The sequence below is a fragment of the Arachis stenosperma genome, chromosome 4, assembly GCF_014773155.1.
Source record: "Arachis stenosperma cultivar V10309 chromosome 4, arast.V10309.gnm1.PFL2, whole genome shotgun sequence".
Lineage (NCBI taxonomy): Eukaryota > Viridiplantae > Streptophyta > Magnoliopsida > Fabales > Fabaceae > Arachis > Arachis stenosperma.
The window spans coordinates 26939923-27012011 of NC_080380.1; the positions used below are offsets into that span (position 1 = coordinate 26939923).

The following is a 72089-nucleotide window of genomic DNA, read 5'->3' on the forward strand; positions in this document are numbered from 1 at the left end:
ATTCTACAAAAAACCTGCCTAAAGTCCATACTCTCTTAAGCATCGAAGTCTCTTGCAGGTACCACCACCCTCCGGTGATCAAGGACCAGCAGCATCTCCTACGTCAACAAGTCAGACACGTCAGCCTAGTTCAGATCTGAAGATCTCATCCGAGATCGACCTCTCTGTTTCAGGTAACCCTCAGAACAGTTTGGTTATAGTTTTCATTATCTTTTGCAATTTGTAATGTTTTTCTTTTATACTCACCAAGTGTTTGTCAGAATGCCAATTATGAATTTTGAGTAGATTTTCACTCCTTGGCTTGGGAAATAAGTAATTAAGATACTAGAGTCATAATGTCTGACATTTAGTGGTAATTTTTTGGTTGTTAATTGCTCTTGTTTCCACTAACACTAGCGTTTTACTAAGTTAATTTGTAAGTTAGCTAGGATTTGTGGATTAAGGTCAATTATACTTGCTTGACTTACTCCTCGATCTTAGGGGTTGACGAAGTGAGATTAACTCATCATAATTACCATAGTTGTGGTTATGACAAGGATAGGATTCCTTAACTCTCATTCCCAAGTCAATGCTCTTTTATGCATTTATCACATTTTCACTAGTTTTGATCTTGTTTTCTTTTAATTGGCATTAATTGTCTTTTGATCCATTATTAGTTCATTTATTCTTTATTTCTTTTAAATTTCTGCTCTATGCTTGAAACCCCTATTTGTTTCACAACCAAAAGTGTGACATCTAATTGCTAGTCCGAGGGAAGATGACCCGGGATTTAAATCTCCCGGTTTATATTTGGTTGGTTTATATTTGATGTTGAGAAGGTTAGAGCACAACCTCCAACACATGAATTGAACAATGAGTAATGTATAGAAGAAGTTGGTGAGCAAGGAATTGAAATTGAATAAAGCTACCAAGAGGAAGAGGTTGAAGTTAAAAAAGCTTACCAAGAGGTGGAAGTAGTTAAGGAAGATCACAAGGGAGTGGAGCTTACAAGATCATTAAAAACACCTCTCCCCAAGCCATTACCATCCAACACAACATTCAAGTGGGTAAAATTCTTATCCTTAAACTTTACTTTCATACTTGAATATGGTTTGCTTGAGACAGATGGTCAACTTAGAGCTCTTTGTGGCTTTAAGAGTAAAAGGGAGATGGTTAGTGGTTGGAGTTGCCATGCAAGGTTCAATATGGTTGCATGCTCAAAGTTGAAGTGCAAAGATTAGTGTAGAGCTAGATTGAATAGGTCTAGGCAGTTGTTTGTATACCTCAGTGAGAATTTGGATTGCTTACCACCCAAATGGAATAATGATGATCAACTTGAAGACGGGTGTAGAAACAAGATTTGGGATCCCGGCATATAAGAGGATCAACTTTGGGAGCTCAAAGCTTGTGAAGAACTTCATCAAGACTTGGTGAATTTATTTGGAAATTTTGGAGCTTATTGGAAGTCCAAGCATTGGTTGAAGTTTCAAAATGAGTTCAAGCACAAGCCATCATGACAAGGAGGCAAATGTCCAACTTAACGACTTTAACTAAAAGTGCTAGGTGGGACACCCCACCATGATAAATTCTTTTCGTTTCTCTTTTCTTTATATTGGTAATAAGTTGAATTTTTATTTTAGTTAGGTTTATTTATTTTAAGTTGTGTTTAAGCTTGTTAGTTTATTATAAACAAAAAATTTGCTACTACTGCTCTCTGGTACAAAAACCAGAGAGTTGTGCTGAAACTGTGCGGGTGGGGTGCTAGGCATACAACCCACCCCATGCGTGCGCCTCGCTAACGCGTACGCGTCATTTGAAATTTTGGCCTTCCACGCGTGGGTGTAATTGACGTGCACGCGTCATATCTAAATGTTGCCTCTGGTACAAAAACCAGAGAGTTGTAATGGAATTGTGCTAGTTTCATGAGTCAAGCACAAAAAGTAGTCACGCGCACGCGTGACTGACTCTCACGCATCACCTCCTCTTTTCTGCTTCTCACGCGTACGCGTGACCAATGCTCACGCGTCGCATCCTCATTCTGCTTCCACGTGTGCGCGTGGACGACGCTTATGCATTGCTTCTCTTCTCCCATTTCTTTCTTATTTCTTCTCTCCTTCTTCTTTCTTTCTACCTTTCTTCTTCTTCATTCCTTTAACTTCTCATCTTTATTCTCTTTCATTCTCTTTTGCTTATTGCATTTACATCCTTTCATTCATTGCATTTTAACTTTGTGCTTGTTCTTATCTTCTTTTCTAAGTTTGCTATTTTTCCATTGGTGTTGAATTTTTCTTACTCAACTGTTGAATATTTCTTGCATTGTTTTGGTGCCTCGTGACTTGTTTTGTATTGTTGGGTGATGATACTTATAGGTCAATGCTTATCTTTGGTGACACTTGTATTCTTTGTGCATTAATATGAACTCATATTGTCTTTAATGACCCACTCTTTCCTATTTGAACTTGATGCTTCCGAGTGCTCTCTTCATGCCATTTACTTATACTTTGACTTTACTCTTGCATCAAGTGGTTGTTGATATGCCTTAGCTTTCATTGTTTTCTCACTTACATGTTGTAGCTATCATGTAGTTGAGAACCCCACTCTTATTTGGCATTAGCCCCCACCTATATTCTATTTGCTTTACTTTTGGGCTTAATCTTCCATCTTTTCTCCCCTTTCAGGCTGGTCACCAAGAAGGGAAAGAAAAAAAATTTTAAATGGGTGAACAACAAGTCCCTCTGCACAATCCTTTGCAGGAGCTCATCAGTTGTAGCCACCCTAATCCACCTTGCTCATCTTTGCATGCATTGAGGACGGTGCAATCTTTAAGTATGGAGAGGTTGAGACCGACTTCCGTGAGTAACTACTTCCTTTTTCAACACCAATTCTTAATCTTCTTTGTTAGTTAGTTGTTTCATTACATGATAGATTGCATGTGTAGTTAGTTACTTGCATTTAGGTACTACTTCGTTGAAGTGATGAATTCCTTTTCAAGAAATTGTTTTAGGGCATTTCACTAATTTGAATTAAAATTTTTGTTGAACTTGCCTAAAGAAATTTAATCTGGAACATGGTTTTAGAGCTCGAACACACGAGCCTAGTGAGCTTTTTGAACCTATTTAATTGATTGCATCCTATCAACCAATATTTTGTTTTGGTGTGTGTTGTTCTCTCTAAAGTTGTGATCTTTGTCTTGCTTGATTCTATATTTTCATTGTTTGATGTATGCATGCACTTATGTGATTGAGGCCTTTGTTTTGCTAAGCTTACATACCCATATATGGCCATACCCTTTTGTCATCCTTTGCAAACCAATGTTGAGCCTATTTTACCTTATTTGTTCTCTATTTTAGCACATCACCAACACTAAGCAAAAAACAATGAATGTTCTTAATTTGAATCCTTGGTTAGCTTAGACTAGTGAGAGTGTACATGAATTAAGTGTGGGAAAATTTGGGTTTGGGAACATTTGGTTTGGGAATTGGGTATTGTATATTTTTGTGAAAATATGAAAAAGATAGTTGAGCACATATTCTTACATTCAATACCTTAATCATATGCATTGAGAAAATTAAGAAAAATAAAAAGAAAAGAAAAAGAAAAAGAAAAAAAAGGTGGTAGCAATGCATATGTATTGTACTCAAATTTGGGATGCATGAATATGTGAAAAACATAGTTAATGGGTAGTTAGGTTCGGTACTTTGATTACATGGATTGTCTTAGGTTAGGTGGGAAGTTTAGGTTAATCAAGAATTCGGATTTTAGTCCACTTAACCAAATACATTCCTACCTTGACCCTAACCCCATTACAACCCTTGAAAAGACCTCTTGACATGTGTATTCGCGCATTAAATTTTTGTTGCTTGGTAGAAGAAGAGCAAGCCTTAGAAAGCAAGATTAGTAGAGAACTGAGAGAATCGACCCTCAAACACTAGAGTGATTAGAGTGTATACACTTCCGGTGAGGGTTCGATGCTCGATTCTTTGTTCCCGGCTTTCACAAGCTTTCTTCTTGCAAGTCTAATTGTACTTTATTTTGAGATTTGAATTAGTGAAATCCAGTTCATATTTGCTCTTGGAAGATTTATTTACTTGTAACCAAGTAGGTAGAAGCATTTAGCATATAGCTGCATTCATATAGATAAGTTGTATTGCATAAGTCTTACCATTTTTTCCTTCACTCTTTTGGTTCTCCTGAGCTTAGCATGAGGACATGCTAATGTTTAAGTGTGCAGAAATTGTTCAACCACTATTTTATGGTTTATTTTGGATTGAATTGAGTGGATTTTTTCAATTATTCTCCCACTTATTCATGTAAATTGTATGTTTTTAAGTTTCCTTCCTAATTTTGTGCTATGATTGAAAACATGCTTCCTAGGTCTTTAAATTACTAATTTTCAATCATCTTTTATCACCATTCGATGTTGTGATGTGTTTGTTAAGTGGATTCAGGATCTATAGGGCAGGAATGGCTTAGAGGATGGAAAGGATGCATGCAAAAGTGGAAGGAACACAAGAAATTGAAGTTTTAAGAAGCTGGCTGACGCCTACGCGTGGCCAGTCCAATGTTTAAACAATGCGTACACGTGGCTAACGCGTATGCGTGACGAGCGTCACGTGCTGTAATAAGTGGAATTCGGTGGGGGCGATTTCTAGGCTGCTTTTAATCCAGTTTCAGGCCAAAAAATGAAGACAAGAGGTTGCAGAGTGGAGCTGGAAGGGATGATTCGAACCATTCATTCATTTTACACACTTTAGGTTTTAGATGTAGAATTTTAGAGAGAGAGAGTCTCTCTCCTCTCTCTAGGTTTTAGGGTTTCTTTTAGTTTTATTTCTTCTCAAATTCAGATTTCCATCTTGCTTTAATTTAGTTTCTTTTCTACCTTTTATTGTTCTAGTATCTTAGTTTGTCTTCTCTTATTGATTTCTTTATTTTTATAATTTAGTTTATGAACTCTTCTTGTTAGATTTAATTCCCTTTTAATGCAATTTGAAGTATTTCATGTTTATGGTTTCTTTCTTTCATCGTTGGTTATTGATTCCTTGCAATTGTTAGTCTTAGATTTTACAATTTCTTGTTAGTTTTCTTTGTTTTTATTTTGTAAAAAATGCTTGGTTAGATTTTAAAATAGATTTTTGTGTCTTGGCTTGGATTGAGTAATTTAGAGACTCTTGAATTGTCAAAGTCTCTTGTTGATTGGTGATTGAAGATTGTTGGTTAGCTTGAACTTCACTAAATCTAGTCTCTCACTATGAGTTGACTAGGATTTGTGGACTCAAGTTGATTGTATGCACTTGACTTTCCTCCTTTGGTTAGAGGTTAACTAAGTGAAGGCAATTTACATTTACCATTACAATTGACGTTGATAATGAGGATATGACTTCTAATTCTCTTTCCTTGCTAAGAGCTTTCTTAGTTATTAGTTTATTTTCTTGCCATTTTACTTTCTTGTCTCTTAATTCAAAAACCCCAAGAAATATTTTTCCATAACCAATAGTAAGTATACTTCCCTGCAATTCCTTGAAAGACGACCCGAGATTTAAATACTTTGGTTAATTTTATTGGGTTTGCTTAAGTGACAAACAAATTTAAACATTGACCAAGGATAATTTGTTGGTTTAAAACTATACTTGCAATGTGATTTTATTAAGAAATTCTTTACCGACTTTTTTTCTCCGTCATGCATTTGTCAAAAAAAAAGGGGGGACAAAGGTTTTCCTAAAGGAAAGAAAAATAAATAAGAAATGCATGTGAGACTTGAATGAAAAAAGATGCATAAATGTGTGTAAAAAAAAGTAACGGATAGTTATAATGCATTTCAGTGATTAGGTTGATATAGGTTACGTGGGATACTTAAGCTAATCAATGATTCAATTTATTTGTCCACTTAACCATATTCATCCTACCTTAACCCTAAGCCCATTATAACCCTCTAAAGTCCTCATGATATGTGTATTCATGCATCAAATACTTGTTGATTGTTAGATGAATAACAAATCCTAGAAAGCATGATTAGATGAGATTTGAATGATTAAACCCTAAACACTGAGCGATTTGAGTGTATATACATCTGGTGAGGGGTTTGATTACTCAATTCTATGTCTCCACCTCTTATTTCATGTTTTCTTGCAAGTTGCTTCATTTTGAAATTCGAATCAATCTTTGGATTTTGATCGTATGGCATGATTTCTTTGTTTAGCCCTATATGTCCATATGCTTGCTTGGCCAATTCAATAGAAAACTATATAGTATAGATAGAAATAGATAGTATTTAGTATAGTTGTATTCATATAGATAGTTTTATTGAATAAGTTGTTTACCCTTTGATCCTTCTCTTTGTTTGTGATTAGCATGAGGACATGCTATTGTTTAAGTGTGGAAAAATCGATGAATCCATATTTCATGATAATTTTTTGCTTGAATCGGATGGATTTCATCACCTAAATCCTCTTTTATTCACTTGAATAGCATACTTTTGTGATTTCTCTCTAAATTGTGTCTAAATGTGAAAATATGCTTTTTTATGCTTGAATTAATCATTTTGTTTCACTTTTATTCCATTCGATGCCGTGATATATTTTATTGAGTGATTTCAGGTCCAATAGGCAAGAATGGCTAGGTAGAAGTGGAAAGAAGCATGCAAAATGAGAGATTTTATGAAGAAAACAAAGGAGAAGCACACACTCCAGTGTGTGTACGCACACCTTCCCGTGTGTACGTACAAGATGAATTTCAGCTAGTGTGTGTACGTACACAATCCTGTGCGTATGCACAAGTCCTGACGCCTGACTTCATTAAAAAGTCATGTGGCTCACGATTTTGGGGGCTTCTTGGCCTAAATTTTGGAGTTCCTGAAGTTGAAATAGGAGCTATATCAAAAGGGCAACATGGCATATGAAAAGGAGCACCATTACACCCTATATTAGATAGTTTTAGTTAGGTTTAGGGTAGTTTTAGAAAATTCTCTCCTAAGGCTTAATTAGGTTTAAAGTAAAACTTTACATTCTCAATTTTGATCTTGGATTATAGCTTGTTCCTCTTGTCAGTGATCTTTACCTTTCTCTTTAATTACACTACATTTACTTTCACTCTCTTATAATAGAAGTTATTTTGTTAATATATCCAATTTTGATTTCTTGAGTTTTTAGTGAATGAATTTGATGTTTTATGATTTATATATGCTTGATTAAGTTGCTATTATTGATTTTGTGTATAGTTTGGTTATAATTTTCATTATCTTTGTAATTTGTTATGTTTTGCTTTTATACCCATCAAGTGTTTGTGAAAATGCCAATTATGAATTTTGAGTAGATTTTCACTCCTTGACTTGGGAAATGAGTAATTAGGATACTAGAGTCATAATGTTCGACATTTAGTGGTAATTTTTGGGTTGTTAATTGTTCTTGTTTCCACTAACGCTAACTTTTTACTATGTTAATTAGTAGGTTAGCTAGAATTTGTGGATTAAGGTCAATTATGCTTGCTTAACTCACTCCTCGATGCTAGGAGTTGACGAAGTCAGATTAACTTATCATAATTACCATAGTTGTGGATATGACAAGAATAGAATTTCTTAACTCTCATTCTCATGTCCAGGCTCTTTTATGCATTTATCACATTTTCACTAGTTTTGATCTTGTTTCCTTATAATTGGCATTAATTGTCTTTTGATCCGTTGTTAGTTCATTTATTCTCTATTTCTTTTAAATTTTTGCTCTATGCTTGAACCCCCCACTTATCATAATTACCATAGTTGTGGATATGACAAGAATAGAATTCCTTAACTCTCATTCCCATGTCCAGGCTCTTTTATGCATTTATCACATTTTCACTAGTTTTGATCGTGTTTCCTTATAATTGGCATTAATTGTCTTTTAATCCGTTGTTAGTTCATTTATTCTCTATTTCTTTTAAATTTTCGCTCTATGCTTGAAGCCCCACTTATTTCACAACCAAAAGTGTGACATCTAATTGCTAGTTCGACGGAAAATGACCCGAAATTTAAAACTTCCGGTTTATATTTGATTGGATTGTTACAATCTTTTTATCTAAACTTTGATTATGATAGTTATTTGTCTGTTTGGACTATACTCACAACACAATTCTCATTAAGGAAATTCCTAACCGATGATTTCTCTCGTTATCAATGATTATGCAGGAGACAATTTTGTGTTGTCTCTTACCGATTGATCAGGAACAGGTCAAACAATTTACTTTTAAGCATTCTTAGTTGCGGTGACGTCTGTTAGATTGATTATGCTGGAGACAATTTTATTTTATCTCATATCGAATGAATATAGAAAAAGAGCAAAGAAGAGAAAATGATACAGCCATATATGCTAGTTCAACCACGTTGTGCAATATGGTCTACATCCAGTCTTTACCACAAGTGTGATGGAATTTTCACTATCTTTCACAAAGATTACAATCACAAATTCTCTAGGATTCTACTCAATCCTATTTGGGACAAACTAAACTTCCACCCAAGACTGATTTGGCTAGGTTCACTCCCTAGACTTTTAATCACTAAGTACTCAACCAAATTAGTAAGAAAATCCTCTTAGGATTATAAATACAAAACAAAAATACATACAAAAGAGAATGAAATAATTTTATGGCTTTTTTCCATGAATACTCTTTTTGCCTTTTCTCTCAATGGCTTTTACTGATTTTTCACATATTGTCTTTTTTTGTTGATAAGAACAAAGAAAGATAAAAACTGAAGAATAAAAAATTCAATGTAAAATCATGAAGGGAAGAAGGTTAAGCTCGAAAGCTATGAAGATCCATGTAAAACCCGGTTAATTAACGGCTAATTAACCCATAAATGAGAATTTATTCTAGAAAGCCTAAAATGTGATTTTTATGGCTAAATGTGATAGAGGAGATTGAGACGAGAATTTCGGTACCAATTTTATGGAATTCGGACCAAGATTGGACCGAACGGGCCAAACCGGGCCAACCGGACCCAAAGTGGGCCCTTGGCCCAACATAACTAAACCAAAACCCTAGTTTTCAGAACTCTCTCTCCTCACAACACACTTAAACACGCTGAAATGGTGGAGAGGAAGGGAAGAACACTCTCTCAACTTCTTTCTCTCACTTGATCTTCAAACCACCATAACTTTTGATCTAGAGCTCCGATTGCCGCTCCGTTTACGGCCACGCGTTCACCACGGAGAGCTCTACAAAACTCATACAATTAATCTTGAGGTAAGCCACGTTTTAATCTTCGAAATTCCAGCCTTATTTTCGAGTTTTATGAGCAAAAATGTTGAGATTTTGGGCTCTTTGATGTTATAGGACCCAACTCTCTTGAAAGAGAAGGTTAATCTTGTCTTCTTGGACCTTGGGTGTGGTAAGATTCTCAACCCTAGTGTAATTTTGTTGTTTTATGATGTTTGGGTTTTGAGATGTTGTGTATGGGTATGATGGTTGTGGCTTAGGTTGTGTATTTGTGGATATTGGAGCTTGATTAGTGATTTTGAAAAGCTTGGAGAGGGTTTGGTGGTGAAAAATCTGTTTTTGGAGGTTTTGAGGCCTTGAGAGCTTGTGGATAAGTGGTTTGGAAGTGCTCCGATTGAGCTTGGGAAATCGGCTAAGGTATGGTTTCGGTTTTCCGTATCTAATATGTAATGTGGTAGGAAATACTTAGGCTAGAGGCCCTAAGATAGGCATTGAATTGTTGATGTTGTTGAATGGTTGAAATATATGATGTGGTCATATATATGATGATGATTATTGATGCATCGGTAATATGATGTATGAGAAATATGCATGTTGTGATATATGATTGATGATTGGTTATGGTTGAATTGTGGGTTGAACCATGTTGGTGGTGAGTATGATATTAATTGTGTACAATAATGATTTATTGGAATTGGTGTTGTTGAGAATTGGCATGAGGAATAGTATATGATATGTCAATATGTTTGAGTTTGAGCCACTTGGGTGAAGTGGGTTAAAATGATGAGATAGTGATTTTGTAAATTGTGGTAATGTGTCAATGTGTGAGTTGAGGAGGCTTGATGTTGAATTTGATATATTTTGATTGATTTCAAAGAAAAGGGATGAAATTGGTATGTTTGATTGATTTTGAAGAGTTGAAAATGGCTTGTTTTGAAAATGGCATATTGTGGTTTTATATGAAAATATGGTTTTTGAGCATAATTTGGTGGGACATAACTTGGACTACGGATCTCCGTTTTGTGCCAAATCTATTTAGAAATGAAATTGGATCCGGGAAGTCCATGCCGTTCGAAGAACGGATGAAAAACGATTTAAAATGAGGAAGTTATGCCCGTCGGAAGATTGGGGTTTAAATCTGTGGATTCTGCAGCTTTTAACTTAGAAAAATTTTTAGCAGAATGACCCCTTGCGCGTGGGCGCACCTGGCGCGTACGCGCCGATCTTCCAGAAAGCGCCATCCACGCATGCGCGTGATGTGCGCGGGCGCGCCGATTGTGCTGCACCCAATGCCCAGCCATTTTCCAGAGAGTTATGCTAGGATTGTGCCAGTGTTGTGCCTGGGGCATGAGAACACCCACGCGTACGCGTGGTTGACGCGTGCGCGTCGATTGGCAAATTTTTAATCCATGCGTTAGCGTGCATGACGCTTGTGTGTCGATGAGTTTTTGAGGCCATCCACGCGTGCGCGTGGAGTGCGCGTACGCGTGGCCCTGTTTTCATCCCAACGTTGATTTTTGAGTTTTAAAAGCCAAATCTCATACTTCTAAGCCTCCGATCTCACCATTTATGTCTTAAATCATTATAACATGCCTAGCTATTAAAAAGGGGCTAGTGAATGAGGTAACTTGCGAGTGAAGCAAGGGAAAAATGAATGATCAATGAGGATCAAAGATGATTATGTGAGATGCGGAGGATGGTGGTGGAAGTGCTTGTTATGCCATGGGCCGAAAGGCTGTAATTGTTAATGAAACGGCTGGTTATGGATTTAACCGTGAGCCGGGTGGCTGGTTATGGATTTAACCGTGAGCCGGAATGGCTGTGTATGATATGGATATTGGCTGGTTTTGGACTGAACCGTGAGCCGGATGGCTGATATGGATGTTGATCCATGGATGAGAATTCATGCATGTTTATGCTGAATTATTGATAATTGTGATTTGCACTTCCACTATCTGAGATACGAGTTTCCCTGGGTAGTAGCAGTGGCTAGCCACCACGTGCTCCAGGTTGAGACTTGATACTCTGTTGACCCTATGTCGTAAGTGTGGCCGGCACTGTGAAAGACCCGGATGAGCTCGCCCCCGTAAATATTCACCAGTGAGGTTGATGGATATAGATCATGATTATGATCAAGTTTATAACGAGTATAACTCAAGTTGGGGATGCGTGACAGAGGGACAGTCCAATGGTTAGCGACCAGGACTTGTCGGGTTGGCTCTATAACCGACAAGATGATATCATCAGCCACTAGGGACAAGCATTCATCATATGCATACTATGTGAATTGTTTGAGATTGCCTACTTGACTGCATACTATTTGCTAATTGTCTAACTGCCTTAATTGTTCCTATTTGTATATTTATTGTTTGATATAACTGTGTTTGCTACATTATATCCTGCTGGTGGTTGGGAGGTTTGAAGGAATTAGAAAGGAAAGTATTAGTTAGACTGAAGAATCTTTAGTCAGATGCCCTTATATGGTTTAGCTGGTTTATAAGCTTTGATATTATCTGGAGGAAGTACTAGGATTGCCTTTGGCTTTCCTCTATTATTATGTATTATATATGTGGAAGCTGTTACCATGCTGGGGACCTCTGGTTCTCACCCATGCGGATTTTGTGGTTTTCAAATGCAGGACGTGAGGTTTCCCGCTGAGGCATGCTGGAGACTTCTAGATTTGCGAAGATCCTTTATTCTCGGGACTATGTTTTGGTTTATATGTTTTGCTTAGATACTTTTATCTCCATTAAATAATACAAACTGTGATGACTCCTCTTATGGGAGATTTTGGAGAATAGGTTTTATGTATTGGTGTCCCTTTGGGTTTTCTTTGGGGTTTTCCTTATTTTTATCATATGTATATATTGCTATGCTCGGACCGGTTATCTTCGCAGCCGGATCTTGAGTCTTGATATTCCTGTTTTTGACACTCCTTTGTATATATATAATCTCGCGTTGGTTTATCCTTGTTCGTTACGTTATCAATCGGAGTGTTGCGCTTTTGAGTTGCGATTTTTTTTGTTTACCCCTTTTTCTACAAAGGCTCCTAGTTATAATCAAGCATTCATACTACTATACATACTAAATTTTTATTTTAGAGGTCGTAATACCTTGCCATCTCTGAATTATGACTTAAGCATAAGACTCTGTATGGTAGGGTGTTACATTATGGTATCAGAGCAGTTCATTCCTGTGCATTCTCTGTATGTGTGTTATGTGCTATTAGTATATCTGCTTGATATAATTGGCATAAACGTTCATGAGCATGCATTTGGGACTTTGAAGCACTAGACTTCCGATATTGAGACTGATCAACTTAATATCGATTGTTTGGTGTGTATAGGAACCAGATGGCGCCTCGTGGACGCGGTAGAGGTAGTGTGAGAGGTCGTTCGAATGCTCGTGCGCCGGAGAATAACCCTAACGACCCGGTGAACTTTATGACTGCGTTGGAGAACATGGCTGCTGCTATGCAAGCCACTGCTGAGGCTATTGGTCAACAGATGAACAACCATGGTAATGATGGAGGTGGAGTTCAGGGCCCGATGACACTAGCAAACTTTCTGAAGGTTAATCCGCCTAAGTTCAAGGGAACTACTAGCCCGACTGAGGCTGATACATGGTTTCAGGCTATAGAGCGAGCACTGCAAGCACAAGTGGTACCAAAAGGACAGCGTGTCGAGTTTGCTACCTATATGCTCACAGGTGAAGCGTCGCATTGGTGGCAAGGCATCCGACGTCTTCTGCAGCAGGGTGATGACTATATCACCTGGAATGTCTTCCAAGAAGAGTTCTATAAGAAATACTTTCCGACTTCTGCTAGGACGGCTAAGGAACTTGAATTGTTACAGCTGAAGCAGGGTACTATGTCCATATCAGAGTATAGTGACAAGTTTGAAGAGCTGTTCAGGTTCTCCCGTATGTGCCAAGGAACTCCGGTAGAATATGAGGAATGGAAGTGTGTTAAGTATGAAGGAGGACTCCGGAGTGATATCTTCAGTTCAGTAGGGCCAATGGAGATTAGAACTTTCTCCGAATTGGTGAACAAGTGTAGGGTTGCTGAAGAGTGTGTGAAAAGGGCAACCGCTGAGAAAGGGAGTCACAAAGGATCATTCCCACAGAACCGAGGGAAGAGCTTTGCACCTAGAGGTTCGTCTTTCAAGAGGGGAAGCTCTTTCAGGAGGCCCAACAACAACAACAATTTCCAAGGTAAGAAGTTTGGGAAGCAACCTCAGAATGATCAAGCTTGTACTAGGTGTGGAAGTCACCATCCGGGAGCACCATGCAAGGCCGGATGGGGTTTGTGCTACAATTGTGGAAAAGCGGGGCATAAAGTCGCAAGCTGCCCGGAGAAGCAGAAACAAGGTGCTGGGAAGGCACAACAGACTGGTCGGGTGTTCACCACTTCAGCTATAGGTGCCGAGGGATCCGAGACACTTATTAGAGGTAACTGTGAAATGGCTGGTCAAACTTTAAATGCTTTATTTGATTCGGGAGCATCGCATTCATTCATTGCATTTGAGAAAGCCCATGAGTTAGGATTGAAGATTGTAACTTTAGGTTATGATCTAAGAGTGTACAATGCTACCCATGAAGCCACGGTAACTAGGCTAAGATGCCCGGAAGTTTCCTTTAGGTTCAAGCAGCGTGATTTTATTCATAATTTAATCTGCTTACCGATGATCGGTCTTGATCTTATCTTGGGATTGGACTGGTTATCTAAGAATCATGTTCTGCTAGATTGTTCTACAAAGTCGGTGTACTTTATGCCGGAAGATACAGAGGGGCCGGTCGTGGTGAATAATTATTACTTGAATTCAATGATGGTGAACTATTCTGGAATCGAATGTCAGGGTATCTTGTTGTTAACTGCGGGCGTTTCAGGAGATGATCAAAGGTTGGAACAGATTCCGGTTGTGTGTGAGTTTCCGGAAGTGTTTCCCGATGATATTGATGAGTTTCCACCTAACCGAGAGGTTGAGTTTGCTATTGAATTGGTGCCCGGGGCGGGACCAATCTCAAGTGCTCCTTATAGGATGTCACCGTTAGAGATGAACGAGCTAAAGTCTCAGTTAGAGGACTTGTTGGGAAAGAATTTTATACGACCAAGTGTCTCTCCGTGGGGTGCTCCAGTGTTACTGGTAAAGAAGAAGGATGGGAGTATGCGGCTCTGTGTGGATTACAGGCAGCTAAACAAGGTTACAATAAAGAATAAGTACCCATTGCCGAGAATTGATGATCTCATGGATCAGTTACAAGGAGCTGGAGTTTTCTCCAAGATTGATTTGCGATCCGGTTATCACCAGATAAGGGTGAGGGGTGATGATATCCCTAAGACCGCTTTCAGGACTCGTTATGGTCATTACGATTAAACTGTAATGTCCTTTGGGTTGACGAACGCTCCTGCGGTATTCATGGATTACATGAATAGAGTTTTCCGTCCGTTTCTGGATAAATTTGTTGTTGTCTTCATTGATGACATACTAATTTATTCCAAGACTGAAGAAGAGCATGCGGAACACTTGAGGACCGTGTTGCAGATTCTAAAGGAGAAGAAACTTTATGCAAAACTGTCTAAGTGTGAGTTTTGGAAGAGTGAGGTGAAGTTTTTGGGTCACGTGGTGAGTAAGAAGGGAATAGTCGTAGATCCAACTAAGGTGGAGGCTGTGATGGATTGGAAGCAACCAACCACCGTAACAGAGATAAGGAGTTTTCTGGGTTTAGCTGGCTATTACCGAAGGTTTATCAAGGGCTTTTCACAGATAGCCTTGCCAATGACAAAGTTAACCCGCAAAGACACTCCGTTTGTTTGAACTCCTGAGTGCGAGGAGAGCTTTCAGACATTGAAGAAAAAGTTGACCACTGCACCTGTGTTAGTGTTACCTGAGCCGAATGAGCCATTTGAGGTGTATTGTGATGCTTCATTAAAGGGTTTAGGGTGCGTGCTGATGCAGCATCGTAATGTAATGGCGTATGCCTCATGACAGTTGAGACCCCATGAAGTTAGTTACCCTACGCACGATTTGGAACTCGCTGCGGTTGTGTTTGCCTTGAAGGTGTGGAGGCATTATCTCTATGGGGTTAAGTTCCAAGTTTTCTCCGATCATAAGAGCTTGAAGTACCTCTTTGATCAGAAAGAGCTTAATATGAGGCAGAGAAGGTGGATGGAATTGCTGAAGGACTACGACTTTGAGTTGCATTACCATCCGGGAAAGGCAAACGTAGTGGCGGATGCGTTAAGTCGGAAGTCATTATATGCGGCTTGGATGATGCTTCAAGAGGATAAGTTGCTCAAGGGATTCGAGAGTCTGAAAATTGGTGCTCGAGAAGTATCCGGAACTTTGTGTTTGAGCAGATTAGAGATCTCAAGTGACTTTAAGTCTGAACTCCTAAAGGCTCATCAAAATGATGAAGCGTTATGGAAGGTGTTACCGGCTATTGAGCAAGGAAAATAGTGGAGAGTGTCGGAAGAAAAAGATGGGTTATGGAGATTCAAGGGTAGGATTATTTTGCCGGATGTTGGCACCTTGAGGCATGATATCTTAAAGGAGGCACACAAAAGCGGATTCTCCATTCACCCGGGAAGTACTAAGATGTACCATGATTTAAAGGCGATGTTTTGGTGGCCGGGTATGAAGAATGATGTGGCGGAATATGTTTCAAAGTGCTTAACTTGTCAAAAGGTAAAGATTGAACATCAAAGACCTTCCGGGATGTTGCAACCTTTAGAGATTCCACAATGGAAGTGGGAAAGTATTGCAATGGACTTTGTGTCAGGATTGCCAAGGACTAGGGCTGGTTTTGATGCTATTTGGGTGATTGTGGACCGACTGACGAAGTCAGCTCACTTTTTGCCCATTCGTATGACTTACACCCTTGAGGAGCTAGCGCGATTATACATAAAGGAGATTGTGAGACTTCACGGTGTACCTGCTACTATAATCTCTGATAGAGATCCTCGTTTCACTTCAAGGTTTTGGGGTTCATTTCAGAAAGCTTTTGGAACCCGATTAAGCTTGAGCACGGTTTACCATCCTCAAACAGATGGTTGATGAGTGGATATTTTATACGCTTTTTGGGGGTAATTTCATGTAGATTTTAGCATGTTTTAATTAGTTTTTAGTTAAATATTATTAGTTTTTAGGCAAAAATCATATTTCTGGACTTTACTATGAGTGTGTGTATTTTTCTGTGATTTCAGGTATTTTCTGGCTGAAATTGAGGAAGCTGAGCAAAAATCTGACTTAGGCTGAAAAAGGACTGCTGATGCTGTTGGATCCTGACCTCCCTGCACTCGAAATGGATTTTCTGGAGCTACAGGAGTCCAATTGGCGCGCTCTCAACGGCGTTGGAAAGTAGACATCCAGAGCTTTCCAGCAATATATAATAGTCCATACTTTGCGCGAAGATAGATGACGTAACTTGGCGTTGAACGCCAAGTACACGCTGTTGTTTGGAGTTAAACGCCAGAAACACGTCATGATCCGGAGTTAAACGCCCAAAACACGTCATAACTTGGAGTTCAACTCCAAGAAAAGCCTCTACTCGTGGATAACTTTAGTTTCAGCCCCAGCACATACCAAGTGGGCCCCAGAAGTGGATTTCTGCACCAATTATCTTAGTTTACTCATATTCTGTAAACCTAGGTTACTAGTTTACTATTTAAACAACTTTTAGAGAATTATTTGGTACCTCATGACATTTTCAGATCTGAATTACATACTTTTTGACGGCATGAGTCTCTAAACTCCATTGTTGGGGGTGAGGAGCTCTGCAGCGTCTCGATGAATTAATACAATTCCTTTATTTTCCATTCAAACACGCTTGTTCGTATCTAAGATGTTCATTCGCGCTTAATTATGGAGAAGGTGATGATCCGTGACACTCATCACCTTCCTCAATCCATGAACGTGTGCCTGACAACCACCTCCGTTCTACATCAGATTGAATGAGTATCTCTTAGATTCCTTAATTAGAATCTTCGTGGTATAAGCCGGATTGATGGCAGCATTCATGAGAATCCGGAAAGTCTAAATCTTGTCTGTGGTATTCCGAGTAGGATTCTGGGATTGAATGACTGTGACGAGCTTCAAACTCCTGAAGGCTGGGCGTTAGTGACAGACGCAAAAGAATCAATGGATTCTACTCCAACCTGATTGAGAACCGACAGATGATTAGCCGTGCTGTGACAGAGCATAGGAACGTTTTCACTGAGAGGATGGGAAGTAGCCATTGACAACGGTGACACCCTACATAGAGCTTGCCATGGAAGGAGCCTTGCGTGTGTTGAAGGATTTCAAGGAAGAGTTGAAGTTCAAAGGACAAAGCATCTCCAAAACTCCAACATATTCCCCATTACTGCACAACAAGTAACGCTATTATTCTCTTTTATTTCTCCAATCTAATAATTCCAACTGATAATTTTAATTAGTATCCTGACTAAGAATAATAAGACAAACATAGTTCGTTTCAACAAAAATAATCTCCGTGGGATCGACCCTTACTCACGTAAGGTATTACTTGGACGACCCAGTGCACTTGCTGGTTAGTTGTGCGGATCACAAATTCGTGCACCAAGTTTTTGGCGCCGTTGCCGGGGATTATTTGAGTTTGAACAACTAAAGGTTTATTTTATTTCTTAGATTAGGAATAATTTATTTTTATTATTTTTATTGTTATAGAGTCATCAAATTCTGATAGGATAGTTCTTTTCAAAAATTTCTTTTCAAAAATATTATTCTTCTTTATTAATTGTTAATTTTTGTGAGTTTGGTGTCTTGTTCTAAGTTTGGTGTCAATTGCATATTTTATATTTTTCTTTACAATTTTCGAACTTGTGTTCTTTGTTCTTCATTGATCTTCAAGTTGTTCTTGTTTATTTTTCTTGTTTGATCTTGAATTTTTCTTGTTTTGTGTCTTTTCTTGTTTTTCTTGTGCTTTTTCAAAACATTAACTTTCAAAAATTGTACTTTTATCCATAAAAATAATACATCTTTAAAATACGTTACATTTTTAGCTCAGTTGATTATAGCGTGGGTTTATGTTCTTAGCAATTAGGCACCTTCTTTTTAAAATCCTTTTTCAAAAATAATTTTTCTTGATTTAATTTTGTGCCAAACTTTAAGTTTGGTGTTTTCTTGTTAATCTTTTCATAATTTTCGAAAATTTTATTAAAGTTTTCTAAAAATTTTAAGTTTGGTGTTCTTCCTTTTATTCTTGGTGTTCTTGTGAATCTTCAAAGTGTTCTTGAGTTTTTCTTGTGTCTTGATCTTAAAATTTTTAAGTTTGGTGTTCCTTGGTGTTTTCCCTCAAAAAATTTTCGAAAATAAGGAGCATTAAATCTAAAAATTTTAAGTCTTGTGTCTTTTGTGTGTTTTTCTCTTTCATCATAAAATTCAAAATTCAAAAAAAAATTTATATTTTCTAACTAACTCTGATCTACATTTTTCGAAAATTTTATATAAAAATTCAAATTTCAATTTCAAAATATTTACAATTTCTTTTATTTATTTCGTTTTTTTTATTTTACTTTATAAAAATTAATTCAAAAAAAAATAAAATCAATATATAAATTATCCCTTGTATTCCATCATGGAAGCAAGTAGGAATGAACAGTCCAAGAGGACTCTGGGGTCATATGCTAGCCCCACTACTGCTTCATATGGGAGTAGTATCTGTATACCCTCCATTGGAGTTAGTAGCTTTGAGTTGAATCCTCAGCTCATTATCATGGTGCAGCAAAACTGCCAGTATTCTGGTCTTCCACATGAAGAACCTACAGAGTTTCTGGCACAATTTTTGCAAATTGCTAACACAGTACATGATAAGGAAGTGGATCAGGATGTCTACAGATTATTACTGTTTCCATTTGCTGTAAAAGATCAAGCTAAGAGGTGGTTAAATAACCAACCTAAGAACAGCATAAAAACATGGAAGCAGCTTGGTGCACGAAATTGTGATCAATACTTTTCAATACACAAAACAATCCCCGGTAATGGCTCCAAAGACTTGGTGCTCAATACCATGGCATAAACACAACTTCGCACAACTAACCAGCAAGTGCACTGGGTCGTCCAAGTAATAAACCTTACGCGAGTAAGGGTCGATCCCACGGAGATTGTTGCTATGAAGCAAGCTATGGTCACCTTGTAAATCTTAGTCAGGCAAACTCAAATGGGTATAGATGATGAACGAAATAAACATAAAGGTAAAGATAGAGATACTTATGTATATCATTGGTGAGAGCTTCAGATAAGTGTATGAAGATGCCTTCCCTTCTGTCTCTCTGCTTTCCTACAGTCTTCATCCAATCCTTCTTACTCCTTTCCATGGCAAGCTCATGTAGGGTTTCACCGTTGTCAGTGGCTACCTCCCATCCTCTCAGTGAAAATACGTCCCGATGCTCTGTCACAGCATGGCTAATCATCTGTCGGTTCTCGGTCAGGCCGGAATAAAATCCATTGATAATTTTGCATCTGTCACCAGACGCCCCGCCTGCTAGGAGTTTGAAGCACGTCACAGTCATTCAATCATTGAATCCTACTCAGAATACCACAGACAAGGTTAGACTTTCCGGATTCTCTTGAATGCCGCCATCAGTTCTTGCCTATACCACGAAGACTCTGATCTCACGGAATGGTTGGCTCGTTTGTCAGACCAGCACTCGGTTGTCAGGCGATCAACCATGCATCGTGCAATCAGGAATCTAAGAGATATTCACTAGAGCCTCGGATGCTTGTAGAACAAGAGTGGTTGTCAGTCACTTTGTTCATGGGTGAGAATGATGATGAGTGTCACGGATCATCACATTCATCAAGTTGAAGAACAAGTGATATCTTGGATAAAGAACAAGCGAAATTGAATAGAAGAACAATAGTAATTGCATTAATACTCGAGGTACAGCAGAGCTCCACACCTTAATCTATGGTGTGTAGAAACTCCACCGTTGAAAATACATAAGAACAAGGTCCAGGCATGGCCGAATGGCCAGCCTCCCAATGATCTAAGATAGCATAAAAATCAAAGATGGCTACCCAGATTCGATCTCAAATACAATAGTAAAAGGTCCTACTTATAGAAAACTAGTAGCCTAAGGTGTACAAAGATGAGTAAATGACATAAAAATCCACTTCCGGGCCCACTTGGTGTGTGCTTGGGCTGAGCATTGAAGCATTTTCGTGTAGAGACTCTCCTTGGAGTTAAACGCCAGCTTTTATGCCAGTTTGGGCGTTTAACTCCCATTTAGGTGCCAGTTTCGGCGTTTAACGCTGGGATTTCTATAGGTGACTTTGAACGCCGGTTTGGGCCATAAAATCTTGGGCAAAGTATGGACTATCATATATTGCTGGAAAGCCCAGGATGTCTACTTTCCAACGCCGTTGAGAGCGCGCCAATTGGGCTTCTGTAGCTCCAGAAAATCCACTTTGAATGCAGGGAGGTCAGAATCCAACAGCATCTGCAGTCCTTTTCAGTCTCTGAATCAGATTTTTGCTCAGGTCCCTCAATTTCAGCCAGAAAATACCTGAAATCACAGAAAAACACACAAACTCATAGTAAAGTCCAGAAAAGTGAACTTTAACTAAAAACTAATAAAAATATACTAAAAACTAACTAGATCATACTAAAAACATACTAAAAACAATGCCAAAAAGTGTACAAATTATCCGCTCATCACAACACCAAACTTAAATTGTTGCTTGTCCTCAAGCAACTGAAACTCAAATAAGATAAAAAGAAGAGAATATGCAATGAACTCCAAAAACATCCATGAAGATCAGTATTAATTAGATGAGCGGGGCTTTTAGCTTTTTGCCTCTGAATAGTTTTGGCATCTCACTTTATCCTTTGGTATTCAGAATGATTGGCTTCTTTAGGAACTCAGAGTCCAGATAGTGTTATTGATTCTCCTAGTTAAGTATGATGATTCTTGAACACAGCTACTTATTGAGTCTTGGCTGTGGCCCAAAGCATTCTGTCTTCCAGTATTACCACCGGATACATACATGCCACAGACACATAATTGGGTGAACCTTTTCAGATTGTGACTCAGCTTTGCTAAAGTCCCCAATTAGAGGTGTCCAGGGTTCTTAAGCACACTCTTATTGCCTTGGATCACAACTTTATTGCTTTCTTTTTTTCTTTTTCTTTTCTTTTCTTTTTTTTTTCGTTTTCTCTCTTTTTTTTTTTCACTGCTTTTTCTTGCTTCAAGAATCATTTTTATGATTTTTCAGATCCTCAGTAACATGTCTCCTTTTTCATCATTCTTTCAAGAGCCAACATTCATGAACCACAAATTCAAAAGACATATGCACTGTTTAGGCATGCATTCAGAGAACAAAAGTGTTGCCACCACATCAAAATAATTAAACTGTTATAAAATTTAAAATTCATGCAATTCTTCTCTTTTTCAATTAAGAACAATGTTTATTTAAGAAAGGTGATGGATTCATAGGACATTCATAACTTTAAGGCATAGACACTAAGACACTAATGATCACAAGACACAAACATGGACAAACATAAAGCATAAATTTCAAAAAATAAGAGAATAAAGAACAAGGAGATTAAAAAACGGGTCCACCTTTAGTGATGGCGGCTCTTTCTTCCTTTTGAAGATCCTATGGAGTGCTTGAGCTCCTCAATATCTCTTCCTTGTCTTTGTTGCTCCTCTCTCATGATTCTTTTATCTTTCTCTTATTTCATGGAGGAGAATGGAGTGTTCTTGGTGCTCCACCCTTAGTTGTCCCATGTTGGAACTCAACTCTCCTAGGGAGGTGTTAATTTGCTCCCAATAGTCTTGTGGAGGAAAGTGCATCCCTTGAGGCATCTCAGGGATCTCATGATGAGATGGGTCTCTTGTATGCTCCATCCTTTTCTTAGTGATGGGCTTATCCTCATCAATGGGGATGTCTCCCTCTATGTCAACTCCCACTGAATAACAGAGGTGACAAATGAGGTGAGGAAAGGCTAACCTTGCTAAGATAGAGGACTTGTCCGCCACCTTATAGAGTTCTTGGGCTATAACCTCATGAACTTCCACTTCTTCTCCAATCATGATGCTATGAATCATGATGGCACGGTCTAGAGTAACTTCGGACCGGTTGCTAGTAGGAATGATTGAGTATTGGATAAACTCCAACCACCCTCTAGCCACGGGCTTGAGGTCATGCCTTCTCAATTGAACCGGCTTCCCTCTTGAATCTCTCTTCCATTGGGCGCCCTCTTCACATATGACTGTGAGGACTTGGTCCAACCTTTGATCAAAGTTGACCCTTCTTGTGTAAGAATGCTCATCTCCTTGCATCATAGGCAAGTTGAATGCCAACCTTACACTTTCCGGACTAAAATCCAAGTATTTCCCCCGAACCATAGTAAGATAATTCTTTGGATCCGGGTTCACACTTTGATCATGGTTCTTGGTGATCCATGCATTGGCATAGAACTCTTGAACCATCAAGATTCCGACTTGTTGAATGGGGTTGGTAAGCACTTCCCAACCTCTTCTTCGGATCTCATGGCGGATCTCCGGATATTCACCCTTTTTGAGTGAAAAGGAGACCTCGGGGATCACCTTCTTCAAGGCCACAACTTCATAGAAGTGGTCTTGATGCACCCTTGAGATGAATCTATCCATCTCCCATGACTCGGAGGTGGAAGCTTTTGCCTTCCCTTTCCTCTTTCTAGAGGTTTCTCCGGCCTTGGATGCCATAAATGGTTATGGAAAAACGAAAAAGCAACGCTTTTACCACACCAAACTTAAAATGTTTGCTCGTCCTCGAGCAAAAGAAGAAAGAAGAGAGTAGAAGAAGAAGAAATGAGGAAGAAGGGAATGGCTTTGTGTTCGGCCAAAGAGGTGGGAAAGTGATGTTTAGGTTGTGTGAAAATGAAGGGGTGAAGAAGGGTATATATAGGAGAGGGGGGCTCATGGTTCGGCCATGTATGGGTGGGTTTGGGAGGAAAAGTGGTTTGAATTTGAATGGTGAGGTAGGTGGGGTTTTATGAAGGATGGATGTGAGTAGTGAAGAGAAAGATGGGATTTGAAAGGTGAGGAGTTTTTGGGGAAGAGGTGTTGAGGTGATTGGTGAATGGGTGAAGAAGAGAGAGTGTGGTGGGGTTGGTGGGGATCCTGTGGGGTCCACAGATCCTGTGGTGTCAAGAAAAAGTCATCCCTGCACCAAATGGCAACAAAAATCACGTTTTGTGCCAAATCTGGCGTTAAACGCCGGGCTGGTGCCCATTTCTGGCGTTTAACGCCAGCTTCTTGCCCTTTTCTGGCGTTTAACGCCAGTCTGGTGCCCCTTTCTGGCGTTAAACGCCCAGAATGGTGCCAGACTGGGCGTTAAACGCCCAACTGCTAGCCTCACTGGCGTTTAAACGCCAGTGGGTTCTTCCTCCAGGGTGTGCTATTTTTCTTCCTGTTTTTCATTTTGTTTTTGCTTTTTCAATTGATTTTGTGACTTCTCATGATCATCAACCTACAAAATAAAGTAAAATAACAAAAGAAAATAGATAAAATATAACATTGGGTTGCCTCCCAACAAGCGCTTCTTTAATGTCAGTAGCTTGACAGAGGGCTCTCATGGAGCCTCACAGATATTCAGAGCAGTGTTGGAACCTCCCAACACCAAACTTAGAGTTTGAATGTGGGGGTTCAACACCAAACTTAGAGTTTGGTTGTGGCCTCCCAACACCAAACTTAGAGTTTGACTGTGGGGGCTCTGCTTGTCTCTGATTTGAGAGAAGCTCTTCATGCTTCCTCTCCAAGGTGACAGAGGGATATCCTTGAGCCTTAAACACAAAGGATTCTTCATTCACTTGAATGATCAGTTCACCTCCATCAACATCAATCACAGCCTTTGCTGTGGCTAGGAAGGGTCTGCCAAGGATGATGGTTTCATCCATGCATTTCCCAGTCTCTAGGACTATGAAATCAGTAGGGATGTAATGGTCTTCAATCTTCACCAAAACATCCTCTACAAGTCCATAAGCTTGTTTTCTTGAATTGTCTGCCATCTCTAGTGAGATTCTTGCAGCTTGTACCTCAAAGATCCCTAGCTTCTCCATTACAGAGAGAGGCATGAGGTTTACACTTGACCCTAAGTCACACAGAGCCTTCTTGAAGGTCATGGTGCCTATGGTACAAGGTATGGAAAACTTCCCAGGATCTTGTCTCTTTTGAGGTAATTTCTGCCTAGACAAGTTATCCAGTTCTTTGGTGAGCAAAGGGGGTTCATCCTCCCAAGTCTCATTTCCAAATAACTTGTCATTTAGCTTCATGATTGCTCCAAGGTATTTAGCAACTTGCTCTTCAGTGACATACTCATCCTCTTCAGAGGAGGAATATTCATCAGAGCTCATGAAAGGCAGAAGTAAGTCCAATGGAATCTCTATGGTCTCATTTTGAGCCTCGGATTCCCATGGTTCCTCATTGGGGAACTCAGTGGAGGTCAGTGCACGCCCATTGAGGTCTTCCTCAGTGGCGTTCACTGCCTGACCTTCCTCTCCAAATTCGGCCATGTTAATGGCCTTGCACTCTCCTTTTGGATTTTCTTCTGTATTACTTGGAAGAGTACTTGGAGGGAGTTCAGTAACTTTCTTGCTCAGCTGTCCCACTTGTGCCTCCAAATTCCTAATGGAAGACCTTGTTTCAGTCATGAAACTTTGAGTGGTTTTGATTAGATCAGAGACCATGGTTGCTAAGTCAGAGGGGTTCTGCTTAGAATTCTCTGTCTGTTGCTGAGAAGATGATGGAAAAGGCTTGCCATTGCTAAACCTGTTTCTTCCACCATTATTATTGTTGAAACCTTGTTGAGGTCTCTCTTGATTCTTCCATGAGAAATTTGGATGATTTCTCCATGAAGAATTATAGGTGTTTCCATAGGGTTCTCCTAGGTAATTCACCTCTTCCATTGAAGGGTTCTCAGGATCATAAGCTTCTTCCTCAGATGAAGCATCCTTAGTACTGCTTGGTGCATTTTGCATTCCAGACAGACTTTGAGAAATCAAATTGACTTGTTGAGTCAATATCTTGTTCTGAGCCAATATGGCATTCAGAGCATCAATCTCAAGAACTCCTTTCTTCTGACTTGTCCCATTGTTCACAGGATTCCTTTCAGAAGTGTACATGAATTGGTTATTTGCAACCATTTCAATTAGCTCTTGAGCCTCTGTAGGCGTCTTCTTCAGATGAAGAGATCCTCCAGCAGAGCTATCCAAGGACATCTTGGATAGTTCAGAGAGACCATCATAGAAAATACCTATGATGCTCCATTCAGAAAGCATGTCAGAAGGACATTTTCTGATTAATTGTTTGTATCTTTCCCAAGCTTCATAGAGGGATTCTCCATCCTTCTGTCTGAAGGTTTGGACTTCCACTCTAAGCTTACTCAATTTTTGAGGTGGAAAGAACTTTGCCAAGAAGGCATTGACTAGCTTTTCCCAAGAGTCCAGGCTTTCTTTAGGTTGAGAGTCCAACCATGTTCTAGCTCTGTCTCTTACAGCAAAAGGGAATAGCATAAGTCTATAGACTTCAGGGTCTACCCCATTAGTCTTGACAGTGTCACAGATTTTCAAGAATTCAGCTAAGAACTGATGAGGATCTTCCAGTGGAAGTCTATGGAACTTGCAATTCTGTTGCATTAGAGAAACTAATTGAGGCTTAAGCTCAAAGTTGTTTGCTCCAATGGCAGGGATAGAGATGCTTCTCCCATAGAAGTCGGGAGTAGGTGCAGTAAAGTCACCCAGCACTTTCCTTGCATTGTTGGCATTGTTGTTGTTTTCGGCTGCCATGGCTTCTTCTTCTTTGAAAAATTCGGTCAGGTCCTCAGCAAAGAGTTGTGCCTTAGCTTCTCTTAGTTTTCGCTTCAAGGTCCTTTCAGGTTCAGGGTCAGCTTCAACAAGAATGCCTTTGTCTTTGTTCCTGCTCATATGAAAGAGAAGAGAACAAGAAAATGTGGAATCCTCTATGTCACAGTATAGAGATTCCTTGATGTGTCAGAGGAAAAGAAAATTAGAAGGCAGAAGTAGAAAATTCGAACTTATCAAAGAAGATGGAGTTCAAATTTTGCATTAAGGAATAGTGTTAGTCCATAAATAGAAGGATGTGAGAAGAAGGGAAGTAGTATTCGAAAATTAAGTAAAAGATTTTGAAAACTTTTTTGAAAAACACTAATTGATTTTCGAAAATAAAAGTGGGAAAGAAATCAAGTGATTTTTGAAAAGATTTTGAAATTAGAAATCAAAAAGATTTGATTGAAAACTATTTTGAAAAAAAATGAAGTTAAGAAGATATGATTGGTTTTTTAAAAAAAAACTGTGATTGGGAAAATATGATTTGAAATCAATTTTTTTAAAAAAAAGATTTGATTTAAAAGTAAAAAAAATTGATAACTTAGCTATCAAGAAAAGATATGATTCAATCATTAAACCTTTCTCAACAGAAAAGGCAACATACTTGAAATGTTGAATCAAATCATTAATTGATAGCAAGTATCTTTAAAAATGGAAAGAAAGTAATTTGAAAAAAAGATTTGATTGAAGAATTGATTTGAAAAAGATTTGATTTTGAAAAGATTTTGAAAACTAAAAAAATTTGAGTTGAAAACAAATTCTCCCCCCTTTAGCCATCCTGGCGTTAAACGCCCAGAATGGTGCACATTCTGGCGTTTAACGCCCAAAACTCTACCCTTTTGGGCGTTAAACGCCCAACCAGGTACCCTGGCTGGCGTTTAAACGCTAGTCTGTCCTTCTTCACTGGGCGTTTTGAACGCCAGCTTTTTCTGTATAGTTCCTCTGCAGTATGTTCTGAATCTTCAATTCTTTGTATTATTGACTTGAAAAGACACTAATAAAAAATATTTTTGGATTTTTAATAATAATGAAAAATCAAAATGCAACTAAAATCAAATAACAATGCATGCAAGATACCAAACTTAGCAGTTTGAATAGTACTGACACTAACAACATGAGAATGCATATGAGACACACAAAAACACTCAAGTCAATAGAATTCAAAGATCAAAACACGAAAATCATCAAGAATTACTTGAAGATCCTTAAGACACATGAATGAATGCATGCAAATGACACCAAACTTAAGATGAGACACTAGACTCAGACAAGAAATTTTTTGGTTTTTATGATTTTTTTTTTTATTTTTTTTTTTTTTGTGTTTTTCGAAAATTAAGTGGAAAAAGATATCAAAATTCTTAATGAGAATTCCAGGAATCAGTGCAATGCTAGTCTAAGACTCCGGTCCAGGAATTAGACATGGCTTCACAGCCAGCCAAGCTTTCGAAGAAAGCTTCGGTCCAAAACACTAGACATGGCCAAAGGCCAGCCAAGCCTTAGCAAATCATTGCTCCAAAAGCAAGATTGATGAAAATCAACAAGCTCTTGTGATGATCAGTTGAAACCTCGGTCCAATGAAATTAGACATGGCTTCTCAGCCAGCCAGATCTCAACAAATCATCATGAAACTCTAGAATTCATCTTCAAGAATTTCGAAAAAAAATACCTAATCTAAGCAACAAGATGAACCGTCAGTTGTCCATACACAAACAATCCCCGGCAACGGCGCCAAAAACTTGGTGTACGTTGCCGGATCAAAACATGGCACTGTTATTGCAGGGAACAAATGTGAAACCGTAGTTAGGACATTTAATTCCCCGGCAACGGCGCCAAAAACTTGGTGCACGAAATTGTGATCAATACTTTTCAATACACAAAACAATCCCCGGTAATGGCTCCAAAGACTTGGTGCTCAATACCATGGCATAAACACAACTTCGCACAACTAACCAGCAAGTGCACTGGGTCGTCCAAGTAATAAACCTTACGCGAGTAAGGGTCGATCCCACGGAGATTGTTGCTATGAAGCAAGCTATGGTCACCTTGTAAATCTTAGTCAGGCAAACTCAAATGGGTATAGATGATGAACGAAATAAACATAAAGGTAAAGATAGAGATACTTATGTATATCATTGGTGAGAGCTTCAGATAAGTGTATGAAGATGCCTTCCCTTCCGTCTCTCTGCTTTCCTACAGTCTTCATCCAATCCTTCTTACTCCTTTCCATGGCAAGCTCATGTAGGGTTTCACCGTTGTCAGTGGCTACCTCCCATCCTCTCAGTGAAAATACGTCCCGATGCTCTGTCACAGCATGGCTAATCATCTGTCGGTTCTCGGTCAGGCCGGAATAAAATCCATTGATAATTTTGCATCTGTCACCAGACGCCCCGCCTGCTAGGAGTTTGAAGCACGTCACAGTCATTCAATCATTGAATCCTACTCAGAATACCATAGACAAGGTTAGACCTTCCGGATTCTCTTGAATGCCGCCATCAGTTCTTGCCTATACCACGAAGACTCTGATCTCACGGAATGGTTGGCTCGTTTGTCAGACGAGCACTCGGTTGTCAGGCGATCAACCATGCATCGTGCAATCAGGAATCCAAGAGATATTCACTAGAGCCTCGGATGCTTGTAGAACAAGAGTGGTTGTCAGTCACTTGTTCATGGGTGAGAATGATGATGAGTGTCACGGATCATCACATTCATCAAGTTGAAGAACAAGTGATATCTTGGATAAAGAACAAGCGGAATTGAATAGAAGAACAATAGTAATTGCATTAATACTCGAGGTACAGCAGAGCTCCACACCTTAATCTATGGTGTGTAGAAACTCCACCGTTGAAAATACATAAGAACAAGGTCCAGGCATGGCCGAATGGCCAGCCTCCCAATGATCTAAGATAGCATAAAAATCAAAGATGGCTACCCAGATTCGATCTCAAATACAATAGTAAAAGGTCCTACTTATAGAAAACTAGTAGCCTAAGGTGTACAAAGATGAGTAAATGACATAAAAATCCACTTCCGGGCCCACTTGGTGTGTGCTTGGGCTGAGCATTGAAGCATTTTCGTGTAGAGACTCTCCTTGGAGTTAAACGCCAGCTTTTATGCCAGTTTGGGCGTTTAACTCCCATTTAGGTGCCAGTTCCGGCGTTTAACGCTGGGATTTCTATAGGTGACTTTGAACGCCGGTTTGGGCCATCAAATCTTGGGCAAAGTATGGACTATCATATATTGCTAGAAAGCCCAGGATGTCTACTTTCCAACGCCGTCGAGAGCGCGCCAATTGGGCTTCTGTAGCTCAAGAAAATCCACTTCGAATGCAGGGAGGTCAGAATCCAACAGCATCTGCAGTCCTTTTCAGTCTCTGAATCAGATTTTTGCTCAGGTCCCTCAATTTCAGCCAGAAAATACCTGAAATCACAGAAAAACACACAAACTCATAGTAAAGTCCAAAAGTGAATTTTAACTAAAAACTAATAAAAATATACTAAAAACTAACTAGATCATACTAAAAACATACTAAAAACAATGCCAAAAAGTGTACAAATTATCCGCTCATCACAGCTGTCAGAAAAATTTCTGAATCACTATTTCCCTCCAAAACGGATGACACAGCTAAGGCTAAGCATCCAAGGCTTCAAACAAGGAGATAATGAATCCATTTATGATGCCTGGGAGAGAAACAGAGAGATGCTAAGAAAATGCCCCTCTGAAATGTTTTCAGAATGGGTGCAATTAGACATCTTCTACTATGGGCTTATAGAAAAAGCTCAGATTTCTCTAGACCACTCAGCTGGTGGATCTATACATATGAGAAAAATGATTGAAGAAGCTCAGGAGCTTATGATACAGTTGCCAGAAATCAACATCTGTACCTAAGCAGTGAATCTTCCATGAAAGAAGAAGCTAAAACAATAACTGCAGAACTCAGTCCAGTGGATCAGGCTAATGAATTCAATCAGCAATTAGATTTTCTAACTCAGCAGCAAGCCGAATTCAAGGAAATATTACAGGAAACAAGAATGGCTAACAGGAATATGGAAGTACAATTAAAGCAGACAGAAAAGCAACTGTCAAAACAAATAGCAGAAGAATGCCAAGTGGTGGACGAAATTGTGATCATGCTTTGTATCATTCTATCTTTTGAGCTTTAGTATGGGTATACCCTTAGGGCACTGTTTATTTTCTTCACAATCTCGTTCAACTAACCAGCAAGTGTACTGGGTCGTCCAAGTAATAACCTTACGTGAGTAAGGGTCGAATCCACAGAGATTGTTGGTATGAAGCAAGCTATGGTCACCTTGCAAATCTCAGTTAGGCAGAAAAAAGGGGAATTGTAATTGTTGGAATAATTAATAAAAAGAAATAATAAAAGGATAGAAGACTTATGCAGATTCATTGGTAGGAATTTCAGATAAGCGGATGGAGATGCTGTAGAGCTCTCGGACGCCTGCTCTCCTATTCCTTCTACTCAGTCCTTCTTACTCCTTTCCATGGCAAACTTTGTATAGGGGTTCACCATCAACTGTGGCTACTTTCATTCCTCTCGGGGAAATATCCTATGCGGCTGTCACTCGCATAGCTAACCAGTCTGGAGGCATCACCCATGGCTGATGGCTACATCCCATCCTCGCAGTGAAAACTATGCTAACGCACTCTGTCACAGTACGGCTAATCACTGGTTGGTTCCCGCTCCTACTGGAATAGAATCCCTCTTTTGCGTCTGTCACTGACGCCCAGCAGGTTAAAGTTTGAAGCACGTCACAGTCATTCATTACCGGAATCCTACTCGGAACACCACAGACAAGGTTGGACTTTCCGGATTCCCAGGATCCTACTCGGAATACCACAGACAAGGTGAGACTTTCCGGATCCTCATAAATGCCGCCATCTATCTAGCTTATACCACGAAGATTCTGTTGGGGAATCTAAGAGATACACATTCAAGCTCTGTTGCATGTAGAACGGAAGTGGTTGTCAATCACGCGCGTTCATAAGTGAGAATAATAATGAGGGTAATTTTGACTCATCACATTCATCATGTTCTTGGGTACGAATGAATATCTTGGAATAAGAATAAAAGAGAATTGAATAAGAGAAGATAGAATTTCATTAATACTTGAGGTACAGCAGAGCTCCACACCCTTAATCTATGGTGTGCAGAAACTCCACCGTTGAAAATACATAAGCAAAAGGTCCAGGCATGGCCGAATGGCCAGCCCCCTAAAACGTGATCACAGGATTCAAAATACAATCCAAGATGTCTAATACAGTAGATAAGTGTCCTATATATACTAGACTAGCTACTAGGGTTTACATGAGTAAGTAATTGATGCATAAATTCACTTCCGGGGCCCACTTGGTGTATGCTTGGGCTGAGCTTGATCAATCCACGTGTAGAGGCATTTCTTGGCGTCAAACTCCAGGTTATGACGTGTTTTGGGCGTTCAACTCCGGATAATGACGTTTTTCTGGCGTTTAACTCCAGACAGCAGCGTGTACTTGGCGTTTAACGCCAAGTTACGTCGTCATTCTTCGAATAAAGTATGAACTATTATATATTGCTGGAGAGCCCTGGATGTCTACTTTCCAACGCCGTTGAGAGCGCGCCATTTGAAGTTCTGTAGCTCCAGAAAATCCATTTCGAGTGCAGGGAGGTCAGATTCCAACAGCATCAGCAGTCCTTTTGTCAGCCTTCTTCAGAGTTTTGCTCAAATCCCTCAATTTCAGTCAGAATTTACCTGAAATCACAGAAAAACACACAAACTCATAGTAAAGTCCAGAAATGTGAATTTAACATAAAAACTAATGAAAACATCCCTAAAAGTAGCTTGAACTTACTAAAAACTATATAAAAACAATGCCAAAAAGCGTATAAATTATCCGCTCATCACAACACCAAACTTAAATTGTTGCTTGTCCCCAAGCAACTGAAAATCAAATAGGATATAAAGAAGAGAATATACTATAAAGTCCAAAATATCAATGAATATTAATTTAATTAGATGAGCGGGACTTGTAGCTTTTTGCTTCTGAACAGTTTTGGCATCTCACTTTTTCCTTTGAAGTTTAGAGTGATTGGCTTCTCTAGGAACTTAGAATTTCAGATAGTGTTATTGACTTTCCTAGTTAAGCATGTTGATTCTTGAACACAGCTACTTTATGAGTCTTGGCTGTGGCCCTAAGCACTTTGTCTTCCAGTATTACCACCGGATACACAAATGCCACAGACACATAACTGGGTGAACCTTTTCAGATTGTGACTTAGCTTTGCTAAAGTCCCCAGTTAGTGGTGTCCAGAGCTCTTAAGCACACTCTTTAGCTTTGGATCACGACTTTAACCATTCAGTCTCAAGCTTTTTGCTTGGACCTTCATGACACAAGCACATGGTTAGGGACAGCTTGATTTTAGCCGCTTAGGCCTGGATTTTATTTCCTTGGGCCCTCCTATCCATTGATGCTCAAAGCCTTGGATCCTTGCTAAAATTTTTGCCACTTTTTTTTTTTTTCACTGCTTTTTCTTGCTTCAATTTCATGATGTTTTTCAGATCATCAATAACATTTCTCTTTGTTCATCATTCTTTCAAGAGCCAACAATTTTAACACTCATAGACAACAAGATCAAAAATATGCACTGTTCATTCATTCATTCAGAAAACAAAAATTATTGCCACCACATCAATATAATTAAATTAAATTCACTAATAATTTTCGAAAATTATGTACTTCTTGTTCTTTTGAATTAAAACATTTTTCTTTTAAGAGAGGTGAAAGACTAATGGATTTTATTCATAGCTTTAAGGCATGGTTTACACACTAATGATCATGAAGTAGAGACACAAAAACATAGATAAACATAACACTTAAAAACCGAAAACAGAAAGAAAATAAAGAACAAGGAATGAATCCACCTCTAGTGGCGTCTTCTTCTTGAGGGACCAATGATGTTCTTCAACTCTTCTATGTCCCTTCCTTGCCTTTGTTGCTCCTCCCTCATTGCTCTTTGATTTTCTCTTGTTTCTTGAAGAGTGAGGGCGTGTTCATGGTGTTCCACCCTTAATTGTTCCACGTTTTGGCTCAAGTCTTCTAAGGAGGTACTGAGTTGCTCCCAATAGTTGTTGGGAGGAAAGTGCATTCCATGAGGCATTTGTTGATGAACTTCCTCATGTTCTCCTTGGGGGCCGTGAGGAACTTCCCTTGTTTGCTCCATCCTTTTCTTGGTGATGGGCTTGTCTTCTTCAATAGAGACATCTCCATCTATGATAACTCCGGCTGAATAACATAGATGGCATATGAGGTGGGGGAAGGCTAGCCGTGCCAAGTATGAAGGCTTGTCAGCTATTTTGTAGAGTTCATTAGAGATGACTTCATGAACCTCTACCTCCTCTCCAATCATGATGCTATGAATCATGATGGCCCGATCTACAGTAACTTCAGATCGGTTGCTTGTAGGGATGATGGATCTTTGGATGAACTCCAACCATCTCTAGCTACAGGCTTGAGGTCCAGTCTTCTTAGTTGGACTGGTTTGCCTTTGGAGTCTACTCTCCATTGGGCGCCTTCCACACAAATGTCCATTAGGACTTGGTCCAACCTTTGATTGAAGTTGACCCTTCTTGTGTAGGGGCGTTCATCACCTTGCATCATAGGTAAATGAAACACCAATCTCACATTTTCCGGACTAAAATCCAAGTATTTCCCCCTAACCATGGTGATATAGTTTTTCGGACTTGGGTTCATACCTTGGTCATGGTTTCTAGTGATCCATGCATTGGCATAGAACTCTTGAACCATTAAAATTCCAACTTGTTGTATGGGGTTGGCTATGACTTCCCAACCTCTTCTTTGAATTTCAAGTCGGATTTCCGGATACTCATTCTTCTTGAGTTTGAAAGGGACCTCATGGATCACTTTCTTCTTTGCCACAACATCATGGAAGTGGTCTTGGTGGCTTTTGGAGATGAATCTCTCCTTCTCCCATGACTCGGAAGTGGAAGCTTTTGCCTTCCCTTTTCCTTTTCTTGAGGAAACTCCGGTCTTGGGTGCCATTGATGGTGAATGAAAAATTAAAAAGCTTAAGCTTTTACCACACCAAACTTAAAATTTTGCTCGTCCTCGAGCAATAAAAGAAAAGAAAAGTAGAAGAAGAAGAAGAGAATTTGGAGGAGTGGGAGAGAAGTGTTTCGGCTATATGAGAGAAGAAGGGATATGTGTTGTGTGAAAATGAAGAAGAAAGGTGAGGTATTTATAGGGAGAGGGGGGGTTGGGTTTCGGCCATTTTGGGTGGGAAAGGGTGGGAAATTGAATTTGAATTTTAGGAGGGTAGGTGGGGTTTATGGGGAAGAGGAGGTTGATGTGAATGGTGAATGGGGTAATTGGGAAGAGGAATTGAGGTGATTGATGAAGAAGATTGGGAATTGTGACATGGGGAATCACATCACAAAAACTAGGATTAGAAAGTAAAGTGGGAATATGTTTGGTGGGGATCCTGTGGGGTCCACAGATCCTGAGGTGGGGATCCTGTGGGGTCCACAGATCCTGAGGTGAAAACAAATACCATTCCTTCACCATATAGGCATGTAACATGCCTACATGCATCATTCTGGCGTTCAAACGCCCATTGGTGCATGTTCTGGGCGTTAAACGCCCATGTTATGCATGTTCCTGGCGTTGAACGCCAGTTTCAAGCTTGTTTCTGGCGTTCAGCGCCAGATTGTCCTCTGTGTGCGCATCCTGGCGTTAAACACCAGGTTGTTGCTTGTTTTGGGCGTTCAGCGCCAGAAAGATGCTCTGTTCTGGCGTTGAACGCCAGCCAGATGCATCTTTTGGGCGTTGAACGCCAGCTCGTGCGTCCCCAGGGTGAAAAAAATTTTTTTCTTCTGTTTTTGACTCTGTTTTTAATTTTTTTGATTTTTTCGTGACTCCTTATGATCATGTACCTAATAAAACACAAAAATAACAAAGAAACAAAATAAAATAAAATTAGATAAATAAAATTGGGTTGCCTCCCAACAAGCGCTTCTTTAATGTCAATAGCTTGACAGTGGCTCTCATGGAGCCACAAGGTGATCAGGTCAACTTAAGTGTGGTATTCCCAACACCAAACTTAGAGTTTGGATATGGGGTTTGAACACCAAACTTAGAGTTTGGTTGTGGCTTCACAACACCAAACTTAGAGTTTGACTGTGTGGGCTCTTCTTGACCTTGAACTGAGAGAAGCTCTTCATGCTTACTCTCTTTTGTCACAGAGGGATGGCCATGTGCCTTAAACACAAGGTAGTCCCCATTCAATTGAAGGACTAACTCTCCTCTGTTGACATCTATCACAGCTCCTGCTGTGGCTAGGAAAGGTCTTCCTAGGATGATGCATTCATCATCTTCTTTCCTAGTATCTAGGATTATGAAATCAGTAGGGATGTAAAGGCCTTCAACCTTCACTAGTACGTCCTCTACTAATTCATATGCTTGCCTCACTGACTTATCTGCCAGTTGTAATGAGAACAAGGCAGGTTGTACCTCAATAATCCCCAGCTTCTCCATTACAGAGAGTGGCATTAGATTTATCCCTGACCCCAGATCACATAGAGCTTTTTCAAAGCTCATGGTGCCAATGGTGCAAGGTATTAAGAACTTGCCAGGATCTTGTCTCTTTTGAGGTAGAGTTTTCTGAATCCAAGTATCTAGTTCACTAATGAGCAAGGGAGGTTCACTTTCCCAAGTCTCATTACCAAACAGCTTGGCATTCAGCTTCATGATAGCTCCTAAGTATTGAGCAACTTGCTCTCCAGTTACATCTTCATCCTCTTCAGAGGATGAATAATCTTCAGAGCTCATGAATGGCAGAAGGAGATTTAATGGAATCTCTATGGTCTCTAGGTGAGCCTCATATTCCTCAGGATCCTTAATAGGAAACTCCTTCTTGCTTGAGGGACGTCCCAGGAGGTCTTCCTCACTAGGATTTTCGTCCTCCTCCTCCCTAGTGCATTCGGCCACTTTGATTAAATCAATGGCCTTGCACTCTCCTTTTGGATTCTCTTCTGTATTGCTTGGGAGAATACTGGGAGGAGTGTCAATAACTTTCTTACTCAGCTGGCCCACTTGTGCTTCCAGATTTCTGATGGACGATCTGGTTTCATTCATGAAACTGAAAGTGGCCTTTGACAGATCAGAGACTATATTGGCTAAATTAGAATTATTTTGTTCAGAATTCTCTGTCTGTTGCTGAGAAGATGATGGATATGGCTTGCTATTGCCTAGCTTATTGCGTCCACCATTGTTAAAACCTTGTTGAGGTTTTTGTTGATCCTTCCATGAGAAATTTGGATGACTTCTCCATGATGAGTTATAGGTGTTTCCATAAGGTTCACCCATGTAATTAACCTCTGCCATGGCAGGGTTCTCAGGATCATAAGCTTCTTCAGAAGCTGCCTCTCTATTACTGTTGGATGCATGTTGCAATCCATTCAGATTTTGAGAGATTATGTTGACCTGTTGTGTCAACATTTTGTTCTGAGCCAATATGGCATTCAGAGCATCAATTTCAAGAACTCCTTTCTTCTGAGGTACTCCATTATTCATGGAATTCCTCTCAGAGGTGTACATGAACTGGTTGTTTGCAACCATGTCAATGAGTTCTTGAGCCTCTTCAGGCGTTTTCTTCAGGTGAATAGATCCACCTGCAGAATGATCCAATGACATTTTCGAAAATTCAGAGAGACCATAATAGAATATATCCAATATGGTCCATTCTGAAAACATGTCAGATGGACATCTTTTGGTCAGCTGCTTGTATCTTTCCCAAGCTTCATAGAGGGATTCACCATCTTTTTGTTTGAAGGTTTGAACATCCACTCTCAGCTTGCTCAGCTTTTGAGGAGGAAAGAATTTATCTAAGAAGGCAGTGACCAGCTTATCCCATGAGTCCAGGCTATCCTTGGGTTGTGAATCCAACCATATTCTAGCTCTGTCTCTTACAGCAAAAGGGAAAAGCATGAGTCTGTAGACTTCAGGATCAACTCCATTCGTCTTTACAGTCTCACAGATCTGCAAGAACTCAGTTACAAACTGATAAGGATCTTCAGATGGAAGTCCATAAAACTTGCAGTTTTGTTGCATTAAAGCAACTAGCTGAGGTTTCAGCTCAAAGTTATTGGCTCCAATGGCAGGGATGGAGATGCTTCTTCCATCAAACTTGGACGTTGGCTTTGTGAAGTCACCAAGCATTCTCCTTGCATTATTATTTTCGGCTGCCATCTCCTTCTCTTGTTCTAATGTTTCTGAAAGGTTACCTTTAGAATAATTTAATTTAGCTTCTCTTAATTTTCTCTTCAGAGTCTTTTCAGGTTCTGGATCAACTTCAACAAGAGTGCCTTTATCCTTGTTCCTGCTCATATGAAAGAGAAGAAAACAAGAAAAGAAAGAGGAATCCTCTATGTCACAGTATAGAGATTCCTTTATGTTAGTAGAAAAAGAAAGGGGTAAAAGAATGAAGAAGGGGATTCGGAATTTTTGGATGAAGAGAGGTGGAGAGAAGTGTTAGTAATTAAACAATTAAATAGAAGAAGAAAAGAGAAGAAAAATTTCGAAAATAATTTTGAAAAAGGATTTAGTAATTTTCGAAAATTAGAGATAAAATATGATTGAAATTAAAATTTAAAACAATTAATTAATTAAAAAGAATTTTTGAAAAAGAGAGAGATATTTTCGAAAATAGAAGAGGGAGAAGTAGTTAGGTGGTTTTGAAAAAGATAAGAAACAAACAAAAAGTTAGTTAGTTGATTGAAAAAGATTTGAAATCAAATTTGAAAAGATAAGAAGATAAGAGGTTTAGACAAGATATTTTGAAATCAAATTTTGAAAAAGATAAAATTTTGAAAAGAATAAGATAAAAAGATAAGATAAAAATTTTAAGAAAAAGATATTTTGAAAAAGATTTAATTTTTAAAATGACTTAACTAACAAGAAACTACAAGATAAGATTCTAGAATTTAAAGATTGAACCTTTCTTAACAAGAAAGTAACAAACTTCAAATTTTTGAACCAATCACATTAATTGTTAGCTAATTTTTGAAAATATGATATAAAGATAAGAAAAAGATTTTTGAAAAATAATTTTTAAAATTTTCGAAAATAATAAAAAAAATGAAAAAGATATGATTTTTGAAAAAGATTTTGAAAATATAAGATTTTTAAAATTGAAATTTTGACTTGACTTGTAAGAAACAACTAATTTTAAAAATTTTTGACCAAGTCAACCCAAAATTTCGAAAATTTGGAGGGAAATAAGGAAAAGATATTTTTTTATTTTTAAATTTTTAAAGATGAGAGAGAAAAACAACAAAAATACTTAATGCATGAAATTTTTAAATCAAAATAATGAATGCATGCAAGAATGCTATGAATGTCAAGATGAACACCAAGAACACTTTGAAGATCATGATGAACATCAAGAACATAATTTTGAAAAATTTTTAATGCAAAGAAAACATGCAAGACACCAAACTTAGAAATCTTTAATGCATGGACTCTAACAAACGAAAAATGCATATGAAAAACAACAAACAACACAAAACAAGAAAACATCAAGATCAAACAAGAGGACTTATCAAGAACAACTTGAAGATCATGAAGAACACTATGAATGCATGGGATTTTCGAAAAATGCAAGAAAAATTTTTAGAAGCATGCAATTGACACCAAACTTAAAATTTGACTCAAGACTCAAACAAGAAACACAAAATATTTTTGATTTTTATGATTTTCTAAAATTTTTTTGTATTTTTATTAAATTTTTCGAAAATAATGTTAGGAAAAACGAAAAAATAAAAGAAAAATTTTGAAAAAGATTTTTGAAAAGAAAATTACCTAATCTGAGCAACAAGATGAACCGTCAGTTGTCCATACTCGAACAATCCCCGGAAACGGCGCTAAAAACATGGTGGATGAAATTGTGATTCATATTCTTTAAGTTGTACTCATTGTAAAATTATGGAATTTGAAATTGGCACGAGTGATCACAACTCCGTTCAACTAACCAGCAAGTGTACTGGGTCGTCCAAGTAATAAACCTTACGTGAGTAAGGGTCGAACCCACAGAGATTGTTGGTATGAAGCAAGCTATGGTCACCTTGTAAATCTCAGTTAGGCAGATTAAAATGGTTTATGGGTTCGAAATAGAAATAAGAAAATAGATGAAATAATAAAAGGGATAGAATACTTATGCAGATTCATTGGTGGGAATTTCAGATAAGCATATGGAGATACTGTATGGCTCAGGGACGCCTGCTATCTTCCTGCTTCAACTCAATCCTTCTTACTCCTTTCCATGGCAAGCTCTGTATAGGGGTTCACCGTTCGACGATGGCTACTTTCAATCCTCTCGGGAAAATGGTCCTCTGCGGCTGTCACTCGCATGGCTAATCGTCTGGAGGCATCACCTGGTCGAAGGCTACATCCCATCCTCGCAGTGAAAACTACGCTCACGCGCTCTGTCACAGCACGGCTAATCACTGGTTGGTTCCCGCGCCTACTGGAATAGAATCCCTTGATTCTTTTGCGTCTGTCACTAACGCCCAGCACTTGCGAGTCTGATGAGCGGATAATTTGTACGCTTTTTGGCATTGTTTTTAGTATGTTTTTAGTATGATCTAGTTAGTTTTTAGTATATTTTTATTAGTTTTTAATTAAAATTCACTTTTCTGGACTTTACTATGAGTTTGTGTGTTTTTCTGTGATTTCAGGTATTTTCTGGCTGAAATTGAGGGACCTGAGCAAAAATCTGATCCAGAGACTCAAAAGGACTGCAGATGCTGTTGGATTCTAACCTCCCTGCACTCGAAGTGGATTTTCTGGAGCTAAAGAAGCCCAATTGGCGCGCTCTCAACGGCGTTGGAAAGTAGACATCCTGGGCTTTCCAGAAATATATGATAGTCCATACTTTGCCCAAGATTTGATGGCCCAAACTTGCGTTCAAAGTCACCTCAAGAAATTCCAGCGTTAAACGCCGGAACTGGCACCTAATTGGGAGTTAAACGCCCAAACTGGCATAAAAGCTGGCGTTTAACTCCAAGGAGAGTCTCTACACGAAAATGCTTCATTACTCAGCCCAAGCACACACCAAGTGAGCCCGGAAGTGGATTTTTATGTCATTTACTCATCTTTGTACACCTTAGGCTACTAGTTTTCTATAAGTAGGACCTTTTACTATTGTATTTGATATAGAGAGAATCATCTTGGTAGCTATCTTTGAGTTTTATGCTATCTTAGATCATTTGGGAGGCTGGCCTCACGGCCATGCCTAGACCTTGTTCTTATGTATTTTCAACGGTGGAGTTTCTACACACCATAGATTAAGGTGTGGAGCTCTGCTGTACCTCGAGTATTAATGCAATTACTATTGTTCTTCTATTCAATTCCGCTTGTTCTTTGTCCAAGATATCACTTGTTCTTCAACTTGATGAAGGTGATGATTGACACTCATCATCATTCTCACCTATGAACAAAGTGACTGACAACCACTCTTGTTCTACAAGCATACGAGGCTTAGTGAATATCTCTTGGATTCTTTAACCGGAATCTTCGTGGTATAGGCAAGAACTGATGGCGGCATTCAAGAGAATCCGGAAGGTCTAACCTTGTCTGTGGTATTCTGAGTAGGATTCAATGATTGAATGACCGTGACGTGCTTCAAACTCCTAGCAGGCGGGGCGTTAGTGACAGACGCAAAAGGATCGATGGATTTTATTCCGGCCTGACCGAGAACTGACAGCTGAATTCCGCTATGCTGTGACAGAGCATATGCTATCGTTTTCACTGAGAGGATGGGAGGTAGCCACTGACAACGGTGAAACCCTACACGAGCTTGCCATGGAAAGTAGTAAGAAGGATTGGATGAAGACAGTAAGAAAGCAGAGAGACGGAAGGGAAGGCATCTTCATTTGCTTATCTGAAGCTCTCACCAATGATATACATAAGTATCTCTATCTTTATCTTTATGCTTTATTCGTTTATCACTATACCCATTTGAGTCTGCCTGACTGAGATTTACAAGGTGACCATAGCTTGCTTCATAGCAACAATCTCCGTGGGATCGACCCTTACTCACGTAAGGTATTACTTGGACGACCCAGTGCACTTGCTGGTTAGTTGTGCGAAGTTGTGTTTATGCCATGGTATTGAGCACCAAGTCTTTGGAGCCATTACCGGGGATTGTTTGTGTATTGAAAAGTATTGATCACAATTTCGTGCACCAAGTTTTTGGCGCCGTTGCCGGGGATTGTGTTCTTGTGTATGGACAACTGACGGTTCATCTTGTTGCTTAGATTAGGTATTTAATTTTTTTCAAAATTCTTGAAGATGAATTCTAGAGTTTCATGATGATTTGTTGAAATCTGGCTGGCTGAGAAGCCATGTCTAATCTCATTGGACCGAGGTTTCAACTTATCATCACAGAAGCTTGTTGATTTTTTTTATCAATCTTGCTTTTGGAGCAGTGATCTGCTAAGGCTTGGCTGGCCTTTGGCCATGTCTAGTGTTTTGGACCGAAGCTTTCTTTGAAAGCTTGGCTGGCTGTGAAGCCATGTCTAATTCCTGGACCGGAGTCTTAGACTAGCATTGCACTGATTCCTGGAATTCTCATTAAGAATTTTGATATCTTTTTCCACTTAATTTTCGAAAATCACAAAAAAAATTTTTTACAAAATCATAAAAACCAAAAATATTTGATGTTTCTTGCTTGAGTCTAGTGTCTCATCTTAAGTTTGGTGTCAATTGCATGCATTCATTCATGTGTCTTAAGATCTTCAAATAATTCTTGATGATTTCTTACTCTGATCTTTAAATTCTTTTGACTTGAATGTTTATGTGTCTCATATAGTGTCAATAGTATACAAACTGCTAAGTTTGGTGTCTTGCATGCATTGTTATTTGATTCTTGTTGCATTTTGATTGTTAAAAATCCAAAAATATTTTTAATTTGTGTCTTTTCAAGTCAATAACACAAAGAATTGAAGATTCAGAACATACTGCAGAGGAATTATACAGAAAAAGCTGAGCATTCGAAAATGCCCAGTGAAGAAGACAGACTGGCGTTTAAACGCCAGCCAGGTACCTGGTTGGGCGTTTAACGCCCAAAAAGGGTGCATTTTGGGCGTTAAACGCCAGAATGGATACCATTCTGGGCGTTTAACGCCAGGATGGCAAAGGGGAAAGATTTTGTTTTCAAAATCAATTTTTTTCAAGTTTTCAAAGTTTTTCAAAATCAAATCTTTTTCAAATCATATCTTTTCAATCAAATGTTTTCAAAATCAATTTCTTTCCTTTTTCAAAGATACTTACTAACAATTAATGATTTGATTGAACATCTCAAGTATATTGCCTTTTCTGTTGAGAAAGGTTTAATGTTTGAATCATATCTTTTCTTGTTAGGCAAGTCATTTATTTTTAAATCAAATCTTTTTAAAAATTGTTTTCAAATCATATCTTTTAAAATTGTTTTCAAATCAAATCTTTTTAATCATATCTTCTTAACCACATCTTTTTCAAAATAAGTCTTCAATCAAATCTTTTTAATTTCTAATTTCAAAATCTTTTTCAAAAATCACTTGATTTCTTTCTCACTTTTATTTTCGAAAATCAATTAAGTGTTTTTCAAAATGTTTTCCAAATCTTTTTAATTTAATTTTCAAAAATTACCTTCCCCTCTTCCCACATCCTTCTATTTATGGAGTATTACTCCTTCTTAATGCACAATTCGAACTTTATCCAATTAAAGTTCGAATTCTTCCCCTTCTTCTTTCTTCTATTTTTCTTTTCCTCTGACACCTCAAGGAATCTCTATACTGTGACATAGAGGATTCCATATCTTCTTGTTCTCTTCTCTTTCATATGAGCAGGAGCAGAGACAAAGGCATTCTTGTTGAAGCTGACCCTGAACCTGAAAGGACCTTGAAGAGAAAGCTAAGAGAAGCCAAAGCACAACTCTCTTTAGAGGACCTGACCGAATTCTTCAAAGAAGAAGAACTCATGGCAGCCGAAAATAACAACAATGCCAACAATGCAAGGAAGGTGCTGGGTGACTTTACTGCACCTACTCCTGACTTCTATGGGAGAAGCATCTCTATCCCTGCCATTGGAGCAAACAACTTTGAGCTTAAGCCTCAGTTGGTTTCTCTACTGCAACAGAATTGCAAGTTCCATGGACTTCCAATGGAAGATCCACATCAGTTTTTAGCTGAGTTCTTGCAAATCTGTGACACAGTCAAGACTAATGGGGTTGACCCTGAGGTCTACAGACTGATGCTATTCCCTTTTGCTGTAAGAGACAGAGCTAGAATATGGTTGGACTCTCAACCTAAGGATAGCCTGGACTCTTGGGAAAAGCTAGTCAATGCCTTCTTGGCAAAGTTCTTTCCACCTCAAAAATGGAGTAAGCTTAGAGTGGAAGTCCAAACCTTCAGACAGAAGGATGGAGAATCCCTCTATGAAGCTTGGGAAAGATACAAACAATTGATCAGAAAATGTCCATCTGACATGCTTTCTGAATGGAGCATCATAGGTATTTTCTATGATGGTCTCTCTGAACTATCTAAGATGTCTTTGGATAGCTCTGCTGGAGGATCTCTTCATCTGAAGAAGACGCCTACAGAAGCTCAAGAGCTCATTGAAATGGTTGCAAATAACCAATTCATGTTCACTTCTGAAAGAAATCCTGTGAACAATGGGACAAGTCAGAAGAAAGGAGTTCTTGAGATTGATACTTTGAATGCCATTTTGGCTCAGAACAAGATATTGACTCAACAAGTCAATTTGATTTCTCAAAGTCTGTCTGGAATGCAAAATGCACCTGGCAGTACTAAGGATGCTTCATCTGAGGAAGAAGCTTATGATCCTGAGAACCCTTCAATTGAAGAGGTGAACTACCTAGGTGATACGTAAAAATTAAATTTCACGTATGACCGGCAAGTATACCGGGTCGTATCAAGTAGTAAAACTCACTTAGAGTGAGGTCGATCCCACGGAGATTGGTAGATCAAGCAACTTTAGTTAAATGGTAGATTTAGTTAAGCGAATAAGATTTTGATTTTGTGATTAATGTAACTTTTGAACATAATTGCAAGAATTTAAATGGCAAGGAATGTAAAGAACTAGAAGATAGAAATAAAAAGAAAGTAAATAACTGAAACTTAAATTGCAAGAAACTTAAATGACAACAAAGATAAATGGTAATGAACTAAAATGTGCAGAAAATTAAAGAACATAAGAGTAAATAGCAAGAATTAAAGTAACAAAATGTAAATGACAAGAATAGTAAATTGACAGAATGTAGAAGGGAATTGGGTTGTGGAAATTAAACAACTAGAAGCAATAGAGGTAAGAATTGATGGTAGAGAGGATCATTAGGATCAGAGATGCTAATTTTCATGAATTGATGTTAGTCAAATCTTCCTCAATCATGGGTATAGATCCATGGCAAGTGGTTGATTGAACCCCAATCTCTTGGTGATTCAATCTCTCTCAACATAGCCAATTGCCACTCTCGTGATCTAATTGTTCATGAGAAGAGATGAAGCTTAAATCTAATCCAGCCACACAATTCCCAGAATCTCAACCATGGAGAGTTACATCTCACATACTAACCAAGGTATATTGATTGAGAGAATCATGAAAGGATGAACTCTAAACTGAATTATGTGGCTCATTTATCAAATTCACCACACAATTCTCATAGATTAACCCCTCTCTCGATGGTGGTTGAATCTTTGAAGAACAAGAGTTTCCTCTTTGGATCAACCTCATGAATTGAGGAGAAAAGAGGAGTTCATCAATCCATTGTAACTAGCAGAGCTCTTCCCCCTAATGAAAGTGGGGTTTAGTGAGTCATTGCTCCAATTTCAACAACAATTGCCATAAACAAGAATTAAACTCAGTGTCAAGGAAGAAGAAGAAGAAGAATGAAATGCTTAAAGATTGTAAATGAAGGAGAAAAGTTCCAATAGAAAAGCCAAAAATGAGCTTCTCGGGAGAGTACCCGGAAGTTCTTACAAAGCCAAGTAAAAAGTGCTAAAAGTGAATAAAAATGCTAAGTGTTAAAAAATAATCAAAAGTGTAAAAGTCCCCCACAAGTACATCAATCTCTTCTATTTATACTACTCTAAAACTCTTCAGAGATCTTCAATTTGGGTTAGCAATGTGGGCTTTCTCATTGTTGAATTCTTGGCTCAATTGGAGGTGTTTTGGCCTTTGTGATGAATAGGGGAAGTAGAGCAAGTTGGCACCAATTCTGGCCCATTGATGGGCGTTGTTGGCAATAACTCAGGCCTTAGTGCACGTTGGCAACGTGCATGCCAATTTCCTGGGCATGAAGTATGAGACTTGGGCGTTGCTAGCCCAAGTTGTTGCCAACAACTTGCTTTTCCTCTTCTTGGCCTTACTTTCATGCTAAATGTAGCCCAGAATTTGAGTGTCAACCTTCAGCTTCAATATGGATTATTATGCATCATTGGAAAGCTCTTGATGTCTATTTTCTAATGCCACTGGAATCACCTCAATTGGACTTTCCTAGCTCAAGTTATGGTTCCTCAAAGAAGGTAAGGTCAAGCTGCCAAGTTGTTGCCAAGTTGTTGTGAATAACGCACCCTCAACCCCAAGTTGGCAACGTGCCCATGCATCACTCTCCCAAGGCAGGGGCTTGAGGCTGGCGTTGTTGCAAAACACGCCCCCTTAATGCACGTTGGCAACGTGCTCGATCCCACATCCAAGGCTCATCTCTAGCTCCCTTGAATTTCACTTCATGTTCTTGTTTTTAGGGTCTAAAGATGACTCTGGTTTGGCTTCAATCTTGTGCTCCACCATAGACTATTATATATGGTTGGAAAGCTCTGAATGTCAGCTTTCCAACGCAACTGAAAGCACTCAATTTGGATCTCTGTAGCTCAAGATATCTTCGATTGAAGAGGACATGGTCAGGCTGCCTTGTTGGAGTTGTTGTGAATAACGCCCATACATTTCAAGTTAGCAACGTGCACCATAATTTCCTGGCATTGTTGTGAATAACTCCTTCTCTTTAGCACGTTGGCAACGTGCTCGAGCCCTTCTCAAGGCTCCATGCTTGCTTCCTGGCGTTGGCAACGTGCATGGCAAGGCCATTGGGCGTTGGCAACGTGCATGGTGCATCTCCCTGGCGCTAGCAACTTGGATGGTGCCTTGATTGGCGTTGGCAACGCGGATGGTGGGCTGATGGGCGTTTGCAACGCCGTTGGTGCGCCATTGGGCGTTTGGCAACCTGGTTGGTGCGCCATTGGGCGTTTGGCAACCTGGTTGGTGCGCCATTGGGCGTTGGCAACCTGGTTGGTGCGCCAAGACTTGGTGCCAAAATTTGCTTGTGTGTGGCGTTGGCAACGCCCATCTAGCGTTGGCAACGTGGTTGAGCTTGCTTCCCATGGTGCCAAAGTTGCTTGGTGTGTGGCGTTGGCAACGCCCATCTAGCGTTGGCAACGTGGTTGAGCTTGCTTCCCATGGTGCCAAAGTTGCTTGGTTGTGTGGCGTTGGCAACGCCCTCCTCAAGTTGGCAACGTGGTTGAGCTTGCTCCAGGGCCAGGCTTGTGTGTGTGGCGTTGCCTTCAACAACGCCCATAGTTCTTGGCGTTGGCAACGCCCTCGACACTCCTTCATGGCTCAAGTTCCTTGTTTGTGTGGGCGTTGGCAACTTGGTTCTAGAGTTGGCAACGCCAACTTTGCTTCCAGGGCTGCCAAACTTGCTTGTGTTGTGGCGTTGGCAACTTGGTTCTAGAGTTGGCAACGCCAACTTTGCTCCTTCCAGGTCAAGCTTGCCTTGTGTTGTGGCGTTGGCAACGTGGATCTCAAGTTGGCAACGCCAACTTTGCTCCTTGGTTGCCTCCAGGACCAAGCTCTTTGTGTGTGGGCGTTGTCCTCAATAACGCACACTATATCCAAGTTGGCAACGCCAACTTCATTTTCCTGGCGTTGGCAAGAATAACGCCCCTTGTATCCAAGTTGGCAACGCCAACTTCTTGCCCAGCTTGCATCATTCTTGCTTCCATGCTTCCTTGTCTCATCACCTATCATCAACAAGGGAAATAGCTTCAAAGTCTTACCAATTCATGCAATAAATTTCATGAGATTCATTCATATATGCATTCCTTAAAACATTTGCATGAATTTGGCTAGAATTAACATGTTCCTTGATATCATCATGCATGGAAACAAAACTCATAAAAGGACTTGTTTATTTAGGGAAAATGAGCGAAATTAAGCTAAAACTAACTAAACTAACTAACTAATAATGCAAATATGCATTTGCATCACAACACCAAACTTAAAGTATTGCTTGTCCTCAAGCAAAATATACAGGATTTTGTCACAAGAATTTAAGATGTAAGACTTGAATGTTCTTCCAGAGAGTAATTTTCATTGAGCATATTGTCCTCACTTGTGTAGTCATTAATTTATTGTAATTGAACACAACTATTCAACTTTTTCAATTAAAATGCTTGCTTCACTACTAAATTGGTTAACTTCACTAGACTTCTTTCATACCTTAGCACATGATCCTTGAACCAAATTTTTTTTTTTTTTGCTTATTTCTTTTTCCTTCTTTTTTTCTCCTTTTTTTTTCTTTCAATTAAGCTCGAAATCTTGTCTTAAGGCGGCTCTTTAGCATAAGCTTTCAATCAACAATCCCAAACCAGTTGGTTCAAGTTGTTAAGTGTTGAGACACTCTTAAAGATTTACTCACTCAAGCCTCTTTCCTTAACACATTCAGTCACAGGCATATAACATTGAAATCTTGTTTGGACAGTGGTGTCCAGCACCTCTTTGGGTTGCTAAATGTTCTGTTATAGAGCTACTCTTGATTGTGGGTTTTCAATCGATAATCCCGAGTTAGTTAACTCAAGTTACCGGGTGATGAAGCACCCCTCGGATTTACTAGCCCAAGTATGTCTCTTAACATCAATCACCACAGACACATATCCAACTTTTGTCATTGATGCCTAGCCTTTCATTCTATGTACTCTCTTTTCTTTATTGTCAAGGTTATTTGTGCTATTACTGTTAAAGTCTTTGTGATCCTTAACTAAACTAGTCTTGTATAAGCAAGCATTCTTTTGAAATCATTGAACATTGCTTCTTTCACAATAAACATACTAGCACTTTTCTCATGGGGCAACATGATTCTTTTTAAGCTAGAATTCTCTCTGTTCTTACATCAAACTACACCTTTTATTCCAATGACAAGTAAAAGTACTAAAGACAAGCAACCATTCCAAATTTGTGAGTGGTGATGCATGGAATGGGCAATATAAAGACAATGCTTCAAAAGAAAATGCATCCTAGAAGGTATACCATATTTCAGACATACATCTTTTTTTATTTAAAACATAAAGAAACATAAAGAAAAACAAAGGAACTTCACCACCTTTAGTCTTCATGTCCCTTTTCCTTTGCTTGATTCTCCTTGCTTTCCTTTGCCCTTTGGATCTTGTTTCTTTTTACTTCTTAACTCTCCTTGTTGCTTTGTTGTTGAATCTCCCTTTGGATCTTCTTTCTTTTTACTCCTCTGTTCTCCTTGTTGTTGTGTCGTTGCATCCCTCTCTTCTCTTTGCCAAATTCCTGAGCTTATCATTGTCTCCTGTAGCCTCTGTTGATTGAATCTCACCCTTGCTAGTTCTTGCTGTTCAAATATCTTCCGAGCCTCATTAAAACATTTGATTTGTGGATTGATCAATGGGGGTGTGGAACAGAGGTAACTAAGCTTTTCTTGGGTGCATATGTCATAGTCAAGTCTGTCCTTGTGCCTGGCTTCCTTGAACATTCTGTTTTCATTGAAATCTCTGTAGAGTGTTTCATGTCTAGCATCCAACCTATGGAGAAGTTCTCTTTGCTGAGCTTGCTCTATCCTTAGTTGAGCTTGTTCTTGTATCACTTTCTCCATGGCTTTTTCATGTTCCATAGCCGAATTGTTGATGGCTTCCTGCATCTTGGCATATTGTTCTTGTTGTAACTCCATCATGTGTGCTTGGTATTCATTTTGTTGGTTCATCCATTGAACTTGAATACCTCTTTGTTGATCCATCAACTGCCAAAGATCCCTTTGTTGTTGAGCTTGCTCTTCTTGGCTTCTTTGAATTTGTGAGTATTGCCCAGAAATCCCTTCCAAGGCGGCTTGGAGTTGGTTCATGTTCAAGGTGTGGGATTCATCCATTTCTTGAGGCTCCTCCTCTTGTCTTACTTCTTTCCTTTTTTTCCTTCTTGCTAAGGGTTGCCTTTCCAATTGTGTTGTGGTGATGAACTCCAACCTTTCTCGGGTGAGAGGCTTTCCAATAGAGACCAAATCAGTTTCTCCAAATTCTTCAAGAGGCACTCCAGCTTCTTCACATAGGCGCAGAATGGTACTAGGATATCCTAGCCAGCTGTCCTGTTTGACTTTTTGAGCTATTTCAATGATGTTCCTGGCTATAATGTCTCCAACATTGATTTCCCCTCCTTTCATTATGCAATGGATCATTATAGCTCTATTCACGGTTACCTTAGAGTTATTTGAAGTAGAGATCAATGACCTCCTCACTATGTCATGCCATCCTTTTGCTTGAGGTATGAGATCACCTCTCCGAAGTTTGAGTGGTCGGCCATGTGAATCCAATACCCAATCAGTGCCTATTCTGCATAAGTCACTCACCACATCCACATATCTTGGGTCATTTTCAACCCTTTCTTCATAGCTAGGTCGTTTGAACTGTTTGTGCTTGACCCTTAGCACCCTATTGATGGTGTCCTGGCTAAAATCAACATCCACACCTCTTACATAGCTCATGTAAGGTTCTTCATCATCATATTCTCTTATCACATTAGTAAAGAATTCATGATGAGAAGCATGCTCACTTCTTGAGGTTGGTCACAGAGAAGCTCCCATCCCCTTTTTCTGATTATTTTTTGTATTTCAGGATATTCATCTTTTTTAAGCTTGAATGGTAGCTCTGGAACAACATCTTTGCTTGACATCCAACTAAAGATCCGCTCATTGTGTTTGGATTTGAATCTTCTTTGATCAAATTCATCTTCTCTCCTATCCCTTGATGATGAGGCCATTGAGATTCACTTGCAAGATTGAATCTCCCCAACACCAAACTTAGATGAATGCTTGTCCTCAAGCACAAGGAAAATGATTGTGAATGAGAGAGATATGAGATAAGCACGGTGACTTAGAGAAGGTAAAAAATGATGGTGAAGGAGATTGAGTGTTTCGGTTATGTGAGAGATGTGATGCTTCAAGAGTTTTGTTGGGTAAAGATGAGGTCCAAGGTTAGAATTTGTGAAACATGGAGTAGGTTAGAGGTTGAGTATGAGTTCGGTTAGTGAAGTGAAAGTTGGTGGGTAGAAGAATGAATGATGAATGAATATGGTTGAAGTATTTAAAGTGAAAGTTGGTGGGAAGGCATTTAAGGCTCGGTCATGGCATGCTTCCTTGTGCCCATTGCATGTTGATTTGTTTTTCCCCATGCACAAAGTTCAAAACTCATGTGACTTCCCTTCCTTGTGTATCCGTGACCTCACTCACTAAGATTCTCCATCATTTCTTTCTTTCTTCCATTATATGCTTCCAAGATTCCCCATCACTTCTTTCTTTCTTTCCTGCAACAAAATGCCAAAGGCTTGAGATTCTTAAAGTGACATTAATGGCTAAAAATCTATGATGATGTTCCTATGCAAAATTGACTAAATTAGATTCCCTAATCTATTTTTTTAGCATTAATAATGCAAGTAAAGACACCAAACTTAGTTTGTGACTAAGTGTTCTATGGAATTAATTCCAAAGATAGCCACCTCAAACTTAGTAATTTACCTACATTGCATGCTTTTTCACGTTTTTTTTTTTTTTTTTTATAACTAAAGTAGATGACAATACTTTCATAGCCTAGCATTTTCGTGTATGTATGGACACCAAACTTAGTTTGTGGCTAAGTGTTGTAGAACACACATTTGCCATTACTTCAAGATTGGCCACACCAAACTTAGTGCCTTGCATACACCATGTACTAGTCTACTTGATCATTATTGGTTACTAAAACATGAAAATAAAAGACTCCCTGTGCATGGGTTGCCTCCCATGAAGCGCTTTGTTTATTGTCCTTAGCTCGACATTGCAGCTTCTTTGCTCATGTTAAGAGTTGCATGCTCTCTTCCTTGCTCCAAGGGCCACCAAAATAGTGCTTCACCCTATGTCCATTGACTGTGAAGGTTTGTTTTGAGGCTTCATCAAGCAGTTCAACATAGCCATGAGGTGATACTTTGGTGATGGTGTATGGACCAGTCCATCTAGACCTCAGCTTCCCAGGGAAGATCTTCAATCTTGAATTGAATAACAACACCTTTTGGCCCGGTTCAAATGTTCTTTGAGAGATCCTCTTATCATGCCATCTCTTTGCTCTCTCCTTGTATATTTTGGCATTGTCATATGCCTCCAATCTGAACTCCTCAAGCTCATTGAGTTGTAGCAACCTCTTCTCTCCTGCTGCTTGAGCATCTAAATTCAGAAGTTTGGTGGCCCAGAAGGCCTTATGTTCAAGCTCCACAGGGAGGTGGCATGCTTTTCCATACACCAACTGAAATGGAGATTTTCCTATGGGTGTCTTGAAGGCTGTCCTATATGCCCAAAGTGCATCATCTAGCTTCCTAACCCAATCCTTTCTTGTTGTTCCCACAGTTTTCTCCAAGATCCTTTTCAGCTCTCTGTTGGCAAGTTCAGCTTGTCCATTGGTTTGTGGGTGATATGGGGTAGCTACTTTGTGTGTAACACCATACTTGTGGAGTAAAGAATTGAGTTGCTTGTTGCAAAAGTGGCTTCCCCCATCACTTATAAGTCCTTTGGGCACTCCAAATCTAGTGAAGATGTTCTTCTTGAGGAATTGCAAGACCACGTTGGTATCACATGTGGTGGTGGCTATTGCTTCTACCCATTTGGAGACATACTCTACTGCTACCAGGATGTATTTGAACGTGTAAGATGGAGGAAAAGGTCCCATGAAATCTATTCCCCACAAATCAAAGAGTTCCACTTCCAAAATGAACTTTTGAGGCATCTCATTTTTCTTTGACAAACCCCCTGTTCTTTGACATTCATTGCATTGGCTCACAAACTCCCTAGCATCCTTGAAGATTGAAGGCCAATAGAAACCGCTTTGAAGGACCTTTGCAACAGTTCTTTCAGCCCCAAAATGACCACCATAGTTAGAGTTGTGACAATGCCATAGTATGTCCTTCATCTCACCTTCTGGCACACATCTTCTTATCATTCCATCTGGGCATCTTTTGAACAAGAATGGTTCGTCCCAAAAGAAGAACCTAGCCTCATGCAACAGCTTCTTAACTTGTTGTCTTGTGTACTCTTGTGGAATGATTCTTCCTGCCTTGTAGTTGGCCATGTCTGCAAACCAAGGGACATGTTGAATGTGTAAGAGGTGTTCATCTGGAAACTCTTCATTTATTGATGGAATGTTGTCTTGGCATGCATCTTGTGGTACCCTTGATAAGTGATCAGCAACTTGATTTTCACTGCCCTTTCTATCTTTGATCTCAATGTCAAACTCTTGTAGGAGTAGCACCCATCTGATTAGCCTTGGTTTGGCATCCTGTTTTGACATAAGATACTTAATGGCAGCATGGTCAGTATACACTAAGACTTTAGATCCAATCAAATATTGTCTAAACTTATCAAAGGCATACACCACGGCTAGTAACTCTTTCTCTGTTGTGGTGTAGTTTCTTTGAGTTTCATTCAATACCTTACTTGCATAGTAGATAACATGAAGCCCCTTTTCCTTCCTCTGCCCTAACACAGCGCCAATTGCAAGGTTGCTTGCATCACACATGAGTTCAAAAGGTAGTCCCCAAATTGGGGGTGTGATGATTGGTGCTGTGGTAAGCTTAGCCTTTAGAGTTTCAAAAGCATGCTTGCATTCATCATCAAAGATAAAAGGATTGTCTACCACCAGCAAATTGCTTAGTGGCTTTGCTATTTTTGAAAAATCTTTGATGAATCTCCTATAAAATCCAGCATGCCCCAAGAAACTCCTAACGGCTTTCACACTAGTTGGCAAAGGAAGTTTTTCTATAATTTCTACTTTTGCCTTGTCAACCTCTATACCTTTTCTTGAAATTTTATGACCAAGAACAATGCCTTCGGGTACCATGAAATGGCATTTTTCCCAATTCAAAACTAAGTTTGTTTCTTGGCATCTTTTCAAGACTAAGGTAAGATGGTGCAAGCAAGTATTGAATGAATCACCAAAAACAGAGAAATCATCCATAAAGACTTCAATGAATTTTTCTACCATGTCTGAGAAGATTGAAAGCATGCATCTTTGAAAGGTAGCTGGGGCATTGCAAAGTCCAAATGGCATCCTCCGGTATGCAAAGACTCCAAAGGGACAAGTGAAGGAAGTCTTCTCTTGATCCATGGGGTCAACCACTATCTGATTATACCCAGAATATCCATCAAGAAAACAATAATAAGCATGGCCAGCCAACCTTTCAAGCATCTGATCAATGAAAGGTAGAGGAAAGTGGTCTTTTCTTGTGGCATCATTCAACCTCCTATAGTCTATGCACATCCTCCACCCTGTCACTGTTCGTGTTGGGATAAGCTCATTCTTCTCATTAACAATGACAGTCATGCCTCCTTTCTTAGGTACTACTTGCACTGGACTGACCCATGGGCTGTCAGATATAGGGTAGATGATCCCAGCCTTGCACAACTTTAGGACTTCCTTTTGAACAACCTCCTTCATTGTAGGATTCAATCTTCTTTGGGGTTGTACCACCGGTTTGGAACCCTCCTCTAAGAGTATCTTGTGCATGCATACAGCAGGGCTTATGCCTTTCAAGTCATCAATGGTCCATCCCAATGCCTCTTTGTGAGCTCTCAAAACCACAAGGAGCTTTTCTTCTTCTTCTGCATTCAATGTGGAATTGATGATCACTGGGAAGCTATCCTTCTCACCAAGAAATGCATATTTAAGATGAGGGGGTAGTGGTTTCAACTCTTGTTGTGGTGCCTTTTCTTTGGTAGCTTCACTTGGTTCCTTTGATGCTTCCAACGTGTTTTCTTCTTGTCCTTTGATGTTATGGACTTCCTCTTGTTTCATTTGATGGTTTGTGTCAAGCACTTCTTCAACCAAAGAGTCTACTACATCAATCCTCATGCAATTTTCTTTCTCAACAGGGTGTTGCATTGCTTTGAAGACATTTATGGTCATTTGCTCATCATGCACCCTGAAGATCATCTCTCCCTTTTCCACATCAATGATTGTTCTAGCTGTAGCCAAAAAGGGTCTACCAAGAATGACTGAATTGTTTCCCTCTTCATCCATGTCTAGGACCACAAAATCAGCTGGGAATATGAAGTTTCCCACCTTCACCAAGAGGTTCTCAACTACTCCATTTGGCACTTTGATGGATCTGTCAGCAAGTTGGAGTGACATCCTTGTGGGTTTGAGCTCTTCAATCATCATTTTCTTCATCATGGTAAGGGGCATTAAGTTAATGCTTGCTCCCAGGTCACAAAGTGATTTGTCAACAGCCATGCTCCCAATCGTGCAAGGTATGAGAAAGCTGCCAGGGTCTTTGAGTTTTGGAGGTAACCCTTGTTGAATGATGGCACTACATCTTGATTGAGAACCACGGTTTCTTTTTCTTGCCAACTCCTCTTCTTGGTGATCAACTCCTTAAGAAACTTTGCATACAATGGCATCTGTTCTAGAGCCTCTGCCAATGGGATGTTGATTTCAAGTTTCTTGAAGATCTCTAAGAACCTTGGGAATTGTTGGTCCTTTGCTCCTTTGTGTATCCTAGTTGGGTATGGAAGCTTGGGTACATAAGCTTTCACTCCTTCATTTTTGTTTTCTTTTTGTGGATTCATACTCTCCTTGCCATCACGGTTGCCTCCTTGACTTGGTGGATTGCCTTGTGGCTTGACAACCTCCTTGCCTTTGTTAGATGTTGAACCCTTTTCTTCATCTTGCTTCTCCACTGTGTCTTGCTCTTTGGGTTTTGTTGCTTCTTTATTTGAACTTTCACCAACTACCTTGCCATTCCTTAACTGCAAAGCCTTACATTCTTCTCTTGGGTTGGGTATTGTGTCACTTGGGAGGACATGGGTTGGTTTCTCGGCTTGTTTGGCTAGTTGTCCCACTTGTCTCTCAATGTTCTTCATAGTGACCGCTTGTTCTTGTTGTCCCTTAGCTAAAGCTTGAGTGGTTTGAGCAAGTGCTTGCAAGGTTGCTTCTAGACTTGAGATTCTGGCCTCATGATGGTCAATTGGAGGTATGATGGGGGTTGATTGTTGTTAGAAGTTGTTGGGTGGATTAGTGTGGTAATTTTGTGAGTTGGATGTTGGTGCAGGGAAGTTATTTTGGTGGGTTTGTGAGTTATGATGGGGGTGTTGATATGTGTTTTGTGTTTTTCTATATTGGTTAGTGTTGTTGGTATGGTGATTTTGGTTATTTGTGTTGCGGGTGTGATTGTGGTTGTTGTTCTTTTGCCAATGGTTTTCACCCCACTTTAGATTGGGATGATTTCTCCAAGATGAGTTGTATGTATCACCATGAAATTCATCCTGAGAGTTTGAAGTATTCTGCATATATTGAACTTGTTCTTGTGGTTGTTCAACCGTGGTCCTTCACCTTGGCCATTCAAGTGATGGTTGATTTGTTGTGTTCACTGATGCAAGTTGCAACCATCCATTCTCTTTGTTATCATCTCCATTTGTTGTTGGATTTGTTGGTGCATTAACTTGTTTTGTGCCAAGATAGCATCAACACCTTCAAGCTCCATTACACCTTTCTTTGGGGGTGGATTGTGTTGCCTCTCTGATGAGTAATAATATTGATTGTTTGCCACAATCTCAATGAGGTTTTGAGCCTCCTCAGCAGTTTTCATCATGTTGAGTGATCCTCCTGATGAGTAGTCTAGTCCCTTCCTTGCTTCTAAGCTTAGGCCTTCATAGAAGTTTTGGAGCTTAACCCAATCACTAAACATGTTGGAGGACATCTTCTCATTAGTGCCTTATATCTTTCCCAGGCTTCGTACAATGACTCCCCTTCCATTTGCCTAAAAGTCTGAACCTCTGTCTTCAACTTGATGACCTTTTGAGGTGGGTAGAACTTTGCTAGAAATTTGCCCATCACTTCATTCCAATCATTGAGGCTTTCCTTGGGGAATGATTCTAGCCATTGAGTGGCTTTATCCCTCAAAGAGAATGGAAATAGCAACAACTTGTAGACATCTGGATGCACTCCATTTGTCTTCACTGTATTGCATATCCTCAGAAAAACAGAGAGATGTTGATTTGGGTCTTCAAGAGGTCCCCCTCCATAAGAGCAATTGTTCTGTACCAAAGTGATGAGCTGAGGTTTTAGCTCAAAGTTATTGGCCTGAACATTTGGTGTAGCAATGCTGCTCCCACAATGTCTTGGATCAGGGATAGTATATGAGGATAACACCCTTCTAGCGTGTCCACCATTATTGTTGACCCCTCCAGGAGGGTTGTGCATCTCATCCTCCATGACTTGATCTTCTCCCTCTGATTCCTCTGACCCTTCTTCACCAACTATGAACTTTCCTCTTTCTGCTCTCCTTAACCTTCGGCGGGTTCTCTCGTCCTCAATATTATGTCTATTAGCTCCTGACATACACAAACAAAACCAAAATCACAAGTGAGACACTCTAAAACTAGAGTGGAATTGGAGTTAGTGAAACAAAGTATCAAACAGTTAGTGGGCTTAACAAAAATACTAAAAAAAATGCTTAATCTAAACCACCTTTCACTTAATCATTGTCAATCTTTCCAATCCCCGGCAACGGCGCCAAAAACTTGATATGTAAAAATTAAATTTCACGTATGACCGGCAAGTATACCGGGTCGTATCAAGTAGTAAAACTCACTTAGAGTGAGGTCGATCCCACGGAGATTGGTAGATCAAGCAACTTTAGTTAAATGGTAGATTTAGTTAAGCGAATAAGATTTTGATTTTGTGATTAATGTAACTTTTGAACATAATTGCAAGAATTTAAATGGCAAGGAATGTAAAGAACTAGAAGATAGAAATAAAAGAAAGTAAATAACGAAACTTAAATTGCAAGAAACTTAAATGACAACAAAGATAAATGGTAATGAACTAAAGTGCAGAAATTAAAGAACATAAGAGTAAATAGCAAGAATTAAAGTAACAAATGTAAATGACAAGAATAGTAAATTGACAGAATGTAGAAGGGAATTGGGTGTGGGAAATTAAACAACTAGAAGCAATAGAGGTAAGAATTGATGGTAGAGAGGATCATTAGGGATCAGAGATGCTATTTTCATGAATTGATGTTAGTCAAATCTTCCTCAATCATGGGTATAGATCCATGGCAAGTGGTGATTGAACCCCAATCTCTTGGTGATTCAATCTCTCTCAACATAGCCAATTGCCACTCTCGTGATCTAATTGTTCATGAGAAGAGATGAAGCTTAAATCTAATCCAGCCACACAATTCCCAGAATCTCAACCATGGAGAGTTACATCTCACATACTAACCAAGGTATATTGATTGAGAGAATCATGAAAGGATGAACTCTAAACTGAATTATGTGGCTCATTTATCAAATTCACCACACAATTCTCATAGATTAACCCCTCTCTCGATGGTGGTTGAATCTTTGAAGAACAAGAGTTTCCTCTTTGGATCAACCTCAGAATTGAGGAGAAAGAGGAGTTCATCAATCCATTGTAACTAGCAGAGCTCTTCCCCCTAATGAAAGTGGGGTTTAGTGAGTCATTGCTCCAATTTCAACAACAATTGCCATAAACAAGAATTAAACTCAGTGTCAAGGAAGAAGAAGAAGAAGAATGAAATGCTTAAAGATTGTAAATGAAGGAGAAAAGTTCCAATAGAAAAGCCAAAAATGAGCTTCTCGGGAGAGTACCCGGAAGTTCTTACAAAGCCAAGTAAAAAGTGCTAAAAGTGAATAAAAATGCTAAGTGTTAAAAAATAATCAAAAGTGTAAAAGTCCCCCACAAGTACATCAATCTCTTCTATTTATACTACTCTAAAACTCTTCAGAGATCTTCAATTTGGGTTAGCAATGTGGGCTTTCTCATTGTTGAATTCTTGGCTCAATTGGAGGTGTTTTGGCCTTTGTGATGAATAGGGGAAGTAGAGCAAGTTGGCACCAATTCTGGCCCATTGATGGGCGTTGTTGGCAATAACTCAGGCCTTAGTGCACGTTGGCAACGTGCATGCCAATTTCCTGGGCATGAAGTATGAGACTTGGGCGTTGCTAGCCCAAGTTGTTGCCAACAACTTGCTTTTCCTCTTCTTGGCCTTACTTTCATGCTAAATGTAGCCCAGAATTTCAGTGTCAACCTTCAGCTTCAATATGGACTATTATGCATCATTGGAAAGCTCTTGATGTCTATTTTCTAATGCCACTGGAATCACCTCAATTGGACTTTCCTAGCTCAAGTTATGGTTCCTCAAAGAAGGTAAGGTCAAGCTGCCAAGTTGTTGCCAAGTTGTTGTGAATAACGCACCCTCAACCCCAAGTTGGCAACGTGCCCATGCATCACTCTCCCAAGGCAGGGCCCTTAATGCACGTTGGCAACGTGCTCGATCCCACATCCAAGGCTCATCTCTAGCTCCCTTGAATTTCACTTCATGTTCTTGTTTTTAGGGTCTAAAGATGACTCTGGTTTGGCTTCAATCTTGTGCTCCACCATAGACTATTATATATGGTTGGAAAGCTCTGAATGTCAGCTTTCCAACGCAACTGAAAGCACTCAATTTGGATCTCTGTAGCTCAAGATATCTTCCATTGAAGAGGACATGGTCAGGCTGCCTTGTTGGAGTTGTTGTGAATAACGCCCATACATTTCAAGTTAGCAACGTGCACCATAATTTCCTGGCGTTGTTGTGAATAACTCCTTCTCTTTAGCACGTTGGCAACGTGCTCGAGCCCTTCTCAAGGCTCCATGCTTGCTTCCTGGCGTTGGCAACGTGCATGGCAAGGCCATTGGGCGTTGGCAACGTGCATGGTGCATCTCCCTGGCGCTAGCAACTTGGATGGTGCCTTGATTGGCGTTGGCAACGCGGATGGTGGGCTGATGGGCGTTTGCAACGCCGTTGGTGCGCCATTGGGCGTTTGGCAACCTGGTTGGTGCGCCATTGGGCGTTGGCAACCTGGTTGGTGCGCCAAGACTTGGTGCCAAAATTTGCTTGTGTGTGGCGTTGGCAACGCCCATCTAGCGTTGGCAACGTGGTTGAGCTTGCTTCCCATGGTGCCAAAGTTGCTTGGTGTGTGGCGTTGGCAACGCCCATCTAGCGTTGGCAACGTGGTTGAGCTTGCTTCCCATGGTGCCAAAGTTGCTTGGTTGTGTGGCGTTGGCAACGCCCTCCTCAAGTTGGCAACGTGGTTGAGCTTGCTCCAGGGCCAGGCTTGTGTGTGTGGCGTTGCCTTCAACAACGCCCATAGTTCTTGGCGTTGGCAACGCCCTCGACACTCCTTTATGGCTCAAGTTCCTTGTTTGTGTGGGCGTTGGCAACTTGGTTCTAGAGTTGGCAACGCCAACTTTGCTTCCAGGGCTGCCAAACTTGCTTGTGTTGTGGCGTTGGCAACTTGGTTCTAGAGTTGGCAACGCCAACTTTGCTCCTTCCAGGGTCAAGCTTGCCTTGTGTTGTGGCGTTGGCAACGTGGATCTCAAGTTGGCAACGCCAACTTTGCTCCTTGGTTGCCTCCAGGACCAAGCTCTTTGTGTGTGGGCGTTGTCCTCAATAACGCACACTATATCCAAGTTGGCAACGCCAACTTCATTTTCCTGGCGTTGGCAAGAATAACGCCCCTTGTATCCAAGTTGGCAACGCCAACTTCTTGCCCAGCTTGCATCATTCTTGCTTCCATGCTTCCTTGTCTCATCACCTATCATCAACAAGGGAAATAGCTTCAAAGTCTTACCAATTCATGCAATAAATTTCATGAGATTCATTCATATATGCATTCCTTAAAACATTTGCATGAATTTGGCTAGAATTAACATGTTCCTTGATATCATCATGCATGGAAACAAAACTCATAAAAGGACTTGTTTATTTAGGGAAAATGAGCGAAATTAAGCTAAAACTGACTAAACTAACTAACTAATAATGCAAATATGCATTTGCATCACTAGGAGAACCCTATGGAAACACCTATAATTCTTCATGGAGAAATCACCCAAATCTCTCATGGAAGAATCAAGAGAAACCTCAACAAGGTTTCAACAACAATAATGGTGGAAGAAACAGGTTTAGCAATAGCAAGCCTTTTCCATCATCTTCTCAGCAACAGACAGAGAATCCTAAGCAGAACCTCTCTGACTTAGCAACCATGGTCTCTGATCTAATCAAAACCACTCAAAGTTTCATGAATAAAACAAGGTCCTCAATTAGAAATTTGGAGGCACAAGTGGGGCAGCTGAGCAAGAAAGTTACTGAACTCCCTCCAAGTACTCTCCCAAGCAACACAGAAGAAAATCCAAAAGGAGAGTGCAAAGCCATAACCATGGCCGAATTTGGAGAGGAAGGAGATGAAGTGGACGCCACTGAGGAAGACCTCAATGGGCGTACACTGACCTCCACTGAGTTCCCCAATGAGGAACCATGGGAATCTGAGGCTCAAAATGAGACCATAGAGATTCCATTGGACTTACTTCTGCCTTTCATGAGCTCTGATGAGTATTCCTCCTCTGAAGAGGATGAGTATGTCACTGAAGAACAAGTTGCTAAATACCTTGGAGCAATCATGAAGTTGAATGACAAGTTATTTGGAAATGAGACTTGGGAGACTGAACCTCTTTTGCTCACCAAAGAACTGGATGACTTGTCTAGGCAGAAACTACCTCAAAAGAGACAAGATCCTGGGAAGTTTTCCATACCTTGTACCATAGGCACCATGACCTTCAAGAAGGCTCTGTGTGACTTAGGGTCAAGTGTAAACCTCATGCCTCTCTCTGTAATGGAGAAGTTAGGGATCTTTGAGGTACAAACTGCAAGAATCTCATTAGAGATGGCAGACAGCTCAAGAAAACAAGCTCATGGACTTGTAGAGAATGTTTTGGTAAAGGTTGAAGACCAGTACATTCCTACTGATTTCATAGTCCTAGAGACTGGGAAGTGCATGGATGAATCTATCATCCTTGGCAGACCCTTCCTAGCCACAGCAAGGGCTGTGATTGATGTTGATGGAGGTGAACTGATCATTCAAGTGAATGAAAAATCCTATGTGTTTAAGGCTCAAGGATACCCCTCTGTCACCATGGAGAAGAAGCATGAAGAGCTTCTCTCAAATCAGAGACAAACAGAGCCCCCACAGTCAAACTCTAAGTTTGGTGTTGGGAGACCACAACCAAACTCTAAGTTTGGTGTTGAACCCCCACATTCAAACTCTAAGTTTGGTGTTGGGAGGTTCCAACATTGCTCTGAGTATCTGTGAGGCTCCATAAGAGCCCTCTGTCAAGCTACTGACATTAAAGAAGCGCTTGTTGGGAGGCAACCCAATGATTATAATTTATATATTTTCTTTTGTTATTTTATGTTTTTTGTAGGTTGATGATCATAAGAAGCAACAAAATCCATTGAAAAAGCAAAAACAGAATGAAAAACAGGAAGAAAAACAGCACACCCTGGAGGATGAAGTTGCTGGCGTTCAAACGCCAGTAAACCTAGCAGTTGGGCGTTTAACGCCCAGTCTGGCACCATTCTGGGCGTTTAACGCCAGAAAGGGGCACCAGACTGGCGTTAAACGCCAGAAAAGGGCAAGAACCTGGCGTTAAACGCCAGGAATGGGCACCAGCCCGGCGTTTAACGCCAGAAATGGCTCAAAACGTGATTTTGAGCAACATTTGGTGCAGGGATGACTTTTCCTTGACACCACAGGATCTGTTGACCCCACAGGATCCCCACCAACCCCACCACCACTCTCTCTCTTCTTCCCCCATTCACCAATCACCTCAATACCTCTTCCCCAAAAACCCCCTCACCTATCAAATCCCATCTTTCTCTTCACCACTCACATCCATCCTTCATAAAACCCTACCAACCTCACCCTTCAAGCTCAAACCACTGTCCCTCCCAAACCCACCCATAATGGCCGAACCCCATCTCCCCTCTCTCCTATAAATACCCTTCTTCATTCCTTCATTTTCACACAACCTAAACACCCCTTCCCCCCCTCCTTGGCCGAATACATAAGCCATCACCTTCTCCCTCATTTCTTCTTCTTCTACTCTCTTCTTTCTTCTTTTGCTCGAGGACGAGCAAACCTTTTAAGTTTGGTGTGGTAAAAGCGTTGCTTTTTCGTTTTCCATAACCATTTATGGCATCCAAGGCCGGAGAAACCTCTAGAAAGAGGAAAGGGAAGGCAAAAGCTTCCACCTCCGAGTCATGGGAGATGGATAGATTCATCTCAAGGGTGCATCAAGACCACTTCTATGAAGTTGTGGCCTTGAAGAAGGTGATCCCCGAGGTCCCCTTTTCACTCAAAAAGGGTGAATATCCGGAGATCCGCCATGAGATCCGAAGAAGAGGTTGGGAAGTGCTTACCAACCCCATTCAACAAGTCGGAATCTTGATGGTTCAAGAGTTCTATGCCAATGCATGGATCACCAAGAACCATGATCAATGTGTGAACCCGGATCCAAAGAATTATCTTACTATGGTTCGGGGGAAATACTTGGATTTTAGTCCGGAAAATGTAAGGTTAGCATTCAACTTGCCCATGATGCAAGGAGATGAACATCCTTACACTAGAAGGGTCAACTTTGATCAAAGGTTGGACCAAGTCCTCACAGTCATATGTGAAGAGGGCGCACAATGGAAGAGAGATTCAAGAGGCAAGCCGGTTCAATTGAGAAGGCATGACCTCAAACCCGTGGCTAAAGGATGGTTGGAGTTCATCCAACGCTCAATCATTCCCACTAGCAACCGGTCCGAAGTTACTCTAGACCGGGCCATCATGGTTCATAGCATCATGATTGGAGAAGAAGTGGAAGTTCATGAGATCATAACTCAAGAACTCTATAAAGTGGCGGACAAGTCTTCCACCTTGGCAAGGCTAGCCTTTCCTCATCTCATTTGTCACCTCTGTTATTCAGTTGGAGTTGACATAGAAGGAGATACCCCCATTGATGAGGACAAGCCCATCACCAAGAAAAGGATGGAGCACACAAGAGACCCCTCTCATCATGAGATCCCTGAGATACCTCAAGGGATGCACTTTCCTCCACAAGACTATTGGGAGCAACTAAACACCTCCCTAGGAGAATTGAGTTCCAACATGGGACAACTAAGGGTGGAGCACCAAGAGCACTCCATTCTCCTCCATGAAATTAGAGAAGATCAAAGAATCATGAGAGAGGAGCAACAAAGACAAGGAAGAGACATTGAGGAGCTCAAGCACTCCATAAGACCTTCAAGAGGAAGAACAAGCTGCCATCACTAAGGTGGACCCGTTCTTTAATCTCCTTGTTCTTTATTTTCATGTTTTTCGAAATTTCTATGCTTATGGTTATCTATGTTTGTGTCTTATGATCATTAGTGTCTTAGTGTCTATGCCTTAAAGTTATGAATGTCCTATGAATCCATCACCTTTCTTAAGAATTATTATTAATTGAAAAAGAAAAGAATTGCATGAATTTTGAATTTTATAACAGTTTAATTATTTTGATGTGGTGGCAACACTTTTGTTCTCTGAATGTATGCTTGAACAGTGCATATGTCTTTTGAATTTGTGGTTCATGAATATTGGCTCTTGAAAGAATGATGAAAAAGGAGACATGTTACTGAGGATCTGAAAAATCATAAAAATGATTCTTGAAGCAAGAAAAAGCAGTGAATATAAAAAAAAAAAAAGAAGGAAGCAAGCGAAAAAAAAAGGAGAAAAAGAAAAAGAAAAAGAAAAAGAAAAAAAAAGAGAAAAGAAAGAAATAAAGTTGTGATCCAAGGCAATAAAGAGTGTGCTTAAGAACCCTGGACACCTCTAATTGGGGACTTTAGCAAAGCTGAGTCACAATCTGAAAAGGTTCACCCAATTATGTGTCTGTGGCATCTATGTATCCGGTGGTAATACTGGAAGACAGAGTGCTTTGGGCCACAGCCAAGACTCAATAAGTAGCTGTGTTCAAGAATCATCATACTTAACTAGGAGAATCAATAACACTATCTGGATTCTGAGTTCCTAAAGAAGCCAATCATTCTGAGTTCCAAAGGATAAAGTGAGATGCCAAAACTATTCAGAGGCAAAAAGCTAAAAGCCCCGCTCATCTAATTAATACTGATCTTCATAGATGTTTTTGGAGTTCATTGCATATTCTCTTCTTTTTATCCTATTTGATCTTCAGCTGCTTGGGGACAAGCAACAATTTAAGTTTGGTGTTGTGATGAGCGGATAATTTGTACGCTTTTTGGCATTGTTTTTAGTATGTTTTTAGTATGATCTAGTTAGTTTTTAGTATATTTTTATTAGTTTTTAATTAAAATTCACTTTTCTGGACTTTACTATGAGTTTGTGTGTTTTTCTGTGATTTCAGGTATTTTCTGGCTGAAATTGAGGGACCTGAGCAAAAATCTGATCCAGAGACTCAAAAGGACTGCAGATGCTGTTGGATTCTGACCTCCCTGCACTCGAAGTGGATTTTCTAGAGCTACAGAAGCCCAATTGGCGCGCTCTCAACGGCGTTGGAAAGTAGACATCCTGGGCTTTCCAGCAATATATGATAGTCCATACTTTGCCCAAGATTTGATGGCCCAAACCGGCGTTCAAAGTCACCTCAAGAAATTCCATCGTTAAACGCCGGAACTGGCACCTAATTGGGAGTTAAACGCCCAAACTGGCATAAAAGCTGGCGTTTAACTCCAAGGAGAGTCTCTACACGAAAATACTTCATTACTCAGCCCAAGCACACACCAAGTGAGCCCGGAAGTGGATTTTTATGTCATTTACTCATCTTTGTACACCTTAGGCTACTAGTTTTCTATAAGTAGGACCTTTTACTATTGTATTTGATATAGAGAGAATCATCTTGGTAGCTATCTTTGAGTTTTATGCTATCTTAGATCATTTGGGAGGCTGGCCTCACGGCCATGCCTAGACCTTGTTCTTATGTATTTTCAACGGTGGAGTTTCTACACACCATAGATTAAGGTGTGGAGCTCTGCTGTACCTCGAGTATTAATGCAATTACTATTGTTCTTCTATTCAATTCCGCTTGTTCTTTGTCCAAGATATCACTTGTTCTTCAACTTGATGAAGGTGATGATTGACACTCATCATCATTCTCACCTATGAACAAAGTGACTGACAACCACTCTTGTTCTATAAGCATACGAGGCTTAGTGAATATCTCTTGGATTCTTTAACCGGAATCTTCGTGGTATAGGCAAGAACTGATGGCGGCATTCAAGAGAATCCAGAAGGTCTAACCTTGTCTGTGGTATTCTGAGTAGGATTCAATGATTGAATGACCGTGACGTGCTTCAAACTCCTAGCAGGCGGGGCGTTAGTGACAGACGCAAAAGGATCGATGGATTTTATTCCGGCCTGACCGAGAACCGACAGCTGAATTCCGCTATGCTGTGACAGAGCATATGCTATCGTTTTCACTGAGAGGATGGGAGGTAGCCACTGACAACGGTGAAACCCTACACGAGCTTGCCATGGAAAGGAGTAAGAAGGATTGGATGAAGACAGTAGGAAAGCAGAGAGACGGAAGGGAAGGCATCTTCATTCGCTTATCTGAAGCTCTCACCAATGATATACATAAGTATCTCTATCTTTATCTTTATGCTTTATTCGTTTACCACTATACCCATTTGAGTCTGCCTGACTGAGATTTACAAGGTGACCATAGCTTGCTTCATAGCAACAATCTCCGTGGGATCGACCCTTACTCACGTAAGGTATTACTTGGACGACCCAGTGCACTTGCTGGTTAGTTGTGCGAAGTTGTGTTTATGCCATGGTATTGAGCACCAAGTCTTTGGAGCCATTACCGGGGATTGTTTGTGTATTGAAACGTATTGATCACAATTTCGTGCACCAGAGTCTGAAGCACGTCACAGTCATTCATTACCGGAATCCTACTCGGAATACCACAGACAAGGTGAGACTTTCCGGATTCCCAGGATCCTACTCGGAATACCACAGACAAGGTGAGACTTTCCGGATCCTCATAAATGCCGCCATTTATCTAACTTATACCACGAAGATTCTGTTGGGGAATCTAAGAGATACACATTCAAGCTCTATTGCATGTAGAACGGAAGTGGTTGTCAATCACGCGCGTTCATAAGTGAGAATGATAATGAGGGTTATATAATCATCACATTCATCATGTTCTTGGGTGCGAATGAATATCTTGGAATAAGAATAAGAGAGAATTGAATAAAAGAAAATAGAATTGCATTAATACTTGAGGTACAGCAGAGCTCCACACCCTTAATCTATGGTGTGCAGAAACTCCACCGTTGAAAATACATAAGTAAAAGGTTCAGGCATGGCCGAGAGGCCAGCCCCCAAAACGTGATCACTAGATTCAAAATACAATCCAGGATGTCTAATACATTAATAAATCATCCTATTTATAATAAACTAGCTCCTAGGGTTTACATGAGTAAGTAATTGATGCTTAAATCCACTTCCGGGGCCCACTTGGTGTATGCTTGGGCTGAGCTTGATCAATCCACGAGCTGAGGCTTCTCTTGGAGTTGAACTCCGAGTTATGACGTGTTTTGGGCGTTCAACTCCGGATCATGACGTTTTTCTGGCGTTTAACTCCAGACAGCAGCATGAACTTGGCGTTAAACGCCAAGTTACGTCGTCAAATTCCGAATAAAGTATGGACTATTATATATTGCTGGAAAGTCCTGGATGTCTACTTTCCAACGCCGTTGCGAGCGCGCCAATTGGAGTTCTGTAGCTCCAGAAAATTCATTTCGAGTGCAGGGAGGTCAGATTCCAACAGCATCAGCAGTCCTTTTGTCAGCCTTTTTTCAGAGTTTTGCTCAAATCCCTCAATTTCAGTCAGAATTTACCTGAAATCACAGAAAAACACACAAACTCATAGTAAAGTCCAGAAATGTGAATTTAACATAAAAGCTAATGAAAAATCCCTCAAAGTAGCTTGAACTTACTAAAAACTACCTAAAAACAATGCCAAAAAGCGTATAAATTATCCGCTCATCACCTTTGTTGCTCCTCCCTCATTGCTCTTTGATCTTCTCTTATTTCTTGGAGAATGATGGAGTGCTCATGATGTTCCACCCTTAATTGTTCAACATTGTGGCTCAAATCTTCTAAGGAAGTGTTGAGTTGTTCCCAATAGTTGTTGGGAGGAAAGTGCATCCCTTGAGGCATCTCAGGGATTTCTTGATGATGAGCTTCCTCATGTATCTCCTGAGAACCGTGAAGGGTCTCTCTTGCTTGCTCCATCCTCTTCTTGGTGATGGGCTTATCCTCTTCAATGAGAATGTCTCCTTCTATGATAACTCCAGCTGAGTAACATAGATGGCAAATAAGGTGAGGAAAAGCTAGCCTTGCCATGGGTGAGGGCTTGTCGGCTATTTTGTAGATTTCATTGGAGATGACCTCATGAACTTCTACTTCCTCTCCAATCATGATGCTATGAATCATGATGGCCCGATCCACAGTAACTTCAGATCGGTTGCTAGTAGGAATGATGGAGCGTTGAATGAACTCCAACCATCCTCTAGCCACAGGCTTGAGGTCCAGTCTTCTTAGTTGGACTGGCTTGCCTTTGGAGTCTCTCTTCCATTGAGCTCCTTCCACACATATGTCCATAAGGACTTAGTCCAACCTTTGATTAAAGTTGACCCTTCTAGTGTAGGGGCGTTCATCTCCTTGCATCATGGGCAAGTGGAATGCCAACCTCACATTTTCTGGACTAAAATCTAAGTATTTCCCCCGAACCATTGTGAGATAATTCTTTGGACTCGGGTTCATACTTTGATCATGGTTCCTAGTGATCCATGCATTGGCATAGAATTCATGAACCATTAAGATTCCGACTTGTTGCATGGTGTTGGTTAGGACTTCCCAACCTCTTCTTCGGATTTCATGTCGGATCTCCGGATACTCATTTTTCTTGAGCTTGAAAGGGACCTCAGGGATCACCTTCTTCTTTGCCACAACATCATAGAAGTGGTCTTGATGGCTCTTGGAGATGAATCTTTCCATCTCCCATGACTCGGAGGTGGAAGCTTTTGTCTTCCCTTTTTTCTTTTCTAGAGGATTCTCCGGCCTTAGGTGCCATTGATGGTAATGAAAAAAACAAAAAGCTTATACTTTTACCACACCAAACTTAAAATATTGCTCGCCCTCGAGCAAGAGAAGAAAGAAGAGAAGAAGAAGAAGAAGAAGAAAATATGGAGGAGAAGGAAAGATGTAGGTTCGGCCAAGGTGAGGAAGAGGGGGTAGTGTTGTGTGAAAATGAAGTAAAATGGAAGGGTATATATAGGGAGAGGGGGGAGTATATGTTCGGCCATTTAGGGTGGGAGTGGGTGGGAAAATGGTTTTGAATTTTTGAAGGTGGGTGGGGTTTATGGGGAAGAGTGGATGGATGTGAGTGGTGAAGGGGGTAATTGGGAAGAGAGATTGAGGTGATTGGTGAAGGGTGTTGGGAAGTGTGACATGGGGAAGAGTAATCACAAAAATAGGATTAGGAGGTAAGGTGGGAATATAGTAGGTGGGGATCCTGTGGGGTCCACAGATCCTGAGGTGTCAAGGAATTCCATCCCTGCACCAAATAGGCATGTAAATTGCCTTTGCACACCATTCTGGCATTTAAACGCCGTGTGGTGCACATTCTGGGCATTCAACGCCCATGTAAAGCATGTTTCTGGCGTTGAACGCCAGTTTAATGCTTGTTACTGGCGTTCAGCGCCAACTTTTCTTCTCTAGGAACATTCCTGGCGTTCAGCGCCAGAATGTTGCTTGTTTCTGGCATTCAGCGCCAGAATGATGCTCTGTTCTGGCGTTGAACGCCGGCCAGATGCATCTTACTGGCGTTGAACGCCAGCCTGTGCTTCCTTTAGGGTGTGATTTTTTTCTTCTGCTGTTTTTGATTTTGTTTTTAATTTTTATGATTTTTTCGTGACTCCTCATGATCATGTATCTAATAAAACACAAAATAACAATAAAATAAGAATTAGATAAATAAAATTTGGTTGCCTCCCAACAAGCGCTTCTTTAATGTCAATAGCTTGACAGCGGCTCTCATGGAGCCACAAAGGTGATCAGGTCAATGTTGGAAAGTTTGGTGTTGTGATGAGCGGATAATTTATACGCTTTTTGGCATTGTTTTTAGGTAGTTTTTAGTAAGTTCAAGCTACTTTTAGGGATGTTTTCATTAGTTTTTATGTTAAATTCACATTTCTGGACTTTACTATGAGTTTGTGTGTTTTTCTGTGATTTCAGGTAATTTCTGGCTAAAATTGAGGGACTTGAGCAAAACTCTGAAAAAAGGCTGACAAAAGGACTGCTGATGCTGTTGGAATCTGACCTCCCTGCACTTGAAATGAATTTTCTGGAGCTACAGAACTCCAAACGGCGCGCTCTCAACGGCGTTGGAAAGTCGACATTCAGAGCTTTCCAGCAATATATAATAGTCCATACTTTATTCGGAAATTGACGACGTAACTTGGCGTTGAACGCCAAGTACATGCTGCTGTCTAGAGTTAAACGCCAAAAGCATGTCATGTTCCGGAGTTGAACGCCCAAAACACGTTATAACTTGGAGTTCAACTCCAATAAACGTCTCAGCTCGTGGATAGATCAAGCTCAGCCCAAGCATACACCAAGTGGGCCCCGGAAGTAGATTTATGCATCAATAGGATAATCTACTCATGTAAACCCTAGTAGCTAGTCTAGTATAAATAGGATAATCTACTATTGTATTAGACATCTTTTGATCACTTCAGATCTAAGAAACATCTGGGGGTGCATAGTTCTCAGATCATGGGGGCTGGCCATTTGGCCATGCCTGAACCTTTCACTTATGTATTTTCAACGGTGGAGTTTCTGCACACCATAGATTAAGGGTGTGGAGCTCTGCTGTACCTCAAGTTTCAATACAATTATTATTACTTTCTATTCAATTCTCTTTTATTCTTATTCCAAGATATACATTGCACAACACTTTGATGAATGTGATGATCCGTGACACTCATCATCATTCTCACCTATGAACGCGCGTGATTGACAACCACTTCCGTTCTACCTTAGGCCGGGCGCATATGTCTTAGATTCCCCAACAGAATCTTCGTGGTATAAGCTAGAATTGATGGCGGCATTCATGAGAATCCGGAAGGTCTAAACCTTGTCTGTGGTATTCCGAGTAGGATTCCGGGATTGAATGACTGTGACGAGCTTCAAACTCCTGAAGGCTGGGCGTGATAACAAACGCAAAAGAATCAATGGATTCTATTCCAACCTGATTGAGAACCAACAGATGATTAGCCATGCTGTGACAGAGCATAGGACCATTTTCACTGAGAGGATGGGATGTAGCCATTGACAACGGTGATGCCCTACATACAGCTTGCCATGGAAAGGAGTAAGAAGGATTGGATGAAAGCAATAAGAAAATAGAGATCCGAGAGGAGCACAGCATCTTCACACGCCTATCTAATATTCCCACTATTGATTTACATAAGTATTTCTATCCCTTTTTATTTTCTATTTATTATTAATTATTCAAAAATCCATAAACCAATATAATCTGCCTAACTGAGATTTACAAGGTGACCATAGCTTGCTTCATACCAACAATCTCTGTGGGATCGACCCTTACTCACGTAAGGTATTACTTGGATGACCCAGTACACTTGCTGGTTAGTTGAACGGAGTTGTGAGAAGAAAGTGCTGAGTTAGTTTTTAGGCACATGTCAAAGAGCCATTATTGTTGATCACAATTTCGTCCACCAAGTTTTTGGCACCGTTGCCGGGGATTGTTCGAGTATGGACAACTGACGGTTCATCTTGTTGCTCAGATTAGGTAATTTTCTTTTCAAAAATCTTTTTCAAAATTTTTCTTTTCTTTTTTGTTTTTCCTAACATTATTTTCGAAAAAGAATAATAAAAATACAAAAAAATTAGAAAATCATAAAAACCAAAAATATTTTATGTTTCTTGTTTGAGTCTTGTATCATGTTTTAAGTTTGGTGTCAATTGCATGCTTTAAAAAAAATTTTTCTTGCATTTTTCGAAAATTCATGCATTCATGATGTTCTTCATGATCTTCAAGTTGTTCTTGACAAGTCTTCTTGTTTGATCTTGATGATGTCTTGTTTTGTGTTGTTTGTTGTTTTTCATATGCATTTTTTGTTTGTTAGAGTCCATGCATTAAAGATTTCTAAGTTTGGTGTCTTGCATGTTTTCTTTGCATCAAAAATTTTTCAAAATTATGTTCTTGATGTTCATCATGATCTTCAAAGTGTTCTTGGTGTTCATCTTGACATTCATAGTGTTCTTGCATGCATTAAGTGTTTGATCCAAAATTTTCATGTTTTGGGTCATTTTTGTGTTTTTCTCTCTTATAATTAAAAAATTCAAAAATAAAAAAAATATATCTTTACCTTTTTTTCTCCAAATTTTTGAAATTTTGGGTTGACTTGGTCAAAAATTTTCAAAATTAGTTGTTTCTTACAAGTCAAGTCAAAATTTCAAATTTTAAAAATCTTATCTTTTCAAAATCATTTTCAAAAATTATATCTTTTTCTTTTTTTTTTTATTTCTCGAAAATTTCAAAATTCTTTTTCAAAATATTTTCAAAATCTTTTTCTTATCTTTATATCATATTTTCGAAAATTAGCTAACAATTAATGTGATTGATTCAAAATTTGAAGTTTGTTACTTTCTTGTTAAGAAAGGTTCAATCTTTAATTTCTAGAATCTTATCTTGTAGTCTCTTGTTAGCTAAGTCATTTTAAAAATTAAATCTTTTTCAAAATATCTTTTTCTAAAAAAT

The 72089-nt window shown here is 39.8% G+C and overlaps 2 non-coding genes across 2 annotated transcripts; one reads left to right on the forward strand and one right to left on the reverse strand.

The window, feature by feature from the left end:
- The first annotated feature begins 25440 nt into the window (after window positions 1-25440).
- On the forward strand, window positions 25441-25548 carry LOC130978655 (small nucleolar RNA R71). The gene has a single exon (XR_009086275.1). It is a non-coding gene; the product is annotated as a small nucleolar RNA R71 (small nucleolar RNA).
- Window positions 25549-43446: 17898 nt separating this feature from the next.
- On the reverse strand, window positions 43447-43550 carry LOC130977487 (small nucleolar RNA R71). The gene has a single exon (XR_009085176.1). It is a non-coding gene; the product is annotated as a small nucleolar RNA R71 (small nucleolar RNA).
- Between the last annotated feature and the right edge of the window lie 28539 nt (window positions 43551-72089).